A 72,089-nucleotide genomic window follows, 5' to 3' on the forward strand; every position below is an offset into this window, starting at 1 on the left:
GCAAGATTTATTGTATTAAAATTTAAATGCAAAAGATTGTAATATAAATACATGGTTAAATATTTTATCACTTGCTTGAGCAACTTAATATATAATTATATAGAAGTAATGCATTGAATACTGCATTGTTTAAATTGTGTTTAAACGTGAACGCGCGTTCACAGCAGTGCTGCATCTGACAGGATTATTCTCTCCAATTTTAGATCATCATAGAAATTTCCAATTTCTCGCATCATAGAAATAAAAACTTCTCACAAAAAAAGCCCATTTAAAATTTGTTTGTCATATAAATGTATTTACTAACATTAACGAACAATGAATGAGCAATATATTTGTTAGTATTTATAAATCTTTTTTTAGTTGTTAGTTAAAAAATAAAACTATTTAAGCTCTGGTCCATTAATATTAACAAATACTTTATAAATTTAACAAAGGTTATTTGCAAAATAGTGTTAGTATTCTGGCATTGAATCACTTTTATTATTATTATTATTATTATTATTTCTATGAACAATAGATATAACTACACCAAATATAACGAATTGTTCAATCGTGATACAATTCGTCAGACAATTATTCAATGTAAAGTATGTTGACAGCTATTGTTTGAACCTCTCAAAACTGATTCCTAAATCTTTATTTATAAAAATAAATGGTAAATGGACTGCATTTATATAGCGCTTTCACAGACCTATGGCCACCAAAGCGCTTTACATTGCCTCACATTCACCCATTCACTCACTCATTCATACACCGACGGCGGTGTCAGCCATGCAAGGCGCCATCCAGCTCGTCGGGAGCAGCAGGGGTTAGGTGTCTTGCTCATGGACACCTCGACACTTGGTCAAGTGGAACCGGGGATTGAACCACCAACCTTTCGGTTTGTAGACAACCTACATGAACCACTGAGCCACTGCCGACAATAACAATACAATTTACAATAACAAAATGTAAACATTTTACACCAAGTTAAAAAAGACAATTATCTTTATTTTTGAACAACACAATTATAAAGAATTACTGACACTAAGTCTATCATTTTTAAAAGATTTCATGGAAGCTTATATTCTATATATAAAGTTATTAATCTGAGCTCATATGATATGGATGGCCCCTTTATTCAGTAGATTAAGAAAGATACTCTCTGATTGTGTTTCTAAAACCCTTATACAATGTTTCACAAAAATGTATTTACTGAGGAGGTCAAAGCAATCACAACTAGAAGGTGAGTGACTGCTTGATTGAACAATTATCTTTAAATTTCTTCAAATTTGGTTTTCTGTGTTACAGTATTACAACAGAAACAAAGCAGGCTATTTGGAAGCTTTTATAAGATGCCTAATTTTTTTGCGGATATCAGGAAAGTTTAGACCATAAACAATAGGGTTTACAAAGGGTGGTATAACAATAAATTCAAGTGAAATGACAACACTCAGCGCTAAAGGAAGTTCTCCATTCACAAATCGACTCAAAGTGAGCTCACAAAAAAGTGCAACTGAGAAATTTAAAAGGATCACCATGTGTGGAATACAAGTTTTATATGCTTTGCTCCTGAACTCTCGTGTGCTGCTTTGACAAATTATAATAATTCTGACATAGGTATACAGTATAAAACTCAAAGGGATAAAAATTGTTGTGATAGTTACAATCAGGCCATAAATATTATTAATAGTATTGTTCACACATGAGAGTTTGACAATTTCATAGTTGTGGCAGTACACCTTTAGTAATTTGTTACCACAGATTGTCAACCTTGCAGTCAAAAGAGCACTAATACCAACAAAAGTAATTGGATAAAGCCATGCTATAATTATTAGAAAAGTTAGAAACCGTGTGGTAATTATGTTGTTGTAATGCAAAGGTTTACTGATTGCAACAAACCTATCAAATGCCATTAACATCAATATTGTAAGTTCAAAAGCTGCATATGAGTAAATGACACAACTCTGTATGAGACATGCTTCAAAGGAGATTCTATGTGCATCATAGAGCAGGTCTGTCAATAACCTTGGGAAAAAGCCAGCTGTACCATATACAGAGTTGATGGACAAGCATGACATCAAAATGTACATGGGCTTGTGCAACGTCTTCTCCATAATTATTACAAGAACAATAAGAACATTAAAGTATATGACAGCACAGTAAAAAATAACCCCCAAAGTAAAGAAAGCATATCTTATGCACCCAAGATTTTCAAACAACATGAAGTAAAAATATGTTCCATTTTCCATTTTCCTTACACAAGGAAAACTTTCATTGACCTGAGGAAGAGAACAAACAAAGTTCATATGTTTTTACACCATAAATAAATAAATAAACATTCAGCTCAGAATGTTTAGCCACAGTGTCCCTAACTGTAAAGTCTTAAGTGTGATCAGTAATATAATAATCATTCAATTAAAATAATGGTTAGCACAGTAATAATTCAACACAGTCTAAGGAAAACTGTTGTTTTTAACTTTACAAACATTATTAGAAATACCTTATGTTATATACTCTGAAATGACCATCACTGCATCTTCATTAAAATTGCAGGTAATGAACTCTATTTAGAATGAAATGAACGCTGATTTAGGCTAGTTGGACTGTGGAGTCACCAGTGCATGCTAGTGTTTTTATAGTATCTAACACGTCTCAGGAGGCCTGTTGTGGCCTTTCGAGTCCTCTCAAGTTTGATTTCACTGGAAACATAAATTAATAGCATGTATATAAAACATAAATAAATAAAGCATATAAATTTAGCATAATTCTGCCTCTAGTGCTTTCCAAACTTTCCACTGCAAATAATAATTATTAACTCTTTCCTCATCAGGCTTTTTTTTTTTTTAAATCAATATTACAAAACATTCTTGGGCCCCAAATTATTTTGGTTTGAATATCTGAACATGCAATATATCTAAAGAAAGAACATGCATCTGCTAAAAAAAAACAAAAAAAACATTGGTTACGTATGTAAACCTGGTTCTATGGCATAACTGAGTGGAATATCTTCATGTCCTCTTCCTAGCCGAGAACCTAATATAAAAGCTGTCACCTTGTGACCTTAATGATGTGTTTATTTATAAATACCTCCTTTACATGTCATCTCTTCCTCCGAGTCTTCTTGTTGACCCGAATGACCAGAGACTCTGGCAGTCTTAAGCCAGTCATAGAACCAAGGTTACATACGTAACCAACATTCTATTTCCTTGGCTATAGAACGCCCGAGGGCATAACTGAGTGGAAGACGAATATCAAATTTGTCACGAGGGTTTGATCAGCATGCATCTCCCAATAAAGGTAAGTATAATCAACACAACTCAAACGTGCAATGTAAAAAGAACAACATAGAAACAAATAAGATTGTTACATTTTTATTCAAAAATCTCAGTCTCAGTTGATGATTTCCTTTTATAGGTGCACTTTCACCCAGTACTGCTGTTGAGCAATTGTTTGGGGCAGAAACCACATTAAGTCTACAAAAGCGTGAAAATGCTGGACTGTGAGCTCCAGGTTGCTGCCGCGAAAATGTCTGCGAGTTGAACTCCAGTAATGCGTAATCACCCATGATGTTGCTACTGAGCGCGTAGAGTGTTATTTCACTGGATTAGGCAGGATTCTATGGGCAGAGATATAAGAGCTTGTGATAAACTCTGTGATCCAATGAGCAAGTCTGTTACCCTTATTACCGTCTGCAAAACAAACAAATAACTGGCAAGTAGTTCTCCAGGAAGCGTCCTATCCACATAAAGATGCAGAGATCTCACAGGACAAGGTTGCTGACACATCTCGAGGTCTACTGAGTGATCCGCCGATAATATCATCGACAAAACCTTGGGGAAAAAAGCTGTGTTTGGCCACAACGTCACTTTGGAATCTTCTGGACCCCACTTTAAACATTGCGGGGCCCCAGAGAGCAGATGTAATTCATTAACGCGTTTTGCAGAAGAAATGGCCATCAAAAAGGAGTTTTCAAAGAAAGCATTTAATATCTGCTGATGACAATGGTTCAAATGGAAAGACGCAAAGATTGTTAAGAACAATATTAAGATTGTGATTCTACAAGGAGGATTTAAGCGGTTAGCGCCCTAAAAAAAACAAATTATGCTTCCCAATAGAGCAACCGTCTATGAGACCTCTGTTAGCTTATAACGCGGCCACATAAACCCTTATTGTAGAGGACAATCGGCCCAACGACAGCCCAAACATTCCAGAATATCCCTTATAGAGCACATTTGGGGATTTATTTGACTGTTGTTACACCAACTTGAAAAAAAGTTTCCACCTGTTCTGATACAGCGCCCTAGTTGATGGAGCACGAGCATTTAGAACAGTGTCCCTGACCCCGTGTGAACAGACCAAAAGGCTAGTGTCGCTCCCAATGACCACAAGCACAATTTCTGAGGATGATCGTGCCAGAGTTTGCCATTCAATTGTGTCAGGAGATCTGGGGTCTCATTTATAAAGCTCTGCGTAGGAACCTTACTAAAAATGTACGTGCGCCCGAAAGCCAAAAATGGCCAAAAAACCTGCGCAGAATTCACTTTATAAATCCCAGTCAGCGGAAGATTGTGCGCACATGCGTCTCCACCCCGAAATAACCATATATGGAGCTTACAACGCCTAGTTTTACTATGCAGATCCTCATCTGCATATCATTTGCATATGATTATTCATCCACGTGATAACGTTTAACTGTACAAGACGCATTAGGCTACATTAATAAAAATCAAGTAGTTGCCTATCCTTGCCTTGCTTTTGAATACATAAATCAAATAGTGTAAAATACATTTCAGAGAAAGTTTTTCTTAATCTTTTCCACTGGCCGAATTGTATTTTTAATTGATTTATATTTTTAATGGAAACAGATAGGCCTTGGGCATTATTTGCACAAAACTATTTTCTCAGACAATCTGGTATCATCATGATTTAAGCAATTATCTCTGTGGTTAAAACATTAAAACACAGCACACCACTGGAAAAGTGTTAAAAAAAACATCGCATCCACAACAAATATTTCTATTGATTGAATATAAAAATGTTGTAACTTCTCAGTAATAATTTCATGTTTAAGTGTTTAACTCCATTCATTTGAATGGCATATTTAATCTAAATGTTTATATCAGAAGCAAAACATAGTTTAAATCATTATTTTATTTATTTAAACTGTTATTTGCGTCAGTTTCACTAAACGGCCCAACGTGCTCGCTGGCGCGGACATTTAAGAAGGGATGGATATTTGTCATATGTAACAGCTTGGTGAGTGAAATTATATTTGTATTATCTTTCTGTATATGTTTAATTTTCTTTAGATTTTCTGTCTAAAAGTGACCAAAAAGACATTTAACTCCAGCTCACCATCGGTGTCGCCAAACTGCTCCATCTCCAAAACGTTTGTACGCATGGGTCAGAGTTTGCGTGCAGGTTCGCAAATTTTCCTGTCAAGTTTGTTTTTATAAATCACAACTTATGCGTCGGAAGTGGCGTACGCCTCTTTCAGGGCCTGTTTTGTGCATACGCAACGGTTATAAATGAGGCCCCTGGTCTGATCGGTAACTGGGCTGGCGGATACGTTAAAAGATGAAGGAGATGAAACCATGGTCTGTTCGGCCAACATGGGGCTATTAATAACAGCTGGTTCGTTACCCGAATATGACTGAGAATGAACCAAATCATGGGAAATGGAGGGAACGCATATAGGAGACCACTCGGCCAACTGTGGGCCATCGCATCCTGCCCCAGTGAGCCCGTTTCTTTGCTCAGCGAGAACCATTTCGGACATTGCACTTGACTGACTGTTCGCGATTAGATCCACATCTGCTGCCCCAAACGTGTTCCAAATCAATTGAGTTACCTCTGGATGGAGTTGTCACTCTCCTGACAGAGGTACACTGCGAGACAACACATCTGCCACCTGATTCATGCGCCCCAGTATGTGTACTGCTCTTAGAGACAATAGATGGCCGTTTGTCCATAACCAAAGTTTGTGCGCAGCCCGAAATAGCTTCAATAACCTTGTGCCACCCTGGGGCCTGTACCATGAAGGTAGCTGAACAAACTCGGGGTTACAGGATTAGTTTTGAGTTGACAAAACCAAACCGATGTAATAAGGCTTTATTGGTACCATGACGCAGCTCATCAACTTGCTCTGTCAACTCAGGCTTTGATCCTTAACCCTCTATTGCATAGCGTTGCCATATGGCAACAATTACTTTATCTTAATTTTCTAAAAAGCTGTGATATAAAATCTATGTTTTTACAGTTAGTTGTGAAAAGGGGGCTTTTACTTTGAAGGAAATACAATTTATGAGGTCATATGACCAGGATATCCTGTTTGCCAGTCCTTTTTGCTCATGGACATTGACATGCAAACATCACTGTCTGGGGCTCCCGAAGATTGCCTTTTATTCAGAATTTTGGAAAATTTTCATCAAATAAAAAATTTAAATCACTATCTGGGCTAAGTAAACTTTAATTTTTTAACATTAAATTCAGTTTTGATTTTATAAGTTTTTTGTAATATGCTAAAATACATTTGTTGCCATATGGCAACTATATGCAAATATGGAAACGTCCTGGTGCATTCAACCTAATGGAGTCCCATTGACTTACATAGCATGAAACTACTCTGAGACTGTTTACAACTTTTGCTTATATTTTAAAGGTAAAAACATTATAATTTTTTATTGGATTCTTTAATCGCCCTCTATCGCACCAAGATCCGGTCCAAGAAATGGTACCACCGCATTGTATTCCACATGCTTGACATGACCCTGGTAGATGCGTGGCTGCTTTACAGAAGAGACTGCCAGTCCCAGATGCCAGAGAGTGCCCATCTCCCACTGTTGGAATTCAAAATCCAAGTGGCCTCATGCTTGTGCATAGAGAGCAAGGCGAGCAACGAATAAGGGGAGACCTTCACAAGCTGTTGTGGTGGGGAAAAATAAAAGAGGGCCCCAAAGCTTTGTCCCGCCAGATCCTGTCCACAGAGACCGCACAGACCACTGGCCCTTGCATGCATCTGAGAAGGGCAGATGCAAAATGCCAGGATGCAAGGGCATTGTGAGAAGCAAGTGCTCCAAGTGTGCAGTTTTCCTCTGCTTCACTGCAGAGAGGAACTGCTTTGTTGACTTTCACAAGGCATGAAGAGAATGAAATGAAATGAAACAGCAAAAAATGACTGAATGAAATGAAACGAATTAATAGTGTATTTCAGTGAGACAGGTTCCAGGTTCCTGGTTATTATTACCAGACATTTCAGATAACTGTTGAAATTATATAATGTTTTTACTGTATAAATGTTTGTTTAAACATTTCACTAAGTATGAGATGGATTTGTTGAGTCTTGTTTTAAATAAAATTAGTTTTTTGAATTTTTTATTTTATTTTATGGTACTTTCCACGATTGCATATTGTTGCCATAGGGCAACAATTTACCAACGACCCCCCTTTAAACTTTTTTTTTAATTATTATTTTTTATATATATATATATATATATGTTATTTAGCTCATTTTAAGTAATAAAAACATGCAAAACATTTTTTACCATGTCTAAGTAATATTTCATGCAATAGAGGGTTAAGCTATGATTATTCCACAAGCGTGTGCACAATAAAAGGTATGACGTTGGCACCGAACAACCAATCACGTTCGATATGGATAGAGCAAGAGCGATATATTTTTCCACGGAGGAGCAAGAGATAATCATTCAGAATTACGATGAATTTAAACATGTATTTCAAGCTCGAAGCAATACGTTCTCTGCTGCCAAAGCAAGAGAAGACTGTTGGAGAAAGATTGCTGATTGCGTTAATGCGTAAGTTAGATATGTTCTATATTCATGTAAAATTATGTATATATGTATGTGTATATGTGTGTGTATAATCTAGCCTATTTTAATAATATATAAAAAATGTGCATGTATATACTAAGAAAGATTAATATTCATTGATTTTAGATGCAACCCCAACTCCAAACGTTTTTGGCAGCAGATAAAGACAAAATATAAAAATATAATTCAAAGTGGTGAGTATTTACCACAACCTTTTATTATTTTTGGGGGCAGAATACACTGGCGAGTAGCAATAAGGGACGGCCAATTATGGATGGGATTACAGGTGCTGTACAATCTGACCCTGGTGTTGGCTCCTCGACTAAGCAAGTAACACTGGGTACGTGTGCAATACATTACTACTTTTTAAAGTTTTAAATATGGCTGACTGTATGTTCTGCAGTAGAGGGAAATACAGTGTCCCTGTTGAAGCCAGCACACATGTACACAAGCTTTATATTGGCCTACTTTTATTTATTAGGGTGGAGGAAATGATGAAGACACTCCGTCTGTGTGTTCTGAGACAGTTGCTGAGGTAAATGCACTGAGCTTTTTATTATGGCAAACATTTTAATGTGTGGCATAAAAAAGGGACTGGCCCTTACACATCTCTTTTATTGTAGGATTTTTCACAACCTGCCCCAGAAACTGAGGCCTCTACCTCCATGGGCTTCAGAAGAAATGTGAACAAGGTAAGGATTTAAAACCCTTGACATAAATTACAGTAAGTCCTGTGTTTGTATAGCCTGGCAAGCCAGACCTACATCAAGATGTTAGGTCTGGTAACTCACCGGTGTTTGGTGTTTTAAGCCCCCAACGGCGCCTTCCAGGCAGCGAGGGGATGGGTAGGTTTAAGGATGAGGGTAGGGTTAGCTGCCTCTAAGGAGCCATTGGGTACTTAAAACACCATCGAGCTAACTCACCATAGACACGGCTCAATCCGAGGGGCGGGATAAACGGCTGTCTTTCAAATTCACTCTGCAGCGCTTCAACCAACCAGAGCGTTTTCCCAACAGCGGAGCTAACGTTAGTTGGTAGATTTAACTTTTGGCTGGCAAAACTACGAACACATCTTCCTTTTTTAAGAATGACTTAAGTGCCGTTCTTTGCTCTTTTCTCAAAGAAAAACTTAACTCCAAGTCCTCCAGAGTTGCGGCCAAAGCCGATTTGAAAGACTGTTCTCCAGCAGCAGCAGCCATTCTTTTTCAAGTAGCAGGGAACCGTCACAACACAAGTTGCTAGACTACCCTGGCTGCAAAATAAATTTTGCTGCCACTAGGGTGCATCTAGATTTCTAGGCTAGTGTTTGTAGGAAGTCAAGGAACTTTTTGTGATTTGATTAGCCTCCAGAAAACTTGTAATGATCATGTTTGTGGTGGAATTATGTTTCAGGTGGAAACGGATTCAGTCAGGGCCCTTTACAAAAGGAGTCTCGAACTAGACTACACACTAAAGGAGCTGGACTGTGAGCTGAGGAGGCTCCAAATAAAAATAAAAAAATTACATTTGAGATTAAACAACTGGATAAAACTGATCTCAGTATGTGAACTTATTTAACCAACACTTTAGTATGAATATTTATTAATGCAACTTTCTCTTGCTTTCTTTCACAGTTTGAGACCTATCTGCAGTTTCAATGTGCTTTTATTAACCCCCAGAGGTCGACGGTATCGCCGGCGATACCAGCTCGCTTTTTTTTTTATCAGTGTAAAAGAAACTCATAAATACTCTGTTGACTTTGATTTTCCATAGGAGTTTCATACATCAATCGATTCTGTTAAATGTGTATTATTTTTGTGTATACTCACAATAAAAACAAAGTGTGGTGCTTTTTGCCAAATAAAGAAAAATAAACACGAAGCGAGTTCTGCCTTCTCTCTGTCCGTGTAGTCCATTCTGAAACGCGTCTGAAAATGAATCATAACTCAGCGAATACTTCTCACACAGGCATGTGAGTTATGTCTTTATGAAGCTTGAAATCTCTTCTTTTAAATGAAGTAATTTATATAAAAAACAAATGTTTTCAACTCATGTAATCCGTTTGAAAGCAAGGAGAGGTACCGTTTTTCCTTCTGCCTCATTATCTCTATAATCAGCTGCGGCCGCCCCGCCCCCGGCGCGATTCACATGTAAATAGTTTAGGTGATTTAGTATGCATCGCATACGCCCCCCGATCAATGCCATAAAAACACAGTTTCTATCAGACTTACTGATAGTTCATCGCGTTTTGAGTATGGCATTTGAGTATGTTTTGAGTATACGCGTTTTTCTCCGGTAATAAAGACGCCATTCAGATGATTCTGGACAGCGAGGAAGAATGCACGATACCGGGTTGTTTCCTCAGAGGAAGATTGTAACAGAAGACGAACGGCAGCACATTGAAGAGCGAATTCCGCCGAGGACACAATTTCGGAGTAAGTTTTACTTAAAAGTCTTTTGTCTTTTATTTTTCGTGTTCGCATTTATGAGGAAAAAAACAATATTACGTGACAGTTCTCCATTATGGACGCGAGCGCTCTAAGCACTAAAAGACTTTCAAACATTCACAGAGACCTCAAAACAGAAAGTACAAATCCTTTCTTTAAAACGAATTTCGTTTTGTATCAACTGTATCTTAATTTTAATAATTTTTTCATTAACAAATTTCCTGGATTTAAAGTAAATATAGGCTAGCAATCACAACATAAGGTGCTTGAACTGGAGATCATCATGAACCAGACCGTAGCCTACTCGCCTCACATGTCTAAAAAAATTTGAAATATATTTACAGAAAGCTGGTTCTAAACAAAACCATCCAAAACAAAAAAACTATGTAGCCTAATAAATGTGCATTTCTCCGGTGCGTTCACTAGCCTACTGCGAAGATCGCGAGTCAATAGCCTATCGTCAACTTCATCTTTGCCAGAAGTTAAATTTAAATCGCGTGTGTGAATGAATGATGTTTTAGCAAACTGTATTGCTATACTGAGATGAGTAAAAATCGACTGAAATATGTTGAAATAAAATGTAGGCTATTTGTATAAGCAACGTATTAAACGGCAAATTAACAATATGCACTAATATTTCATGAAAACAACGTTACAGTCAGGCGAAATATGAAAGACAACATTTTGTTTAGTAGATTTGGGTACAGTTTTTACTGTAGAATATACTGCCTCGTCAAATAAGCTTTTGTTTAGCAATTTCTATATATAAAATAGCCTACTATTTTTGTCAAAAATAAAGTCATCAACTAAGATGTTAGCTCTTCCAATGTTGGCTATATTCAAAGTAATGAATTCATAGATAAAATGTAGGCCTATAATCTTTTTTTTTTACAAAGAAAGAGTACACTTGAAATATTGTTGAAATTGTAATTATTGTTGTTGTAACCTTTTTAATAAAATAGCAAAAAATATTTACAAGATAGATGTAAGCAAAATCTTAAATAGTCAATATAAGTCTTCTTCTAAATATATATTTTGTCCTTGCATTGTGGCTCAGTCAGTTTCACACCTGAGTGAATGGCTCATCATTATGCAGAGTGGGTGGGACATTGTATTTCTCAGGTGTAAACCACTCCTCGTTCACGCCCCCCTCGCATATTGGCTTTCCAAGCAAAACCTGTTTTACATCAATTTAAATCAATGTATGGTTTTATGTGAACGATAAAGCAAGACTATTTTCACATAATTTTGAAGAAAAAACTATAGGCGACCACATCCATTAGTCAAAAGTCTTATTGCCACATATTTAGTATGTGTTTTGTGGCCTTATTTCTGCAACTTTCATTTTTATTTTTTCCAATAACCACGCATAAATATTATTCTCTTAAAAATTCCAACATATACATGCATGTTGATCAGATATTTTGGTAGCCCTGTTTGTGCTATATAGAGTGAATTTACACCTTTGCCATTAACATGTTTATAAATAACTGAAAAAAGCACAAATGTCAGAGCATGTCAGAACACCTCCAGGGCCCAGAAAACAGCTCAGACTCCAGAGGGTTAAGTGTAATATTGTATGGTGATTGCATTTACAGCTGCACCAGCTGGGTGGTCAAGTGTGATCAGGTCAGTTTCATCAGGGAGAAGCTGGTTCTCGCTCCTTTCTAATGGTGGCTATATTGTGCAGAATATAGTGGTGCACATATAGGTGTATATGACATTATTCTTTCAGACGAAGACTTCTGAATCGAAGCGATGCGTTCGTGTATGAAAAATATCCATATTTAAAGGACAAATCCAGTGAAAAATGAACCTAGGGGTAATTAACACATGGTTACCGAGTCGATCGTTCCCTGCGATGCGTTTTCATGAAAATCGAATGTATAGAGTTTTATCTTTAAAAACAGATTAGCTCATAACAGTAGTATATGGGGCACAGAGTAAGTAAAAATAAATCGCTAGTTAATACCACTAACAAGGCTCAAAATAGCCTCACACTAACACGGTAACATAATGAGGGTCCTTACATACAAACCGAAGCATTGAGAACTTTGTAAGTGTACAGACAGTTTAATAAGAAGATACTTTATAAAGACAGTACATTACGCGTTGACATGCAGGATCCATCTTGGAAAACAGTCTCGACTAATCGAGTCACGAACGCCATTGATAGGATAGCTGGTCGATAGGAATTACGTTTGTGAAATCTAACGTAGCACGGCGTTCGTGGCTCGATTAGTCGAGACTGTTTTCCAAGATGGCTCCTGCATGTCAACGCGTAATGTACTGTCTTTATAAAGTATCTTCTTATTAAACTGTCTGTACACTTACAAAGTTCTCAATGCTTCGGTTTGTATGTAAGGACCCTCATTATGTTACCATGTTAGTGTGAGGCTATTTTGAGCCTTGTTAGTGGTATTAACTAGCGATTTATTTTTACTTACTCTGTGCCCCATATACTACTGTTATGAGCTAATCTGTTTTTAAAGATAAAACTCTATACATTCGATTTTCATGAAAACGCATCGCAGGGAACGATCGACTCGGTAACCATGTGTTAATTAACCCCAGGTTCATTTTTCACTGGATTTGTCCTTTAAAACTTTATCGACTAAAATAACTAGCTTAGCTTCAGAAGGTCTTTATTAACCCCCAGGAGCCGTGTGGATTACTTTTATCATGGGTGGATGCACTTTTGTGGGCTTCAAAACAGAAACGGCCATTCACTGCATTATAAAGCTTGGAAGAGCCAGGACATTTTTTTTTAAATATAACTCAGATTGTATTCGTCTGAGAGAAGAATGTCATATACACCGAGGATGGCTTGAGGGTAAGTAAATCATGGGGTAATTTTCATTTTTGGGTGAACTATCCCTTTAAGTAATACATATCCAAATGAATTTTGAAATATTTGATATAGTTTGGATTTTATGAGTTGTATCTCTCAGGATACGTTGCCCTATTAGGGTATAAAAAAGGCCCACATCATCAATTTTTCTGTGATTTGTTTGATGTAAAAAAAAAAAATGTAATATGCTAAAAATGCTGCATGTATGACATGTCTAAGTGTCCTAAAATTGAGTTCCATCCCTAATCAATCATATAATGTGATTTATGATACAACTTATAATTTTCTAAGGGTGTATTCACACCTGTCTTGTTCGGTTCGATTGAATCAAACTCAGGTTCATTTCCCCCACTTGGTGCGGATCTTTTGTTCAGGTGTGACTACAGCAATCGCACTCGTACCGAGACCCAGCTAAAGAGGTGGTCTCAGTCCAAATCCAAAGGAACTCTGGTGCGGTTTGTTTAAGGTGTGAACATGACCCGACCCAATTGCAGAAAGCACTGCGCCTTTTTTGACAGTGTCGGATTTTTACTATGTAATTTGGGCTGATGAAATGCATTATACACATTATACATTGCAGTTGATCCGTGATCCATATGGACCAGCTGCCCCACGGTTCGGCACGCATGTGATTCGCGGATTAACTGCTCATTCCCCTTCCCAGGGAACGTCTCAGTTACGTATGTAACCCTCGTTCCCTGAGTAGGGGAAATACGTCAGTGACGTAGGGGAACGACGTCACTGACGTCGTTCCCCTATGTCAGTGACATCAGTGACTTACGTCAGTGACAACGAATGGGGTTTCGCTTAGAAAGACTCTCACCTTTGAGTATACAAAACGAGCCAATGGCAAGAAAATGCCATGGGTCTGCGGAATTTGCATGGCGCAAGTCCGCCCTCACCTCGTGGGTATATAAGGAAGTACGCTGGCAACATGCAGATATGTTTCTTCGCTGAGGAGCTGAGACTGAACTTCGGCGTTCCAGCGGTACAGCGGAAGTGGCAGGGAGACGTACCGTCTCCATTCCCTACTCAGGGAACTAGGGTTACATACGTAACCGAGATGTTCCCTTTCGTGGTCACTACGAGTTACGTCAGTGACGACGAATGGGGTTCCCAGTCTCATCACGCCACCTCGGCTGTCTTCCAGTGCCCTGCGTAAGTTTGAGCTCCCTGTCGTGGGGCTAGCACGGACGAAGGACTCCTACTTAACACAGGAATACCAAGGTACTCTGGGAAGCATATCTCAGTGGAAATATGCAATTATTGCCTGCCCTAAGGGCGGGGGACCAGTGTTAATTTTGACAGCCATTTTTGATTTAGTCTTAGTCTTCATCTTCAGACGAAAATGCTTATTGGTCTTAGTCACATTTTAGTCATTTTGTCTTTCATAGTTTTAGTCTAGTTTTAGTTTACGAAAAGTCATTGCATTTTTTGTCAACTTTTAGTCATTACCTATTTATATGTAGGCTAGTCTTTAGACAAAAAATGTCATTATAATTTTTCTCTCTAGGCCAATTCAATTAAGCTGAGAAATTTAAATTAAGTTAACTGTATTGTATTGACATTGCACTCTTTAACAGCAGCATTTGTGCAATTCTACATACCCATTTTCCTTAGTTCAGTGGTTTTTAGAGTGCCGTACCCCTCTCTCCCACAGTCACACTTTTTCCATTAAGGGACAATATTTGCCCCCTTTAATCGATTTTTCCAGTTAAATTTTTACCTTTATAAGTACCTTTATGAAATAAATAATGTTTTAAATTAAACAATGTTCAATAAATATGCAACGATGGTAAAAACGAAGGGATACTTTTATTGAGTCATTCATTCATTCAGTAACGAAGCAAGTTGCTATATTTATGAATGGGTCACTGCATCTCACGATTCGTTCATGAATCACCGCTGTGTGCTGCAGTTCTGCTATGGCTTTTGTTGTAAAATAGAGCAATAAGCCTACTGACAATACTGTTTTAAATGTAGTAGGCTACATCACTTAATACCCTTCTGTTTGTTGAACTGTTGTATAAAATCAATGTCACATTTGAAATCGTGTGGATATTCAGGAAACATTGCATTCTTGCTCGTATAATATGATCAACTTTAAAAACACTGTTGGATATCAGCCTGCATTTTGATCGCGGATTTCAGTCGTACAAACAGCGCGGCTCGTGGCAGAACACAGACGGACTAAATGACACTTTAAGTACAAAATCTCAAATGAAGATCGCTAAACTCCAGCTTACTTGTCTGTGTTGTCAGGTCATCCGCGGATTCCGCGCTACTTCAGCAGTGTAGATGGAGAGCGGATGGTTGCCAGATACTATTGAAAAGACCGGGTAGAAAACGTGTTCTTTTAACAGAAAAGCTCTGACTGGGGATTTAAATTATTAATATCTGGCAACCATATGCCTAAACGCTCGTAAATACAGTCAATGTGTTGTCGTCTCCTTTATTTGACTCAAACAAGTGGTTTTGGTCAAGTTTAAAAAAAATGTAAACACATTTCAGTCTCGTCTTTTTTCGTCAACGATAATGCATGTCTTGATATAGTCACAGTTATCGTTTAGTGACGTGGGTGTCGTCTCTCATCGTCTTGTCTTAGTCAGGGGAAAAAAGGTCGTCAACAAACATTTTTCGTCATAGTTTTCGTTAACGAAATTAACACTGCGGGGGACTTAGGAATACACATATGACCCAGAGGGGGATGCATATGGGGAATCACTGGGGTGTCCACCCGCAGGTGGAATATTTCAACCCCAGGTGGCTTGCCGAGGGAAAGACACATGCTCAGAGAGGCTTACAGTGGAAATACACACGTGGGGGTTGCCCAGAGGGGGAACCATGCACATGGAGGCACCTAGCCAAGCGCGAAAGCTGCCGGTGGCATAACTCTGGCGTTGGCGTCAACAGCGCTGGAGAAACTCAGGGCCTGCGGGGAGGCTCACCTGAGGAGAATAATCGCACGTATCCCGTCCGTGGAGAGGAATGGCGAGCAAGCGAAGACACCTGAGCAGAATCTAGTACCGGCTGGTTGAAGCGAGTACATGAGAAGAAACTGGCTCCACTCGGATATTGTGGAATCTTGCAAATGTGTTAGGTGTCGCCCAGCCTGCAGCTCCAGGCCGGGGTCTCAGGATCATGTGAGAGTAGGCCGGCCCGAATTCTAGGCACGCTTCGTCAACCGAAAATGCCTGCAGGTCCCCTACCCTCTTAATGGAGGCCAATGCAACCAGGAGCGCTGTCTTCATTGACAGGAACTTAAGCTCCACTGATTGCAGAGGCTCAAAGGGAGCACTCTGCAGGGCAGTTAGCACCACTGAGAGGTCCCAAGAGGGAACAAGAGGAGGGCGAGGAGGATTCAGTCTCCTCACTCCTCTCAGGAACCTGGTGATCAGGTTGTGCTTTCCCAGAGACAGCTTCAACTGCATCGTGATGTGCGGCAATAGCGGCAACATACACTTTCAGGGTGGAGGGAGACAGCCTTCGCTCCAACCCTTCTTGCAAGAAGGAAAGCACGACACTGATCGGGCATTTCATGGGGTCTTCACGATGGGAAGAACACCAGTTGATGAAGAGGTTCCACTTCAACGCATAGGCATGTCTCATGGACGATGCTCTAGCAGAAGTGATGGTAGCCACCACCACTGGTGGTAGGGTACTCAAACCTGCCTGGTCCCGTCCAGGAGCCACACATGGAGGCTCCAAAGATCGGGACGAGGGTGCCATAGGGTGCCCCGTCTCTGAGAAAGGAGGTCCTTCCTCAGAGGAATTGGCCAGGGAGGTGCTGTCGCGAGGAGTACTAGTTCAGAGAACCAGGTCCGGTTGTGCCAATAAGGGGCAACCAAAATGACCTGCTCCTCGTCCTCCCTGATCTTGCACAGGGTCCGTGCCCTCGGTCAGGGAATAAAACAGGTCGCAATGGGACGAGTCGTGGGAGGCAAACAGGTCTACCTGTGCGTCCCCGAAATGATCCCAAATCAGCTGAACCTTCTGGGCATGGAGTCTCCATTCTCCAGGGAGAGGCTGAACCCGTGAGAGCTCGTCGGCTGCACAGTTCAGGTCTCCTGGAATGTAAATGGCTCGAAGCGACCTCAGATGCTTCTGACTCCATATTAAGAGGTGGCGGGCGAGTTGCGACATACGGCAGAGCTATTGTACTGTTGCGGTATTGTCTGATTGGACTAGTACGTGCTGGTTCTTGAGCAACGCACGGAAGCGGTGCAGAGCCAGACGTACTGCCAGCAACTCGAGGCAATTGACATGCCAAAGGCGCTGGGGTCCTGTCCAGGAGCCCGTGGCAACATGTCCATTGCACATGGCGCCCCAGCCCGTGGTGGAGGCATCTGTCGATACAACAACATGCCTGGAAACTCGTTCTAATGGCACTCCGGCCCGTAGAAAGCTGAGGTTCGTCCACGGGGTGAAGGTCTGACGGCAGGCCAGAGTCACTGGTACTCGGAGCGTGCCGTGTTGCCATGCCCACCTCGGGACTCAATCGCGAAGCCAGTGCTGAAGCGGTCTCATATGAAGCAATCGGAGCGGCGTTGCTGCGACTGCGGATTCCATATGCCCCAGGAGCCTCTGAAATAGTTTCAGTGGAACCACACTCTTGGCCTCAAATTGACGGAGGCAAGTCAGCAGTGACTGCGCGCGCTCGCTCGAAAGCAACACGCACGTGGCGACCGAGACCATTTTTATACCGAGAAAAGAGATTCTCTGCACGGCAAAGTTTTCTCTTCTCCCAGTTGACCCGAAGGCCCAGACGAGCTAGGTGCCAGAGCACTAGATATCTGTGTTCGGCAAACCTGGTCTCGAGAGTGAGCTAGGATCAGCCAGTCGTCGAGATAGTTCAGGATGCGAACCCCGTGTTCCGTTGCCCGGTGTGGGGGGCCAGGGAAGGACCAGCGTTCCACTGCTTAGCCTGGTGTTTGGCCGGCTAAGGGGCGGAGACGGGCAGTGCCGCCCTCCTGCATCCTCCTCCTGCTCGGGGCCAGAGAGGGCTCGAGGGGAGGGGCCGCACGGAGGCGGCCTCGGCGGGAAGCAAACTAAGGAGACCGCATGGACGGATCACCGTTGGTGCAGAAGGCCTCAGTCTGCTTCTGGGGGGGTTGAAGACTGTAGGGTACAGTCCTCAACCACACCGCCGAGGAGCCCAGCCTGGGACATGGGGGAGCTGAGAAAATGAATTCTCAGACCCCCTCACACCAGCCTGGCTGAGCCCATTCCTGGACCACACTTGTGGAAATCACCTGGCCCAGGGATCACGCAGGTACCGATGTCGCCCGTAGAGCGAGGTCAGTAGTGTGCAAGGCGGATCGACCAGCACGGACGTGGGAGGCATAGCATCCCTGCGTGGGGGCGTGGTCGAGTTTTCGCATTCTGTCAGTGTTGGCCAGGGAAGGACCAGCGTTCCACGGTGGCCTGGTCTGACAGAACTCCCGGGTCAGCACTGCCTCGAAGGCGAAGGCGATACACAGCATTGCATGCCTGTGCCACGATAGTGACAGAGAACATACAGCCCATGATCGCCATGCGGTCGAGTGCAGTGAAGGCGGAGGACGCCTGCGGGCGCAATAAGTCACGGGGACTCTCGCGAGCCTACAGCGCTCGGGGGAGGGCGGCACCACTCCAACCGATGCTTTAAGCTGCCCGGGAAAGCAAGGCCATCAGCTCTGGATCTGACTCGACTAACGCTGACACTCCCGAGGGAGGCAACGCAGTCGAATCCTCATTTCCAGAGGAATCAAGCCCGCCTTGTGATGCTGTGGGTGACATGACACCATCTGCTGGAGCCCCGAATGAAAACACTGGGGCCCCGAGAGGAACCAGGCACACACGGAAGCCCCACGGTTTGCGATGTGGAGGGGGGCGTGGCCCGAGGAAAGCTCGTTGGTATTATGCCACACCATAACCCTCAGATCACCCTGGCCACCAGCCAAAGTATCCCCTCTCGAGGAAGAGATAGATTGGGGTGTGGCAGAGGGGACTCTCACACGGAGATCATTGAGTCTTGATCTATAAACATCGCGATGGTCATGTTCCCGCAATGAAAACATGACTCATCCACGAGCGCTGGCGAGCGTGATTAAGCCCAACACGCGAAACAGCGCTCGTGACCGTTAGGCAGATGAATCACGCGCCCACATCCAGTAAATACACGGGCGAGCCATCTTGAAAAAGACGTGCCGCGTGCAGCTCTTTCAGAGAGAGGAAAAAGCTCAGCAGAGTACTGAAGCCCCCATGGAGAAACACATACACTGTCGGCAGATCACTGCACAGATCAGCAGCAGGCAATGCGATCTCGCTGAAACGCGCCGTCATATTTCCGAATATTTCTGTGCGTACGCACGTCCTATGTTTCATCCGTATGCCACTTCTGACGCAAATCCTACGCAAAGTTTTATAAATGAGGCCCCAGGTCGTGCTTTCCCAAAGACTTACCTTCTACTACTGCATCGTGAGAGAAGGTGCAGAGAAGGAGAGTAGGTGGCCTACTACAGCCTGTGGTAGGCCACCTAGAACCTCCGCGTCCCGTCCAGGGACCAGACATGGAGTTTCCAGAGGTCTGGACACAGGTGCCATAGGGTCTCTGAGAGAGAAGGTCCTTTCTCAGAGGAATCGGCCAAGGAGGGGCTGTCGCGAGGAGCATGAGTTCTGCAAACCAAGTCTGGTTGGGCCAATACGGCGCAACGAGCAGGACCTGCTCCTCATCCTCCCTGACCTTGCACAGAGTCTGTGCGAGAAGGCTCACTGGGGGAAACACATATTTGCGAAGGCCCTGGCGCCAGCTGTGTGCCAGTGCATCCGTGCCGAGGGTTCCTTCGGTCAGGGAATAGAAGAACTGGCAATGGGTCGTGTCCAGAGAGGCAAACAGATCTATCTGAGCGGCTCCGAAGATTTCCCATATCAGCTGGACCGCCTGGGGATGGAGTCGCCATTCTCCCGGAAGGAGCGGCTGCTGTGAGAGCTCGTCGGCTGCACAGTTGAGCACACCAGGGATGTGAATGGCTCGAAGTGACCTCAGATGCTTCTGACTCCAAAGGAGGAGATGGCGGGCGAGTCGCGACATACGACGGGAGCATAGACCACCTTGGCGGTTGATGTACGCAACGGTCGCAGTGCTGTCCGTACGGACCAGTACATGCTTGTGTCGAAGTAGCCCTCTGAGGCGGCACAAGGCTAAGCGTACTGCTTGCAACTCCAGGCAGTTGATGTGCCAATGCAGTTGGGGCCCCGTCCACAGACCCGAAACTGCATGCCCGTTGTATGTGGCCCCCCAGCCGTTGGCAGAAGCATCTGTGAAAACCACAGCATGCCTGGACACCTGGACACCTGGACTAAGTGCACTTCTGCCCGTAGAAACGCAGGGTCTGACCATGGGCTGAAGGTTTGGCGACACTGCGGGGTGATGTTCACCCGGAATGTGCCGCTCTGCCACGCCCATCTCGGGACTTGATCGTGAAGCCAGCGCTGAAGCGGTCTCATATGGAGCAGACCGAGCGGCGTTACTGCGGCTGCCATATGCCCCAGGAGCCTCTGAAACTGTTTCAGTGGGACCGCTGACCTGCCTTGAAAGGACTTGAGGCAGTTGAGCACTGACTGACCGAACGAGTCCAACTCCATACCGAGATAAGAGATCCTCTGCGTGGGGCAGAGTTTGCTCTTGTCCCAGTTGACCTGAAGCCCCAGCTGACTGAGATGCCGAAGCACCATGTCCCTGTGTTTGCACAACAGATCCCGCGAGTGAGCTAATATGAGCCAGTCGTCGAGATAGTTGAGAATGCGAACGCCACGTTCTCTCATGGGAACAATGGCCGCCTCCGCGACTTTCGTGAAGACACGGGGCGACCGGGCCAGCCCGAAGGGTAGGACCTTGTACTGATATGCTCGACCCTCTACGCAAAACGAAGAAACGGTCTGTGTCGAGGAAGAATCGAGACATGAAAGTACGCGTCCTTCAGGTCGATCGCTGCAAACCAATCCCGGGGACGGATGTACTCGAAGATGTGTTTCTGTGTTAACATTTTGAACGTGAGCTTGTGCAGGGCCCGATTCAAAACTTGCAGGTCCAGGATTGATCGTAACCCACCGCCTTTCTTGGGTACAATGAAGTAAGGGCTGTAAAACCCTGACCTCATCTCAGCTGGAGGGACCGGCTCGATCGCGTCCTTCGCCAGCAGGACGTCAATCTCTTTCCTCAGGACAGGGGCATCGCAGCTCCGCACATGGGTGAAGCGGAACTTGGGAGGCCGGCGGGCAAATTGAATTGCATAGCCGAGCTGGATGGTACAGGTGAGCCACCGGGACAGCCTGGGAAGCGCTAGCCAGGCTTCGAAGAACTGTACCAGTGAGCCCACCCGGACCACCGGCGTACCCGGGGTGGGGTAGCATGGTGGAAGGCAGGGACTCGACTCCGTAGGCATTGAAGCGGCCGGAAGTGGAGTCTGGGTGTGCAGGGCAACACCAACCTGCTTCCACGAGGGGGCAGACGGCAGGGAAGAAAGAGGCGAAGGAAGGAGGGAAAATGAGGAGCAGAGCCCAGGAGCGTCGAGTCCAGGTTTCTGACCCTTCTTGCCAAGCGGGAGATGAGAGTGACGAGGCCGGGGTGGCGTCACTGCAATCTGAGCGCTGGGGCGAGGGGAATGAGAGCGGCGAGGCAACGTGGCGGCGCACACTGTCATTCTGGCCCTCTTGGACGGGGGAGACTGGGAGCGGCAAGGCAATTGAGCGTCATCCTGAACTACCAGTCTCGGCCGTGTGTGACCCAGGGGAAGTGGAAACTGCTCTTTTATTGAATGACTGGGTGGCCAGCGGTGGAACAGAAACAAAATGAAACCAAAGATTCTCCCCCCGACCCTCCTCCAGGGGAAGTAGTGGTGCAGACACGCACTCCTGAAGAGCAGCAGTCACGTCCTCTGGGTCGCCCGTTGCAGGGTCGCTTCCCTCTCCTCTTGCCGGGGGGTTTAGACGAACTCCGAGCGGGCTGGGCAGCTCTCTTGTGGCCGGCACCCTGCTGCCTAGGTGGAGGCTGCTGCTTAGGCTGAGCAGGGGCGGGGGCGGCGGCAGGAGGGCGCCCTCGGCGACGTGCAGCCGAAGGAGCAGCCGGCGAAGACTGGGCAGCAGCAGCCTGTCTCCGGGGCATGATGTGCTTAATGACCTCCAACTGCTTCTGGGCGGCGGAGAACTGTTGGGCGTAGCTCTCCACTGCGTTGCCGAAGAGGCCACCCTGGGAAATGGGGGAGTTCAGGAACTTCCTCTTGTCCGACTCATATCGGCCAGGGTGAGCCAAAGGTGTCGCTCCTGGACCACGAGTGTGGACATCGCCTGGCCCAGGGAACGTGCAGTGAATTTTGTCGCCCAGAGGGCGAGGTCCGTCGCCGTACGCAGCTCTTGCAGCTCCCCTGGGTCGGTACCACCCTCCTGCATGTCACTGAGGGCTTTGGCCTGGTGGACCTGGAGAAGCGCCATGGCATGCAGGGCAGAAGCAGCTTCTCCACACGCACTGTAAGCCTTTCCAGTCAGACAGGAAGAGAACCTACATGCGCGGGAGTGTGGGGTTACGCTGCGAGGGTTCGGGTCACGGTGGAGGATTCCACACGAGCCCGACACTCGCGTCCGCCCGGGCAAGCATAGCGGCCATTTCTGGGTCTGGCTCGGACAATGCTACCACACCCGAAGGGGGCAACACAGCCGAGTCGTCATCCCCAGAAGATGACCGCTCTTCCTCCGATGCAGCGATCGACATCTGATCCTCCGGCGGAGCTCCGAAGGAAACAACCGGAGCCACACGAGATGGCCCGGCTGTCCCTTGCCACTACCCGGGAGCGCGCAAAGATCACTGCCGCACCGTAACACCAACACAGAGAGGTCTTGAAACAGCAGACTCGTTGAGCTTGAGGAAAACACTATCCGAACACTCAGGAACACTCGAACACTGGCAATGTTCATTGGCTCGTTTTAGTTTCACTCGAAGGCAATTGGTCTCCCTAGCATGATCCCAATTCGTTGGTAACTCCTACCGACGTGACGTAGGAGTGACCGAATGAAAGGGAACCCAAGTTCAGATTAATTGATTAGTTTGAGTGTGGTTTTTGAGGCGGGGAAAATATTAATGGACTTTTCACTTATTGGACTCTGTTTGCATTCACTCATTTCCCAAAGTCATCTTGAATGTTGAAATTTTAATACAACTGATACATTTGAGAGAACATCACATAAGCTGACTTCATAAATTGATGTTGATTTTCCTAAAATGTTCTTAGTCACCATTATGGTGATTAGTGATCCCTTTGGTTGGGCACTTGGAACTTCATTTATACTATTGTAATTCACTTCCCAGCAGTGTTGTAATGTAACGGAGTACAAATACTTCGTTACTGTACTTAAGTAGAAATTTCACGTATCTGTACTTTACTTTGCTATTTAAATTTATTTCAACTTTCACTTTTACTCCACTACATTTTCTAGATAAAATGTATACTTTTACTCCGATATATTTCCACTAAGCATCTTCGTTACTAGTTGCTACAAAATAAAATCAGAAGAAATGTGTGCGACTGCAGTAAGGGAGGTTTGGCGAATCACTGCTCCTGGATTGCATTACGCACGCTCCGCACGGCGCGCGCTCTATTTCAGCGTAATGGTTGTTTGTTGCCATGCCAAAGGAGGAGGAAGCACAACTGAAATCGCCATGGAAGCACGAGCACCTACTGGAGGACCTCCCGTTATCGTAGACGACCACCCTGCAGAGCTGCCAACTCTCACGCATTCACCGTGAGACACACACAATTGACACTTTTCACACGCTCTCACGCCACGCATCCATTTTCTCACGCACAGAAAAATCGCGAAGCAAAGAGGACACGGAGACCGACAGACTAGACAGAGCAGTTAAAAATCTCAGCTCTCAGATTCTGTCAATTTTATTACGTAATTTAAACAATAAATACCGTTTTGTTGCTTGTAAATGTGACGTGACAGATCCCTAGCGCACGTGAACCGATCATCTCTACTAGCTAGCTGCTAATAGTAAATAAACACGAATGAAAAGAAACAGTACAACTTACCGAAATGTATATTCATCATACATAATATCGATCAATCAGTGTTTTTCAACCGTGGAAAGGGGTCAGTAAAACACCTGGAGAACAATTAGCTATGTCACATAACATTTACCTCAGGAAAGCCATTTGATGACCATAGTAAAGGCTATAGAAGGTTAGTTGGCTAGAAAAAGAGCTATAGAGAGTATTTAGCTAAATATGTGTACTATTTTACATATTTATTATATTTTTACTTATATAATTAAATAAAGTTGTTATTATAAAAACGCATTATATTTAATTTGAATTATTTTTAACCTTAAATAATACTACCAGCTGATAGGGCTCTCTGTATGTTTACAGCATTAGGTGAGATTTTTTTTCTTGAGAAAAATGAATGCCTATCTTGCGTTGTGATGCAAGATTATTTTTTTTACATCCCAACAACCCCCCCATCCACCCCACAATAAAGCCACAATAAAGTTCACAATCAAGTTCTAACCGCTTGCTGTAAAAACAAAAAAACTTTTACTTCAATTACTTAAGTACATTAAATATCAGAAAATTACTTTTGATACTTAAGTACAGTATATATCAGATACTTTAAGACTTTTACTTAAGTAATATTCTAAAAGGTAACTTTCACTTCTACCAAAGAAGACCTTTTTCTAGTATGATACTTGTACTTTTACTCAAGTATTGCTTTCTAGTACTTTATACAACACTGCTTCCCAGTGATGCAGCGATTGCAACAAGAAATCAGTTATTCGGTTCCAAAGGAAGAGAAGTAATATGTGTATGTATGTATATGAATGAATGAATGATGTATAATATATTTCATGTCAATTAATGATCTTTTATAATTTTGTTGCTAACACTTATGTCCTACACACCTTGTGAAACTTTTAATTGTGTTGATATAATCCCTCTATATTTGTGACAATCTTGCAATTGATCATACTTGAGTCACACAGACTTCAACATTCAGCCTGCAAAACACAACAATTATATTTTATTTAAAGTAAATTATCAAGTACTCTCTACAGTTGTTTTTTAGTTACTAGAACTCTTGTGTAAGTGAACTATACTAACTAAGCATTTGTCAGTACCACATGCTATTCCTATTTCACCAAGTGTGGGGGGACAAATCCTTGGGACACCAAGTGTGTATCAGACAGCAAGTCTGTCAGTAACCTTGGGAAAAAGCCAGCTGTTCCAAACACAGAGTTGATGGACAAACATGCAATCAGAATGTACATGGGCTGGTATAAAGTCCTTTCCAGACAAATTGCAATAATTATAAAGGCATTAAAGAATATAATAGCACAGTATAAAATAATTCCCAAACTGAAAAAAATTATATTTTATGTACCCAATATTTTCAAACAACATCAAGTAAAAATATGTTCCATTTTTCATTTTTCGTTAAGCAAAGGATGGATTCATTGACCTGAGGATGAAAGAAGACACAGTTCACATGATTTTTACCTCAAAAAAAGATTGTTTGGTAACACTTTATTTTAGTGTCCTTGTTACATATGCTACATGTAGTTAATATGGTAATAACTATAAATTATGCATAAGTAGCTACACGCAGCTAACCCTAAACCTATTCTTAATCCTAACTCTAACCCTACAGTAAGTACATTTAGTTAATTAATATTACTCTGCACCACTGCATTGTAACAAGGACACCTTAAAATTTAACCTTAAAGTTTAAAGTTTTTTAAAGTTTAACCAACTGTTTTCATGCTTATCAGCTTTGTATAATTTAGCCACAATGTTTAATACATCATGTGAATATGAATTATTTAGTCAGTTTAACGATATACATGTACATGAAATTGCATTACCAGAAATACCTTCTGTGATACAATCTGACATTACCATCACTTTATCTTCAGAGAATGTGTGAATGTGCAGAGAATCAGGTCTAGCCTATGTGTGCTCTGTTTAGAAGACCTAAGAATAACCACACATGCTTTTTTTTATATAGCATAAAACAAGTCTCTGAAGACCTCTCTGCTGTGGTTTGGTTGCTTGATTTGCATAAACAGCACACCAGAAGTTTTCCTTAACTAAAACATTAAAAACGTGGCACAGTGAGTAAAAATCTTGTAACTCAAAATGTACTGATGAAACAATAATGAGGTTGTGAGTCTTTGGAAAGGTATTCTAGTTGAAATTTAAATTTTACATATATGTAAAGTGTCAGTGGGAATATTGTACTATAGAACTAGATTTATACACCATGTTCTCAGTTGTGTTTGTCTTTTAAATTACAAAATGTATGTCTTAACACAGCCTTCGCCAGCAGGTAGTGATATTGATCTGTGTATAATTTAGTAGTATGTGGCATGTGAACCTCTCCTAATGTTATGATTAAAGTGTTGAATGGTTCATGCTTGAAGTCATGTGGACGTTCTCGTGAACAGTATTTATTTGGTGTTGTGTCTTGTTGTTTATGTAAAGTAAGAAGTGTGCAAATGTTACCTTTTCCAATGCTAAATCCTGTTTAGATATTAAGTTCTGGCATTAAAATTTAGATGGCACAGGCTGATAGCAAGCGGTCTATTGTACGAAAACCTTATACATGAAGATTATAAGGTTATGTCAATGATACATTAAATTATTTCATTATGATATTTGCTCAGGTGGTTGCTGGGTTTTTATCTCTTATCTGCCTGCAACATATGTCTATTGTTAATGAGTCTATGTTCATTAATATGTACAGATATATGCATATCTGCCTATGCTGCAGCTTGTTTTCTCACTCAGCACATGTATATATAGTTGTATTTGTCTATTTCTTACATTAACCTGTACAGGGTGAATAGTTGCTTTACAAATGTATAGCAATAGTCTCTTTCAGCTGTTGCATAACTCCAAACTCAAAATCTAAAAGTTTTTAATATATGTGACATATATAAAATTGGCCGTTTTCCTATATTATATGTACATATATGCACATATATGCACCTATATGTTCACCTATATATGAAGAGTTTGGTTCCAAAACGCGATAAATCCATTTTGATTAATTTGAGTAAAAATGTGTTTTCTTTACCAAGAAAGTGGCAAGATGAAAACCACTATTTTCTGTTTCAAACTTTCACATAGCATCTTTAGGTTATAATAACATAAAAAATTCAAATCCAGATTTAGATTTTCAAAGATTTATTATAAAAACTGATAATTTTTTTCCCCAAAATGCAATAAATTCATGACACTTTTTTTTCAAAATGCAATTAATCCATTGAATCAATATAAAAGTTATTTTTCATATTGAAACTGTTGAAAATACACAACAAAATAAGTTGATCCACATATGACAGCCTCTGAACTCGGTCAATATCTTATTACAGGCACTGGACTAAAAATACATTCAATCAGCCATCGCTAGGAAATACCTCCTGAACTTTTTTGACGGCGATCATCTGTAAAATGGCTTGGTCCTGCTCGGTTTTCGTTGACTTTGAGTAAAACAATTGAAAGTTTTTCAAAAGATCTCCTGGGGTTAACGTGTCAGCGTGACTGAAGTTTGATGCTGTCGTGTGAGAACAAGCAACAGCCGGCATTTTTCCTCCTCCCGAGTGAGGCCTCGTCTTCTTAATCTCCTCACGTAAATGATTAGATTTCGATGGCTTACGTTTCTTCCCTACCGCAGAAACCACCACAGGTTCATCAATGCTGTCAAAATTATAAAAAATTTTGTTTGATTGTTATCAAAAAGTACAAAGTAGATAGACAAACTAGGATGCCGGGTGTATTCAAAGCGCCGCCGTTACTGTTTACAATGCGTGGAATGGTGCGCTGTGATTGGTTGAGCGGATTTATCGCATTCTGCAGAGAAAGGAGACTGGTGTTTGTCGCGGTTTGGAAAGAAAGGGAGAAAACATGACAGAATAACTCGGCGGATATCGCATTTTACGTAAAATTTAAAATTGACTTTTCAATACCGACCCTATACAATACTGATTTTTGCGGGAACTCAATTTTAAAAAAAAATGGCGTTTATCGCGTTTTGGAACCAAACTCGTCATATGCACCTATATGTTCACCTATATATGCACCTATATGTTCACCTATATGCACCTATATGTTCACCTATATGTGCACCTATATGTTCACCTATATGTTCACCTATATGTTTACCTATAGGCCCTATATTAGTCAAATTATTAAAATCCATAGCTACTAGGCCTACACTGTAAAAAAAAAAAAAAAATCCTGTATACAAACGGTAAATCTCTGGCAGCAAAGTTTCCAGACGGATTCCGTTAAATTACAGCAAATAACCATTTCACAAAATTACACGCAAAAACCGTGAAAATACAGAATTGACTTTACAGTCAAAATGAATTAAATTACAGTACATTACTGTTGATAATGGCTTATTAAACCGTGGAAAAAAAACGGATAAATGATGTCAAATTACATTAAAAAAAAACATTTAACTTTCAAGTTAAACTGTAAATTTAGGGTTTTATAAAGTTATTTTATAATAATGCTGTCTATCTACAGTAATTATCTTTTTTATATATAGTTTTTCTGTGTATAATAACTATGAAGTTATGTATAGAAATGCATTAAGTACATAAATTCAAATACAAAGTTTGTATATTTACAGTTTTAATTTTTGCATTTCCAATTTCACAACTTTGACCAATATAATAGCAAATGTACAGTCAATTTCTGTTAAATTAACTAAACGTATTTACCTGCACATTTACAGTATTACTCATTAAACAAACACTGAACATCAAGATATGTGAATGATAGGAAATACAATCTTAGTATATCATTTAGAACATGTAAAAATATCTACATTAAAAGGCAATTGCTGTATACCTTTAAACTCTAATATAACTTATTTTACACATTTACAATTACATTTTATCCAAAGTGACTTAAAAATTAAGAGAACAATAGAAGCAACAAGTGCAGTGACAAGTCCCAGTTAGTGCACAGTACACAAGTTTAAAACAAAGATTTAGTATTATTGGGTCAAGTGTTTATGAAAAGATGTATCTTTAGCGGTTTCCTGAAAATGTGTCTAGTTGGGCAGGTCATCCCACCAGCAGGTAACAGTCCAGGTAAAGGTCAGTGAAAGTGATTTTGTGTCTCTTTGGGATGATGGCACCACAAGGCGCCGTTCACTTGCAGAACACAAGCTTCTGGAGACACATAGATCTGAAGCAGTGAGTTTAGGTCTTGCTGCAGCATCTGGATCAGTTTCAGAGATTTGACTGATGCTGGAAGAGCTGCCAAGAGAGCATTACAATAGTCCAGTCTGGATAGAACAAGAGCTAAGACAAGGAGTTGTGTGGCTCCGATAGGAAGGGCCGGATCTTTCTGGTGTTGTATAAGGCAAATCAGCAGGATCGCATGGTTTGGCTGAAAGTGAAACCATAAGCAGTTCTGTCTTGGCAAGGTTGAGTTGAAGGTCATTCATCCAGCAAGAATTTTCCATCAGGTAGGCTGAGATGCGAGCAGCAACCGTCAGATCCTCTGGCTGGAATGAAAGGTAGAGATATGTGTCATTAAGTGATAGGAAACCCCATGTTTCTAAATGACAGAGCCTAGTTACAATACACACACACAAAAAAAAATAGATGGGTGGGTGGAATCTAACACAATCGTGGTCTTACTGTAGCAAAACCAAACCTTGTGCAGCTCCAGTGGCCTCACAAGGATCAAATGAATATTCGCATGGGAAAATATAGTATAAAACAAATTTTCTGCCACTTTTAGTGCAATCATATGGAATCAGAAGACTCTGCCATTACAATATTTTAAATTACTTCTTCCCATACCTTGTTTGCCATGATCATTCTGCTTGACCTGAAATCACACACAAAAAAATAAATAAATATATATATATATATATATATATATATATATTTATATATATATATATATATATTTACAACTCAGTATTACATTTACACATGTCAGAATATGTTCCACTGGGACAATGCATAACCTCAACTGACTTTATAAGCCTAATATATATATGCATTCTATAGCTACGTGTTGGCAAGCATGCAGCCAGAATATGCAATTTATCATGTGGTGTTCATATTCTAGCCTCATGTGCTTTCCTGTATCATCAACAAGTACAGTATTTACTGAATTCGTTTTCTTAACGGTCTTGATAGCCACGTTAACCCTTATGAAAATTAACTATGGTTAAAAACCAAAAAAAAAAAACCTTGGTAACGTTAGGCCTATTTGTAGTATAACTGTGGTTATTAAAAATGGTAATAAAAATCCGCCAAAAACGTGGTTACTATTTTTTAAGAGAAGAGTTTTCAGCTTCCACACAGTGTTTAAAAATGTCCCGCATTTAAGAGATTGATTTACTGACAGATACTATCGCGTATTAACAAAGATTGTATACACAATTAAACGGACTTTATGTATAAAGTCTACGAAAGCTTGTTTTAGGTCTTTTGAGGTGTGGGTTCAACTGATCTTTCTTAAAACAGATGGAAAATGTAAAGACGCATGCTATATTTTCAGTGTTTTTTTTTGCCTCCAGCTCTCACCAGTTAACTGAACACCCTTTAAAATGCTAACGTTAGCTTGAAAAATGTAACGTAAACTTAACACAAATGTAATTTAAAATATCGTTCACATGCAGACACCTCAGCCGGTGATCGGTTGGCATGATGTCCGCTGTGACGAACCAGGCTCAATGAAAAGGGTGTTATTTCCGAAGAATCCAAACGGACTGACTGACAACAGGGCTCCTGCTCACAGCTGCTCTCGACGAATACGATTGCTTTCGACCCCTGTTAATCTCACAATCCACTTCACGAGAGTAGACTGAATTCAAATCTCCCGCTTCGCTTGCCTTCGATACAGATCCAAAGTCAACTGATCAGCTAACTGTTGTGGGCGGGACTAAACAGCGGAAACGTAATGGGGGCGAATTTGAATCTGCGTCATCGTGTGCGCGCGCACGCACACACACACACACACACACACACACACACACAAAGCCCTGAGTGTGCAGCAACGGAGATTTGGAAAAATATTAATAAAATATACATGAAATTATGGGAGAATAAGACAATGAAATAATGATCAAAATGAGCATCTATTTGCAAGACAAGATTAAAAGACTATAGCCTATGCAATAAAAAAAAATTCAATACAGGTCTACTGTAGCCTATACTGTATGTACAAATACTATTATTTAACCTTAAAAAAACTCACTTTAACCCCCACATGCTTAATAATCTGTAAGGACAACATATTGAATAGATGCAGATTTCTGCAGTTATACCTTCTTTTCTTTGTTTTCTAATTTCACAGAAAAAAATCTGTAAAATATTATTTTGTAAAAATACAGACAAGTTCCTTTTAAAAAACGTAAAATTGATGTAAAACCAAAATACAAGCAATTACCTGTAAATTTAATAGTGGACCTTTAAATTACAGCAAATATCTGCAAAATAACAGGCATTGTATAATGACAAAACAGTAAAATTCTGTAAAAAATACAGACCATTACCTGTAAAATTACACTTTTTTTACAGTGTAGGCAACATAAATAAAACCCCAAAATGTAGAAATTTACATTATTTATTTACTTAAGAACAATCAAATAGTACAAGAATAAAAATAAGACAAAAAACTGAACAGAAAAAAAAATATATTTATATATATTTGTGATCTTCTCAGCTCCGTGAGCTTCGAATTGATATGCCTATCTGAGCTAGGCATCATGTATGACAGTTGCCAAAGTGAGATATGAGCTACAAAATGACCATCCTGCCATGAGCTATATAGGAGACATATCTTGTATGTACATATAGGGCTTATATGTGGATATAAAGCAGCTATACAGGAGACCTATATGGCCTGTATATGCACATATATGCACCTCAATTTTGCCGCTATGTGGCATATATACGCATATATGCAGCATATATATTATCATATATGTGCATATATGCTGTATATATGCAGCATATATGTGCATATAAACTGCATATAGGTTTCATATATGCGCATATATCCTCATATAGGTTCTTTCCATGTGGGTTACCATGCCAATCACTCAGAGAGTTGTCATGATTTATATGCATGTTATATTGGCACAATGTACATAATTTCCTGCTTCTGTTGTGATCTTCACATTACTAATGTAATATTAATACAAGTTCCTTGTATTGATAGTAAAATAGTCATTTATGTTTATCTGTACTGTGATAAATACATGAAAAATGAAAACTTAAGTATTTATTTTTTTCTAATTAGTTCATTTATTCTTTGTGTCTATTTATCCTCATCATATGCAATTCTAGCAAAAAACAAGCATGAGCATGAGAGCAAGCACGAGAGATGCACATGAAAGAGATGTGGATCATAAGGAAGAGTTAAACAGCACTGACAAAACTGTTGTCAGCGTTGGTTACAGCAGGCATGATGACAGCAGGCAGGAGTTTCTTCCAGGAGGTCCCCACTTCACAACATGAGTCCCATTGTCTCACTGTGATTAAGATGACAGAAGGATGTGATAGGACTCTCAAAGACAACTAAAGGACTATGGTAATCAGGACTGCCAGAGGAGACAATATAAACGACTCATTTAATAAATTTGATCACAGGCTAATCTAATCAGTTGCATTGTTCACCTCAGCCCTCCATTCCTCAGACCAAGGTGTGAATGACCATGGGCCAGGACCACCAAACCGGTTCTGGCTAGAGCACAGTAAGAACAAAGATAGGCCCAAAGAGAAATACAATCTCTATACAAAAATTGGTTTAAAACCACAACAATGGACAGGGAACTGTAAGGAACATGTCCTATACATCTCCTTATTCATCCAGGGAATTGTGCACACATAGTGTTGGAAACTTTTCCTCCGTCAAAGCAGAGACCAGGAGACGTTGGGATATCTTTCAAGCAGAAGTTACTCTTTATTGAGGACTTTGCTGTCTGTCGCTGTAGTCATCCAAGTCTGACCTAATGTCAGTGTACATTGTAGTTTATACCTTTCAAGGGGGAGGGGTTTACATAGAGGTGACATGTAAATTAATTACAGTCAGCCAATTTCCTGATCTCATCAGCATACCAGTGTCATTCAAATGCATAGATGCTAATCAGTCAGCATGACAGTATCACCCATACCTTCACATTATCATAGCTTAACTTGGGACAATAACACTGTTCAGGAGGTGCATAAAGACAGATAGTTTATGTCAGACACCTGGGTTGCTTGACTTAATCTTCTTTGAATCTCATCTATGCCTCAAAATGTAAAACACAGTGTACAGAACTTTATCGGTTTATATACTATTGTATTGGAACCTAAATTAAACATTTAATAAATTTGTAATACAACAATAGTGAAAACTCTATCTGGAATAACAGCCAATGTAATCTCACCCACTGACACAGAAATGGACATCTGGGTGATACCTCAACCAATTTACATCAAGTTTGGATTCTACGAGTTCAGAACACTGCCATAATGGCTTTGAGAAAGGTTTGGAAAAGAAATAAAGCATTTCCAAGGTTCTAAAGACACTGTTTTATTTAACTATGTATTTTGGGACAATGCAACAAGCTCCATAGGATGGAAAGGTGGAACGTGATGAGTGGACACTTGCTACAACCCAATCACACCACTACAATTAGTAATCCCCTCCAAAATGAATTAAAGGCTTTCACAAGCGAACACACCCTCGTTCGGAGTTTCTGAGTTTCTGTGACCAGGAGTTGGTCACATCAGATATATCACCTCAACCTCCTTAAAAAATTTTAGTGAGACGGAGTCAGTGATGTTAGTGACGGCAGTGAGTGGGGAGGAAGATCTAGGGACAGAAGTGAGCACAAAAATCCAATCTGCACGCTCTGGCCCCAGGAGGAGATCACCTCTCGACCTCGGAGCTCACTGATGTAACCAGGTTGCAAGCAGAATTTGCAGATGTGTTCTCGCCCCTGCCTGGTTGAACAAATCTCATTCATCACCATATTGAGACTAAGCCGGGCGTGGTGGTCTGCAGCCGGCCATATCGTTTACCTGAACACAAAAAAGGTGGTTCAGACTGTATTAGAGGCGATGCTAGACATGCCTAAAATGGACGGCTCAGTGCGATTCTGTGTGGATTACCGCAAGGTGAATGCTGTGTCAAAATTTGACGCATATCCATTGCCACGGGTTGACGAATTGCTTGATCAGCTTGGTGCAGTTCGATTTTATTTGACACTGGATTTAACTAAATGGTATTGCAGATCCCCTTATCATCTATTTTCAACTCCTCAAGGAGGAGCCGCGTATGACTTTAGAGGATTGTTATGCTTTGTGTGCTCGTATCAGGGAGGAGAGTGCTGCGCTCCCGGTTAATTCCGGGGAGAGAACAGCACCCAGTGGCTCGCGTACAAAGAGAAGGAGGAAGAAGACTTCCCGTCTCCCTAATGTCCCGGAGGCCGTCCCCGTGCAGCCCGCTGTCGTCCCGGAGGTCGTCTCAGTGCAGCCCGCTGTGGTTCCGGAGGTAGTCCCCATGCAGCCCGCTGTGGCTCCGGAGGTAGTCCCCGTACAGCCCGCTGTCGTCCCGGAGGCCGTCCCCAAGCAGCTTGCCCTGCCAGCACCTCTCCAGCGCCTCGCCCTGCCGGCGCCACCCCAGCGTCTCGCCCTGCCAGCACCTCTCCAGCGCCTCGCCCTGCCGGCGCCACCCCAGCGTCTCGCCCTGCCGGCGCCGCTCCGATGTCTCGCCCTGCCGGCACCGCTCCAGCGGCTTGCCTTGCCGGCACCGCCCCAGCGCCTCGCTCTGCCAGCGCCATCCCAGAGCTTCACCCTACCGGTTCCACCGATGCAATCTACCGATCCAGAGACTGTTCAGGTCCCGTCTGCCGATCCAGAGACCGTTCAGGTCCCGTCTGCCGATCCAGAGACCGTTCAGGTCACGTCTGCTGATCCAGAGACCGTTCAGGTCACGTCTGCCGATCCAGAGACCGTTCAGGTCACGTCTGCCGATCCAGAGACTGTTCACGTCACGTCTGCCGAGCCTGTGTCTCCGGACAAGATGGCCGGCGACGAGCCTGTGTCTCCAGACAAGATGGCCGCTGCCGAGCCGGTGTCTCCAGACAAGATGGTCGCCGCCGAGCCTGTGTCTCCGGACAAGATGGCCGCCGCCGAGCCGGTGTCTCCAGACAAGATGGCCGCCGCCGAGCCTGTGTCTCCGGCCAAGATGGCCGCCGCCGAGCCTGTGTCTTTGGACAAGATGGCCGCCGCTGAGCCTGTGTCTCCGGACAAGATGGCCGCCGAGCCTGTGTCTTTGGACAAGATGGCCGCCGCCGAGCCTGTGTCTCCGGACAAGATGGCCGCCGAGCCGGTGCTTGTTCCTGTTTCTGAGCCGGTGCCTGTTCCTGTTTCTGAGCCGGTGTCTGTTCCTGTCCCTGAGCTGGTGTCTGTTCCTGTCCCTGAGCCGGTGTCTGTTCCTGTCCCTGAGCCGGTGTCTGTTCCTGTTCCTGCCCGAGGGGTCGTCTCCGCCCTGGCTGCCCGAGGGGTCGTCTCCGCCCTGGCCGCCCGAGGGGTCGTCTCCGCCCTGGCCGCCCGAGGGGTCGTCTCCGCCATGGCCGCCCAATGGACTGTCTGCTTCGCCCTGGCCACCCGAAGGGTGGTCTTTGCCCTGGCCACCCGATGGACTGTCTGCTTCGCCTTGGCCGCCTGATGGGTCGTCTCCGCCGTGGCCCCCCAAAGGATCGTCTCCGCCATGGCCGCCCAATGGACTGTCTGCTTCGCCCTGGCCACCCGATGGACTGTCTGCTTCGCCTTGGCCGCCTGATGGGTCGTCTCCGCCGTGGCCGCCCGAAGGATCATCTTCGCCGTGGCCGCCCGAAGGATCATCTCCACCGTGGCCACCCAAGGGGTCTTCTCCGCCGTGGCCGCCTGAAGGATCATCTCCGCCATGGCCGCTCGAAGGGTCATCTCCGCCCTGGCCGGCCGATGAACTGTCCGCTCCACCCTGGCCGCCTGAGGGAGAGTCTCCGCCCTGGCCGCCAGATGGACTGTCTGCTCTGCCCTGGTCGCCTGTAGGGTCGTCTCCACCCTGGCCGCCCGATGGACTATCTGCTCCACCCTGGCTGCCTGATAAGCTGTCTGCTCTGCCCTGGCTGCCTGAGGGAAAGTCTCCGCCCTGGCCACCCGATGGGTCTACTTCGCCCTGGCCGCCGGCTAAGCCAGCATTCCTTCTTTACAAACCAACCCTCAACAAACTACTTGTCTGGCCTTAAAATTTATAATACAGAAATTTTATCGCTTGCGCGTAGCAACGTGAACCGGAATTATCCCAACAACGTTTTATCTGTACAGAGGTAAAGGAAAGGGAAGGAGGCCTTCACAGGGGACACAGTTGACACTTCAGGACTGCATTGTCGTTGTGTCCAGGCGCAGGTCCTTCATCAGATCTGGATACGGCCTGGATCCGGCGGACTGCGGTAAACCTTGGGATAAACAAAGAGACTAGCGCCATTCTTCTTATGATGTAACAAGATTTATGGGAAGTGTTCCCGGTTCCGGCTGACCTAATCTATGCAGCCTAACATTGAATTATAGAAGTCTATAATTTGTTATGTGTATGCTAGGTCAAAGAGATGTGTTTTTAGATTTGAACTGACAGAGTGTGTCTGCTTCCCGGACAATGTTAGGAAGACTGTTCCAAAGTTTTGGTGCTAAATAGGAAAAGGATCTACCGCCAGCAGTCGATTTTGATATTCTAAGTATTATCAACTGGCCGGGAATTTTGAGATTGCAATAGACGTGAAAGACTATAATGCATTAAGAGCTCGCTCAAGTACTGTGGAGCTAAACCATTTAGTGCTTTGCAAGTAATCAGCAATATTTTAAAATGGAAAAGTTGTCCATACAAAAATATTAGCTAATAATTTCCTTATGCCAGTTGCCTTTGACAATATCCATGTACAAGAATACCGACAATATAAAAGCTTCTCATGGATTTTGTTTACTGGATTACATATGATATCTACATACCCAACAATCATTTCTGCAGAAAAATTACTTATTGTAGGTCAACAAAGTTTATTACATACAGCTATGTGCACATTGATATATTTTACTTACTGGTTATTTTACTACTAATAATAAACTGAAAAAAAAGGTTAATGTGTTGAAACTGACTGATTAATAAGGATTTGGAATAGTTCATGAAATGTAACATGTTCAATGCCAGAGTGTGTAAACAAGAAACATGTTCAGTTCTTATTTGACAAAGTCTGGTTTGTCTGGTAATAATAAAAAATCTTGATAAACAAGATTGTTGTTGTTGTTTTTCTGGCAATCACAACAAAATTGATTATAAAACCAAGAAAGGTGGTGGGTTACGGCCAATCTTGGACCTACGACTCTTGAATTGGGCCCTTTATAAGCTTCCGTTCAAGTGGCTAACGCAGAGACACATTTTCGAATGCTCCGTCCCCGAGACTGGTCTGCAGCGTTCGACCTGAAGGCTATGCCTGTGTTTTTGCGTTTGAGAGTTCGAAGTCAGTACAAAGTCCTACCCTTCGAGTGCTCCACAGCCAGTTGGGTCTTCAGGTCAACTGGGAAAAGAGTAAACTCGCCCACAGGCTGAGGATCTCTTTTTCCGGAATGGAGATGGACTCGGTCCAACACGTCTCTCAAGAGGAACGTGTCCAGTCGGTGCTATACAGAAGTGAGAAAGGGTCCCACTGAAACTTTTCAGAGGCTCCCGGGCATATGGCAGACACAGCCACAATAGAACGGCTTCCTCCATATGAAGACTGCTTCAGCACTTCACGGCCGAGTCCCGAGGATGCCGTGGCAGAGCGGCACGCTCCGTGTGACCTGAGGGAGATCACCTGCCGAAAAACCCTCAGCCCATTATCAGACCTTTTGTTTCTCCGGGCCAGCCGCCCTTACAACAAGTACGTACAACGGGCATGCAGTAACTAGCAGTACACCTTGCTTTGAGACGCCACAAAATGCTGCAACCGTTGCGCTACGCTTTCCTCGCATGTCGCAATTCGCCCACCACCTCCTCCTATGGAGTCAGAAGCTTCTGAGGTCGCTTCATTCCACTTAATTTTCTGGCCTGCTTAATCATGCTGCCGATGAGGCCTCACGACAGCGTGTGGCCAAGGGAGAGTGAAGACTCCATCTCCAGGCAGTCCAGTTGTTCTGGGACCACTTCGGGGCTGCACAGTTACATCTGTTTGCCTATCCGGACTTGTCCCATTGCCAGTTTACTCCCTGACCAAGCGGAGAACCCTCGGCACGGAGACACAGGCACTCAGCTGGCCCCGGGGGCCGCCGCAAAGATGCGTTTCCCCAGTGAGCCTTCTTGCACAGCACTGTGCTAAGTCAGGGAGGAGAAGGAGCAGGTCTTTCTAGTTGCCCCTTAATGGTCCAATCGGACCTAGTTCCCTTGAACTTATGCTCCTCTCGACAGCCCTCCCTGACCCATTCCTCTGAGACATTTTCAGGGACAGGGCACCGTTGGCACCTGCGTCCAGACGATCTACCACAAACAGGTCGTAGATACCATCACTTCTGCGAGAGCACCCTCTACAAGGCTTGCTTACGCCCTGAAGTGGAACATATTCATTGAATGGTGTTCTTCTCTTCCAGGAAGACCCCCCGAAGGTGTTTTATCACTCCGTGCTTTCTTTCCTGCAAGATGGGTTGGAGCAAGGGCTGTCTCTCTCCACCCTCAAAGTGTATGTTGCTCTATTTGCGCACATCACAATGCAGTGGATGGAAATCCGTGGGAAAGCACGACTTGATCGTCAGGTTCCTGAGGGGAGCGAGGAGACTGAATCCGCCTCACGCCCCCTCTATACCCTCTTGGGACTTATCTCTGGTGCTACCGCACTGCAGAGACCTCCCTTTGAGCCCTGCAGGCAGCTAAGTTAAAAGTCCTGTCTTTAAAAACAGTTCTCCTTCTTGGTTGGCCTCTATCAAGAGGGTAGGGGACTTGCACGCATTTTCGGTCGACGAATCGTGCCTGGAATTCGAGCCGGCTAACTCTCACATTATCCTGAGACCCTGGCCTGAATATGTGCCTACCTCTCCCCTTAAAAGGGACCAGGTGGTGAACCTGCAAGCGCTGCCCCAGAGGAGACAGACCCAGCCCTGGCTTTTCTCTGTCCCGTCCGCTCCTGCGGTTAACATGGACAGAATGCAAAGCCTCAGGACCTCAGTCCAGCTCTTTGTCTGTTATGGAGACCAGCAGAAGGGAAAGGCTGTCTCCAAGCAGAGGTTGGCCCACTGACGAAAACAAAAAGATAGTTGATGCCATTGTCTTGGCATATCAATCCCAAGACGCACCATGGCCCCTGGGTTGGGAACCCACTCCTCTAAAATGAGAGTGTAGCTTCTCACTGGGCGTTGGCACAGGGTGCCTCACTGACAGACGTTTGTAGAGCTGCGGGTTGGGTGACACCAAACACGTTCACTAGAAAAATAGCCTATGTGTCGAGCCGGTTACTGCATTCTGTTCCTTCTCAAGAGCATGACGAACATCTCATGGACAACTATCATCTCCCGGAGATGGCCTTGTGTGAGTACATTAACGCATTGTACATTGCATTTTGGCTTTTGCATGTTGCCCAGTCTTCAGAGCTGATTAGGAGAATCATACTTACTACTGCATATGTCTTTAATTATAGTAACTTTGATGTGAAGGTGGTTGTTTTGATAGACTTTTCGTCTGAAATGGCCAAAGGCTGCAAAGGTTTGTTTTATCCGGTTGTGGATTTTGTGATTGACATCGCTGTCCTCTGATAGGATGCTGCCTAGTTTTTTTATGGTTAAAGCTGGTGTAGTTATAAATGTTAACTGACAGGCAGAGTCTGCTGTAGGTCTTCACTGCAGCAGCAAGGATGGTTTGCTTGTCTTCTGGGGAGAGAGAAGACCAGCAAACCACAATGGTGGTTGCCTGGTGCCTTCGGATATTAAAAAGATTTCTGTCTAGCCTGAAACCAAGATTGATCCAACTACTACTTTCAAGCTTACCATGAAGAAGCTCCATGACACATAGGAGGAAGATGTGTATTAACACACACTCTTGTCATGCACTAAATGTATTATACTACTTTTAAAAACTAATGCTTTTCAATCAGTCAAAACTGTATTATATTACGTATATTGTATATTTTTGGCAGACTAAAGACATACTTAAAATGATTGTGAATGTAATCATCAACATTGTTTCAACACCTGATTCTTTTTAAAATTAAATTAAATAAATAAATGAAAAGTAAACAATCAGCAGCTGACCAATGATGCAATATAAACCTGGTGTTTTCTTTTTTCAATACACAGGTATGATATCTCTTGTGATAAGTGGTCAGAGTCTAAGGCCTCGTTTTACACTGTCAGTGCAATGTGACCCAATTCCGATTTTTTGCTCATATGTGACATAGATCGGATGTGTTCTATGACAGTGTAAACAGGAAAAAAAATGCATGCATTCGGATATTTTGAAATCGGTTTCAGGCCTCGTTCATATGTGGAAATAAATCAGATATAAATCAGATATGTGCCAATGCGACTGTCATGTAAACAGGCAGATCGGATTTTCTGAGGCATTAGGCTATGTATCTGCAGATTAATGACGAGAGAAACCCTGACGCGCATCTGCAAAGGGACGAAATGGCCCGGCAAAAAGTTGTGTCGCCGTAGGAGAGGAATGTGGACACACGTTGACACAACATGTCAAAGGTTGGCTTGCTCATCCTAAAATTTCGGACCCACTGCTCCTCGTTAAAGCCTGCCACAATCTCATGAAAGTGCGGATTTTATTTTTCGTGCCATTTATGGCAAAAAATTTTTTTTGCGTGCATATGATACGCAGTTTTCGTGTGCATATGAAATGAACTTTAGGCGTGTAATACGCATGCACTCCACACCCCTAATCCTACCCAAGGGGTTTATAGTGCGTATTATGCACGCAAAAACTATTTTTGGCGTATAACTGGCATGAGAAATAAAATTAGTGGTATAGATTTCATGAGATCGTGTTGTATGTTCCCACCAGTCCAGGGATCTCTCTCGCACACAATAACTGAAGCATGCGCAGGCTGCAATGATGGTCCTTTTCGTCCTCCTCTGCCTCAAAATCATGGTGATGTTCGCAAAGCTAGTATCAAGCATATTTCGCATTCGTCCATCTGTGCAAGAACCCCCTTTAAGCATCCGCAACATTTCAGATAGTATGTCAAGTGTAAACACATGAATCGGATATGGTTCACAACTGAAAGAACGTGTAAATGTACGGTCAAAAAAATCGGATATAGGCAACAAATCAGAATTGGGTATCAAGACCTGCAGTGTAAACGAGGCCTAATTAACACAAAAATAAGATGGTGATGTCAACTGTACCTCATGGTTCAGTCTAATCTTAAGCCTCCCCTTGAGTGCTACTTAGTGTGTTTAGCGCCAATTGTTAAGTTTGACCCTTGTTATAGCAACAAAAACATATAGGACCCTTGAGATGGGTCTAGCTAAACAAAGTCCAGTAATGAGTGATGAATTAGAGCTTTCTAAGAGTTCTCTAACTACTGTCATAAGGGGGCAAAGTTACATAAAGTTTATCACCATGACTCTTAAATATCAGTCAGCCCTTATAATAATTATAATAAATAGGAAAATAAAGCAAAAGCAAAACATAAGTTTATTGGCCTTAGACACTGTGATAGGCTCCAATTCCCATACTCTACATAGGACGAACAGTTTGGAAAAATAATGGAAAATAACCATATGCACATTTAAACAGCCTGATCGTATTCTGAACTTTGATCTTTTAAAAGTCACCTTTTTCTACAACCTTGATAGTTGATAACACCAATGACAATAAATCAAGGGACAATCTATTTTTTATTGTTATTTACATGTTTTATACACTTGCTAGACCTTGCAAATTCTTAAAGTAAGAAAACAAAATGAGTACAAAAGCAAATGCATAAATAACTACAAATGACATAGAAGTGATATACAAAGCATTTTTCGGGAACTTGAAATTGACTTGATTATTTAACTGTTTTGTACAATATGTGCAAAACAATATAGAGTTGTGCAAAACAACAAACCATTTCGTATTATTTAATAAACACTGTAAAATAATGTCTTTTTGATACTTTCTTGAATATTGAAAATCTTCATCACTGAAAATTCTAGGGACACATTTTTCATATTTTAGATGTCATATCTACACCATAAAAAAAAACATAAAATATTTGAAAAATGGAATATGTTTATATGTCATTTGCAAAAAGTATGTTTCCAGTACGCAACCTTTTAGTTGCCATCAACAATGAAAGGTCTCAAATGGCAACATCCACCAGAGTGGGTCATGCTAACCATCCAAACTCTAACCCCTTGGTAACATGCTTTTTTCATCTTATACATAATCAAGTCAATCTCTCTCACCATTATGTTCAGTTTAATTCAGTTCAAGGACTTTTAGTTTGTATTTCTTCAGTTCATGCCTTCCTTTTTTTTTTGATTTCCCGCCACTCTTAGTTACCATTGTCACATCATTATTAGTTCATTTGCTGTTTATGAGGGGATTTGCAAAAGTATAAAGCTCGTGCTGATTCTGAACATACATTTTGAGTGAATTCTCCGCATGGTGACTCTAAAACGTGTGAAACAACACAATGTAAGTTGTTTCGTTTCGTTTTTGAATAATAAAATATTGTGTCCTCCAGTGCCCGGACTCGACTGTACTCGGTCAATTTTCTAAAATGTCAGAGTCCGTGTCAAGTCCGAGTACAAAATCACCCACGTGCGTGACAAGTCTGAGTTCATTCAAAATCGGACTCGAGGCTGTTATCAGACAATATGTGAGAAATTTCTGTTGAGCATTGTTCAACGAATATATATGGTTAGAATGTCTGGTTCCAAATTTACATTAAGGACATCTGAAAGCATTTTAAAAACCTCGCACCAGAATCCCTGTATTTTATGGCAGAAAATAAAACTATGGGCTAAATCAGCATCCTCTGATTTGTACTTATCACAAAGAGGCGAGACATTGGGGAAAATCCTATGCAATTTCTTTTTTGAGAAATGTAATTATGTAAGACCTTAAATTGAACAAGGCATAATCTTGTATTGACCGATTGTTTATCAATATCCTGTAAACCATTCTGCCAAATCTCCTCAGAGATTCCAATTCCCATCTCTCGCTCCCATTCCTCTCTGGGAGAAGTAGCTGCTTGTAACTTTCCAGAAATTAAGATATGGCTTCCAGAACCTAAGAGAGTGCAATAACGGCAATGCACAAAAGCATCTCCTGAAGGATGGAGGAGTTGTTTATGGATCACATCCTGTAAATATATTTAATTTTTTGTGGCTCCGAAGTGTTTAGCTACAAGGCTCTCGCTTTTGTTCACAGCACATTTCATATTCCGGAAGGTGGGGCTTCATCGAAACAGGAACTAAACAGTTGTTTGAGACAGACTGGGAAGAGAAGTGCTGCAATAATGTAAAATATCTGAAAAATAATGAGTTTTTTTTAACAGTCAAGCATGACCTAGTACAACCCCCAAAAAAGCAAGACTTAAACTTAACATAAAAGGGCATAATAATGTAGGAGCCCTTTAATCGCTTAATTATCTCATTAACTTTAACACTGCTTCAGTGTTCATTTAACACTCATATATTAACACTTCAACACTCTTGAGTGTGGAGCCAAATAAACTCCCAGGAGAGTTTATTTAACACTGAAGTTTTTGCTGTGAGTTCTAATTTAGCCTGACAGGCTCTGAATCAGGGGTGTCTAATCCTGCTCCTGGAGGGCCAGTGTCCTGCAGAGTGTAGTTCCAGCTGCTCCAACCCACTTGCCTGGAAGCTTCAAGTGATCCTAAAGTCCTTGATTAACTGGTTCAGGTGTGTTTAATTAGGATTTGAGCTAAACTCTGCAGGATAATGGCCCTCGAGGAGCAGGATTGGATACCCTTGATCTAAATTCAAACACGCATAAAATGTTATCTTAGAATTATATTCAGCATCAATAGTCATGTCAGCAGCACCCTCTGCCCCTCTTAGCATGATCATTACTTGCCGAAACCACATTCTTGTAATATATCCAACTTCCTTTATGCCTTAATTGAGTGGTGATTGACCATTATTGAAGATACCTGATGTTAACAAGCAAAATCACCAAAGGAGAAAATCACAAATTTAAGTCATCATTATGGTGATGATTGTTTGTTTTGGTTAGGCTCATGACCCTCAAATTATTAGCATTAGATTTAGTTTGACTACTGTAACTGACTTATACACAAATACATAACGAATCAGTGTATGAATCTCAGCAATGGTGACAAACAGCATATTCAGATAAACAGACCAACTCTGAATATTAGAAAACAAGCGACTAAAAAGTCACATAAAAACAGCAGAAATAAAAGAAAATATTAAGAATAAAGGAAATTACTACAACAATTCAGATCATAATTTATTCACACCGCAATGCATGATAGGAACCATGAATGAGTTTTGATTTGTGGCACCCAGAATGCACTGCAACATTCTTTATAATTGTCACCATTGTTGAGATTCACAGGCTGATTCTTGATGTCTGTGTGTCTAAAAAAAAAAAAAGAAAAAGTTTTTGTATCAGAAAACCTTTTAATTACATTGAGAATGTTAAAAAGATATGTTGTATAAGGACAGTGCCTCAGGTCAAATTATGATTATGTAAAAACACAACTAACACCATCAGATCACCTTTTCTCTTTGTTCATCTGGCTGTTAAAACTTAGTTACAGCAGCCCAACAAAATCTAAAACTTAAGGGACAAAAGCCAAACTAAAGCAAACACTGATCACCATAATGGTGACTTAAATTTTCAGGTATCATAACATCAGGTATCTTCAGTAACGGTCAATCATCACTCAATTAATCACTTAATTATCTCATTAACTTTAACACTGCTTCAGTGTTCATTTAACATTCATATTTTAAGACCTTAACACTCTTGAGTGTGGAGCCAAATAAACTCCCAGGAGAGTTTATTTATTTAACACTGGAGTTGTTTCATCATGATCAAATGACACTAAACTTTGTCTCACACATTTACATTTATGCATTTGGCAGACGCTTTTATCCAAAAAGACAAATTGCATTCAAGGTTTACACTGAATAAGTGCTTGCTTCCCCTGGGAATCAAACCCATGACCTTGGTGTTGTTAGCGCCATGCTGTACTGTTTAAGCCAGTGCTTCTCAAAACCAATTCCACTGTTCAGGGAAAAGCTAGGAGTCCTTTCATTTCAGTGTTTACTTACTTCCTCACAGATCCCATATAAATGGTTGTGAAGGCTGTAAAAAGGTGCATGCATATTTTATAAAGAAAAAACTGATTTTTTTGGTAAGAATGTTTTTTTTTATTTTTTTTTACTAAAACTATATTTTGTTTAGTACTTCTATTTTTTATTTTTTTGATAGAATATTGGATTAAGTTGTGGCTTCTCAGGCAAAATGTGATGCATTTTGAACCTGCTAATTTCAAACCAGTATGCATACTGTTTGCTAAACACTGCCTGACAGGAGTGGGGTGGTTTGTTAAACACATCTTTTAAAAGTGTTACAACCATCCCCTTACATACAACTAAGAACAGTTTATTTGTAATAATTTTACAGAATGCCTAGACAGTGAAAAAGACAGATTTTCAAGAGGAACTGACGAGGTTTCAAAGAAGGGGCAGGTCTGTCATATCAGCAATGTTGAAAGCCAGTGATGAGGATTCTGAGATCTCAAATAATGAAAAATGTTATGTTATCTGCATGGAGCCATTTGGCAACTCAAAGCCAAAGGAAGTGCGGGTAAAATGTGCCCTATGCAGTCTCTGGGCCCACCAAGCCTGCACTCCAGAGTTAAAAACACAGATTTTTCACCATAGTTACTCTGATTGAGAATATTCACATTTATTCATATATATTTCACAGGTAATACTTTACACAGGTACACTGCAGTCAAATGTTCACTAAGCATAAAGCATAAATACCACTAAGAAAGTTTGTTCTGGTAGACTAATTTACTCAAACTCCTGAGTTAAACAGTTGGTTGATTTGAGTTGTGGTCAATCACATAAAAAGAGGCATTGTTTTGTATTGTTCTTTTGTATTGTTTTAATAAACCTGTTTTTTAAGCATATTGCATGGTGTGGCCACTTACCGCAGTATGGGCTGTGATATTCTTGCATTATTCTTGCAGGTTTGAATTGGTGGCTTTTGTAGTAAACAAATCTGGGTACTTTGTATAAAAGTTTGAGCACTCCAGCTCAAAAATTCAGTAAGTTTCAGATGCTGAGTTACAGATGCATATATATATATATATATATATATATATATATGAACAATATGAGTACCCACATAGCAAGCAGTCTTGGCCCGAATGTGTCCTCAGTCTGGCACTGCTGGCCTCCTGTCGGCAATGACATGTCTCCTGTCAGCCAGATCTGGGCCATGTGTGGCAATGATGGCACAGCATGATCACGGCAAAACACATGAGGGCCGAATGTTGGTGGGAGGAGTGTGGCCCAGACCAGTCCATTGAGTATCTGGTCCAAATCAGGCTTGTGACCATGGGCCATATAAATGCACTTTCCCACATAGGAAATTTTATCTGGCCCAGCTCTGTTCCACAAAACCTCTTTTCGCTCGGCCCACATACCACAAAGAATGATGGATCTGGATTTAAGACTAGGACCACAAATGGGCTATAACTGGCCCGAGTCTCAGCCAATTTATGACCCATAACTTGCCCTGCACTGGGCCTGAATAGATTTTAGTATTGGTACAGATTCTCCTGAAGATTTGGATTACAGCACTAGAATTTAATGCTTTTATGATAACTTTATTGTGTTTGTGGTGTACTTTACACCACATGATAATGGTAAAATTATCACAGAAATGTCAGTTCTTTTCATTCTGTTATAACTTGTCAATTCAAATATTAATTTTAAACAATACTTCACTTTCAAATTTTGAACTGATTATAATCTCTGTGATAATTTCACCATTATCATTTTATTATATGTACCAATACTAAAACCTATTCAGGCCAAATGCAGGGCCAGTTACAGGTCATTAATTGGCTGGGACTCAGGCCAGTAATAGACTATTTGTGGTCCTAGTCTTTAATCCAGATCCGGGCCACTACAGGGGCCGTCATTATTTGTGGTATGTGGGCCGAGGGAAATGGGGTGTTGTGTGGACCGGAACTGGGCCAGAAAAATTTTGCTATGTGGGATTTAAAAGTGAACTGCTGAATATGAATATTAAAGACCTGTAGGGGGCAGTCTAATGCAGTTCAACTTTGCTTAAAAAGCAGCAAAGAAGAACCTGTCGTTTGTGCATGTGGAGTACACCTGTGAAGCATTTGATTGTACTTCTTATTGCTGAGCTTCTCTGTAAAATGTGTAATGCACAGACAAACGTTGAGGTTATAATGTTCAGGGAAAAGTGTTAAAAATATTTTTTTACCTCTCTAAGTTCGTCGGCATTAGGACAAACTTTTCCCGGGTTGTAAAAAACAGCGACAACAACTCTTCCTCTTCTCTGAAGTAGCCCAACATGGCCTCACTCCCTTTGTTGCATGTTCCCGGGGGCAGGGTGTATGTAAATTTTAGGGTTTATGATGTCACCAACCTGGGAAGACCAAATATTTCCAAATGTTCCTGTAAAGCAAGGTTTATAATTGTTAATTCATTGTTTTGCATCATAGTTGCATGTTCTTGTTACTGTGTAATTTAATTATGGATGTTGTTTAATATGCATTAGGTGGTTGGAAGTACATATGTTAGAAAATAAAACTTACCTGTAGAATGGTACATTCCAGGGTGTGGCCTAGACTATAAATGGCTGCCAGAAAGCATGGTGCAGGAGGGTCAGGTTGGTTGTGTGAAGTGGAAGCAAATCCATAGAAACTTGTTCCAGAAAGTTTGTTAACCAAACGATACAACTGCTGTTGTGGCTACCTTCCCACAAAAACTTGTAAATATTTATGTTATTTTTGTAGTTTTTCTTTTTCTTTGTTTTTTTTTGTTTTTGCCGTTGGATTTGCACTGTCTTCACAATAAATTCACCTTAATTGGGATTTCCTGTCGCATTGGTCTTATTATGCCTCTGATCGCGAGGGCGATCGCTAACAGTCACACATTGTTCTGCCTGCACCTTCGGCTCCATCTGGCTCATTCTTTCCCCCCCGGCTCCGCCTTCTTCCTCAGTCCCACCGGCTATATGTACTAGCGGATGCAGATATTGGCCCTCCACTACTCAATAGACCAGGCTGGCCACTGCTCCATGGTCCAGGTCCATAACTCCATGATCCAGGCCCAACACTGCTCCATAGGCCAGGTTCACCACAACTCCACGACCCAGGCCAGCATTTGATCCACAATCCAGGCCTGCTTCTGCTCCAATCCAGGCCTGCCTCTGCTCCACAGCCCAAATCCGCCATTGCTCCATGGCCCAGGATCGCCACTGATCCACAGTCCAGGCACGCCACAATTCAGCTCCAGTTCCCCTTTATAGGCCTGGCCCTCCATCCCTCCTCCTGGAATGCCTCCATTTTTCCATCCTCTAGGACTTTTTGTTGTTTTGGATTTCGGGGTGGATGTTCACTTACAATAAGTCAGGTGTCAGGTGTTGCCTTTTTTTAAGGGGTGTTCATGTTTTTTTGTTTTTTTTTTCGTTTTTTTTTTTAATGTATTTTATTTTGAAGTTTAGTCATGGTCCTGTTTCCTAGTTTGTCATGTGATTCCCTTGCCCTCATGGGATCCTGTCAAGTGCCTCCTTGTTTCATGTGTTATGTTCTCATTGTTTGGTCTAGTCATGTGTCCTGTGTTCTCATTTGTTCATGTTTGATGTGCACAGGTGTTCCTTGCTAGTGATTAGTCATTGTGTATAAATAGCCCTCATGTTACCATTGTCTTTTGTCTAGCATTGTTCGTGTAACCCATTGTTTGTGAGTTTGTTTGTTCAAGTTTAGTTCACCCTTCAAGTCAAGACGTCATGTCATGTTTAGCTCTGCCAAGTCTTTTGTTTATTTTGTATTTTGTCTATGTTTGTGTTAATAAACTACACATGGGTTCTTAAAGGTCACACCTAGTGGACTTCTGTGACATCTGTATATTAGGCTTGTTTGAGATGAGCAAAATCTGCGCAGAACCGATCACCGGTGATCAGCGCAAGATGCATGCCGGTTAGAAATGTGTCCGAGTGCGGTCCGCCTTGCTCTGATGTCATGCTGACGTATGTCAAAAATATCTCGCGAGTGCAAGGCGGAGGTGTTGGATTCTGCAGTCGAGCGCAACTGCATGCATGCTCTCCACCGACTGCGCTGATCAAAAGCATGATGGGAAACGACTTGCTGATGACATAGCTTAATGCTCATTGGTTTAAACAACTGTGATGTATTGTTCTCTTTTAAAATGTTTGATTTTAAAACTCTAATATCATGTTTTATGTGTATATGTTATGTGTGAATATTCCCAAACTATCTGACAGTGCGATCTCTTTGGGTTATGCAATTTAATTTTTATAAAAAAAATAAAAAAAAAATAAAAAAACATACAGTATGTCTGTATTAAAGAAAAAAATATTGATATTTGGAATGGAATTAAATAAGTGCTTAGGGTGTCTTGTTCATTTTATTTATTTTCATATAAAAGCAACAGAACTTGAATTACATCCAGTTTATTAGCAACACTGTGCACGAGCGTGAATCCCGCGATATCCATCTTTGATCTCGCAGGTGTCAGATCCACTGCGAGAAGAGAGAACTGTCCGGCTTGCCTGCACTTTTTTCACTCCTCTTCTCACTGCAGCCGCCTACTCTCGCATACATTTCAGGCGAGGCAAGGCACATCTCAAACAAGCCTAATGTCTTGTCTCGTTAATATGTTGGTTGTTTTTGCCTGCAGTTCTTCTTTGTGTTCCTGTCGGGCGCTTAATAAAAGAATATTGATTTATATGTCCTCGTACATTACTTGTTCAATAACCACCTGTGACAATATACTGTTTGAACTTTATGTTTGCCTATTGTTCTCTTCTTTATTTGTTTGTGGTTTTATAGTCAAGTCACCTTTATTTATTTAGCACTTTTTACAATAGAGATCGTTTCAAGCAGCTAAACAGTGAGAACAGGAAAATAATACAAAAAAAGTATTACTAGAAGTAAATAAAGTTATGAATTTAGTTAATTTATCTATACAGCAGCTCTGGAGAAAACAGTGATGCCATCGTCCAGCTCAGTTCAGTTCTCATACAATGGTGTCAATGCAGGCAGATCAATAATATTGTTAAATATTTGGTGTCTCCAACTAAGCAAGCCAGAGGTGACAGACAGAATAAAGATAATCAATAACCAGCAAAATCTAAGACTGCTTTCCGGAGTTTCTCTGGCTTAGTCTTTGCAAGCTGGTTAGAACAGAATAGTGTTTTTATTCTATAGTATGGAAACACTTTTTTTTGTTTTATTGACAATGGATATAACATTGTAACACGATTTATACTTGATATAAAGTATGTAGACAGCTATTGAACCTCTCAAAACTGATTTCTAAATCCTTAATAATAAAAAAGCCAGGTTCAGTCTAATAATACTTCACATGCAGAACAAAATATTTAAATTATACACCAGTTAAAAAAATAGACAAATATATATATTTTTAAATAGATAATACAATTATAAAAAACTACTGACACTAATAGCATTTTAAAAAGTTTTTATAGTATCTTATATTCTAAATATGAAGTTATTAATCTGAGATAATACAATAAGGATTGACACCCTTATTCTTTCAGTTAAGAAAATTACGCTCTGATTGTGTTTCTAACACCCTTATACAATTTTTCACAAACATTTATTAACTGAGGAGGTCATTTAAAGGAAATCTTTATAGAATTCAGAGAGGTGAGAATTATCACATTTAGTGCATTAAAAACTAAAAGGTGAGTGGCTGCTTGATTGAACAATTATCATTAAATTTTTTAAACTTGGTTTGGTACAACAGAAACAAAGCAGCCTATTTTGAGGCTTTTATTACACGTCTAATTTTTTTGCGGATATCAGGAAAGTTTAGTCCATAAACAATAGGGTTTACAAAGGGTGGTATAACAATAAATTCAAGTGAAAGGACAACACTCAGCACTATAGGAAGTTCTCCATTCACAAATCGACTCAAAGTGAGCTCACAAAAAATAGCAACTGAGAAATTTAAAAGGATCACCATGTGTGGAATACAAGTTTTATATGCTTTGCTCCTGAACTCTCGTGTGCTTCTTTGACAAATTATAATAATTCTGACATAGGTATACAAAATAAAACCCAAAGGGATCAAAATTGTTGTGATCGTTACAATCAGGCCATAAATATTATTAATAGTAATGTTCACACATGAGAGTTTGACAATTTCATAGTTGTGGCAGTACACCTTTAGCAATTTGTTACCACAGATTGTCAACTTTGCAGTCAAAAGAACACCAATACCAATAAAAGTAATTGGATAAAACCATGCTATAACTATTAGAAAAGTTAGAAACCGTGTGGTAATTATGTTGTTGTAATGCAGAGGTTTACTGATTGCAACAAACCTATCAAATGCCATTAGCATCAATATTGTAAGTTCAAAAGATGCATATGAGTAAATGACAAAACTCTGTATGAGACATGCTTCAAAGGAGATTATATGTGCATCATAAAGCAGGTCTGTCAATAACCTTGGGAAAAAGCCAGCTGTACCATATACAGAGTTGATGGACAAGCATGACATCAGAATGAACATGGGCTTGTGCAATGTCTTTTCCAGAAATATTACAAGAATAATAAGAACATTAAAGAATATGACGGCACAGTAAAAAATAAACCCCAAAGTGAAGAAAGCATATCTTATGCACCCAAGATTTTCAAACAACATGAAGTAAAAATATGTTCCATTTTCCATTTTCCAGGAAAACTTTCATTGACCTGAGGAAGAGAACAAACAAAGTTCATATGCTTTTACACCATAAACAAACAAACAAACAAACAAACATTCAGCTTAGAATGTTTAGCCAAAGTGTCTTATACCATGTAATGTGACCTTAACTGTAAATAATGTTATAAAAATAATATAACTTAATACAATAGTTTTTCAATTAAATGAATGCACAGTAATAATTCAACACAGTCTAAGAATAACAGTTTTTTTTTCTTACATTACAAACGTTATTAGAAATACCTTCAGATACTCTGAAATGACCACCACTGCATCTTCATTAAAATTGCAGGTAATGAACTCTATTTGTGTTCTGATTTAGTTGGACTGTGGAGTCACCAGTGCATGCTAGTGTTTTTATAGTATCTAACACATCTCAGGAGGCCTGTTGTGGCCTCTCAAGTCCTCTGAAGTTTGATTTCACTGGAAACATAAATTAATAGCATATATCTAAAACATAAATAAATAGAGCATGTACATTTAGCATAATTCTGCCTCTAGTGCTTTCCAAACTTTCCACTGCAAATAATAATTATTAACTCTTTCCTCACCAGCATTTTATATCATTTTCATAAAGCTTTCATGGCCCCCAGAATATTTTGTTGTATGAATATCCGAACATGCAATATATCAAGTCAAGTCAAGTCAAGTCACCTTCATTTATATAGCGCTCTTAACAATAAAGTTTCAAAGCAGCTTTACAGTGATAATAGGAAATTAAAGTAACAGAGATTGTTTTGACTTTACAGCAGCTCTAGAATAAATTTATTGTCCAGCTAAAGTTAGTTTTGATCGATTCACTTCCGTTGCAAAGATCATTAGTTATTAACTGCTTACACGACACCGTTCTAACAGAAAACCCTTAACACGCTCCATCCACTCATTCGCACAACAACAGTGCCTGGTGGCTCGAGAACAGTGTGGGCAGTGTGGGCAGGTGCAAATCCTGCTAGAAAATGAAGTCAGCATCTCCATAAAGCTTGTCTGCTGAAGGAAGAATGAAGTGCTCTGAAAATGTCCTGGTAGACGGCTGAGTGGACAGCACAGTGGACCAACACCAGCCGATGACATGGTTGCCCAAACCAACACAGACTGTGGAAACTTCACACTGGACTTCAAGCATCTTGGATTGTGTGCCTCTCCATTCTTCCTCCAGACTCTGGGACCTTGGTTTCCAAATGAGATGCAAAATTTGCTCTCATCAGAAAAGAGGACTTTGGTCCACTGTGCTTTATTAAATCCAGAGTCAACGCAGCCGTCTACCAGGACATTTTCAGAGCACTTCATGCTTCCTTCATTTTCCAGCAGGATTTGCACCTGCCCACACTACCAAAAGAACCAAAACCTAGTTCAATGACCAGCGTTTGGGCCGCAGTTCAGAGATTCCTGTCTGTTGGATTTATTAAAGCACGTGAATTCATCAGTTTCTCCCGAAAATACGTGAAAGTAAGTGGCCGGTGAAATGGGAGAAGAATAGAGTACACTTTATAGTTACTTACACTGTGTATCTGATGTGAATAAAACACGCAGGCAAATATATGTGAATGGATTGTTATTGCCGCTTCCATAGACACCATTGTGTGTTTTACAAACTATAAATTTATTGTTTTGCAATAAATTATATGTATTTAAATGTCTGAAACCTAAAATAAACATTATGTGGTTAAAAACACTGAATAGTTGTGATATATGATGACAAGCAGTGAGCGCGTCCGTCTTTGGCTAACGCACAGTTTGAATCTGGCAGTCACTGTACATTCACTCCTTAGTGGTCAGCTGCTGCAGATTATTCTAACATAGGAGTCATTATGCTGTTGTATTGGAAAGGTTTACAGCACTGTTAAAAAAAAAATGTGAAATTTACGGTAAAAAACCGGCAGCTGTGGTTGCCAGTATTTTACCGTAAAAAATAAGATAGCAACCTTTTATGTTTTACGGGATTTAAATTTACGGGCAAAAAAAACACAATGCAAAAAAAACCCTGTGAAATTTACGGTAAAAAACGTCAGCTTGGTTGGCAGTATTTTACCGTAAAAAATATGGTAGCAACCTTACTTTGAGAAAAAAAAAAAAAAAGGATTTAAATGTGTGGTAAAAAAAACATCAGCTGTGGTTCCCAGTACTTTACCATAAAAAATACAGTAGGAACCTTTTAGTTTTCACGGGACAACCGTTATATTACATAAACCGATAAATGTTATCATTAAATTTCACTAAAGTATTAAAGTCTGCTTTATATCTTTGTAATATACTGATAACCATCATAATAACACAAGTGGTAAAAAAGAAAAGCACACGATGATTTAAGTATACCATTAGTTTTCCACAAACTGAGGCACATATTAATATTTAGAAGGTGCACAGTGTCATACACACAAACACAAAACACCATCATGGTAACACACACACGTGACTCCAAATAATGCCATAAACATTCATTAAACAATATATGATGTAATATAAACCCCAAATGTATAAAACTGATAATAAAAACCAAGAAGAAACATAATTATTTAAATGAAATAGCATCAAATGTGAAGTGTCACACAGGGAATTCTGGGAATGTCCATTTAGAGAAACAACAAGAACAGAAAAAAGAGACGAGCAGAAACACAAGAACTACAACTGACTTCAGCCACAGCCTTAGATGAAATCAACTGAAGATAAAAAACATTAAATCTGTGAAGATCTCAGCAGAGGAGGATTAAACAACTCCACAAACAGCATTACCAGCTTCACTTATTACTAACCAGACAGACTTTATTTCTGTCAGACGTCTACAGTTCTGTTTGAGAATTAACAGAGGTTTAGATGTTGATGATTTATTGTTTCATTTGAAGTCACCATGATGGAGATCAGTGACTGCTTTAGTTGGGCTCTTGACCCGTGACTTTCTGACATTAGTTTTTCTCTACCTGCTGTAACTCTGTGTTTATAAGACATGTTGATTATGGCTAGGAAAGCAGAGAGAAAATGAATCATGTGATGTTGGTTGTGTATCAGTGATGGCAATCACCATGTTTGATTCACTGAGCTCTTATAGAGTCTTATCTTTGATTATATGTGTTATTAATTTTACATTATTGATTGTAGTAGCCCTATGATTCTACAGCATGTGATCCATCATTGCTGTGATAATCAGAAGAATTTTTAAAACATTGTGCACAATAAAGGTTTGAACTGCTGTATCTTTCAGACACACACAGACATCAAGAGTCAGCGTATGAATCTCAACAATGGTGATGATAAAAGTGCAGTGCACTTGATGGAGCCTCCAATCAAAACTCATTAGTATCTCCCAGCATGCATTGCAGCAGGAATACATTATGCTGAATTGCCTTAGTATTTTCTTTTATTATTATATCTGCTTTTATTTTTGATATTGTTTTTGTTGCAGCTTTTTAGTAGCTTGTTTTGTGATGTTCAGAGTTTATCTGATTATTGTGTTCATTGTCACCGTTGTTGAGATTCATATGCTGAATCTTGATGTCTGTGTTGGTTTAAATCGAGCAGTAGCACAAAACCTTTTTTCTACACCATGTATTTTTAAAGGTCTTCAGATTATCTGTTGCTCGCTGCTGGCTTACAGAGATATTATACTCAATAATATGAAATATTTATTTTTAATATTATAATTAATATTATCACTTTGCTCATAAAGTGAGAGATAAGACTCTTTATGAGATCAGTGAATCAGGCCACAATATGACGATTATGTCATCTTTAACCTGCCATCATCACCTGGTCACATTTTCTCTCTGATTTTCATGCCATAACGTTTGTGTAACTGTTACCACACAGTTAAGGCAGTCAGAGTAAATCTAAAGTTAAAAAGTCAAGGGTCAAGAGCCCAACTAAAGCAAACACTCATCTCCATAATGGTAACTTCAAACTTTATTATTTTCAATAAAACATCAACGTCTGAACCTCTGGTAATTCTCAATAATTAGATTACAGGAAACCACAGCTGGCAGGTTTTTATTTTTTATTTTTTATATAAAAGTTCAGTTCAATGTTCAATGCCATAAAACCTAAAATATTACTACCGTATTTTTTACGGTAAAGCACTTGTAAGCTGCTAGTTTTTTACCGTAAACTTTAGTTCAGTGCCGTAAAAGCAAAAACAATTCTACCGTATTTTTTACGGTAAAGTACTGGCAACCACAGCTGCCATTTTTTTTCCGTAATATTTAGATCACTGCCGTAAAACCTAAAATATTACTACCATATTTTTTACGGTAAAACGCCTGCAACCAGCTGCCAGTTTTTTACCGTAAACTTTAGTTCAATGCCGTAAAACATAAATATTTATACCGTATTTTTTACGGTAAAGTACTGGCAACCAGCTGCCAGTTTTTCACCGTAATTTTTAGTTCGATGATGTAAAACTTTGTAAAATTAGTAAACATTTGCTACCGTATTTTTTACGGTAAGGTACGGTAAATGCAACGGTAAGTTTTTTTTTTACAGTGTACTTCCAAAATCCGTACATTTAACAGTATATTAATGTAAAATTACATGAAATGTCCCGTGAGAGCTATTACAGTTTTTCACTGTATATAGTAAGGGTACATACCGTTAAGGAATTAACATTTTTTTTTCGTTGCTTTTTTACAGTTTTTTACTGTTAAAATTACGAACATTTTTTACAGTGTACATATCTGTCAAATGCCATTAACATTAATATTGTATTTTCATTTGATGCATATGAATAAATGACAAAAGCCTGTAAGAGACATGCTTCACAGGACACCAAGTGTGTATCAGACAGCAAGTCTGTCAGTAATCTTGGGAAAAAAAAGGCAGCTGTTCCAAACACAGAGTTGATGGACAAACATGCAATCAGAATGAACATGAGCAGGTGTAAAGTCCTTTCCAGAAAAAAATGCAATAATTATAAAGGCATTAAAGAATAATAGCAAAGTATAAAATAATTCCCAAACTGAAGAAAGTATATTTTAATGATTTAATTATGATACTTGCTCAGGTGGCTGCTGGGTTTTTAATCTCTTATCAGCTTGCAACGTGTGTCTATTGTTAATGAGTCTATGTTCATTCGTGTACAGATATATGCATATCTACCTATGCAGCAGCTTGTTTCCTCACTCAGCAGCACATGTATATATAGTTGTTTGTCTATTTCTTCCATTAACCTGTGCAGGGTGAATAGTTACTTTACAGATGTATGGCAATAGTCTCTTTCAGCTGTTGCACCAAATTCAAAATCTAGAGCGGCTGGGAAAATCTGCGCAACAGTGCAGGTTTATTTGGCATTGGCTATACAGCCTTAAACTATCTGGAATTATCTTCGTCCATATGGACGAAGGATGTCATAGTTCAAAGGCTGCACACTTGGAAGGTCGCATTTGAAGGCCGATTGCGTCACGGCAGTGCGATGAAGGCTGTCCCAATTCAATTCTGCATCCTTCGAAGGCCGTATTCGAGGTTCCGGCTAAGATGGTGGGCTGAACACGTGTTTGTACCGAGCTGCCTAGTTAATCTCCATTTTTGTTTTAAAAAGTACACAAATCTCATTTATACCTACCTAAAATATAATTTAAACACTTCTCGTGTGTTTTGTGTCCTCAAAATGCGGAAATCTTCTCAGCAAACTACTCACCCAAAGATTATCATCCCTCCGGCTCATGGCTCGACTCCAGCTCCGGTCTCAGTCAATTCAGAGATGGAGGTACAGACCGATTCTGCAGTTAAACGTCGTGACTCATCCCAGTTAACCCCTACTAAAGCAAACACCTTGAAAAAAATAAGGTCCTGTGACGATGACATCACTAATGCAACTCTGCTACAAGCCATCACTTCATTGACTGCTCGTTTTGATGCACAAGATGAAAAATTCGAAGAAATGGCGACTCAAATGCTGATGAACAGTGTCATGAACACAGAGATTTCCAAGGCTGTAGAGTTTAATGCCACTGAAATTAAAGAATGCAAAGAAAAGTGCCTAGAGACGAGCAAATCACTGCTGAATTTAACAACAACACACAAAGACTTGGCGAGCAGAACATCTGAACTCGAATGGTATAAAAGAAGATGGAACCTCCGGATCAACGGCATGAAGGAAAAACCTGAGGAGGATCCCCGTAGGGAAGTGATTGGTCTTATTACTGAAATCGCACCGCATCTCGTTCACAAATTAGAAGACGTTGACACAGTGCACCGAATCGGCAAGAAGGAACCGGGGAAGTCAAGGCAGATGATTGTGCAGTTTACCATGAGGAAGTACAGGGATGAAATGTGGAAATCAACTAAGAACTCGTCAGTCTGTCTGGACCGCGGAGTCAGATTCACGGAGGATCTTACGAAGGAGGACTGGCTGGCCCGTGCGGAGCTGTGGCCTTTGATCGATCAGTAAAGCTGGAAAGAAAGCGTATTACTGTGGACCTTTCGGTTACATTGAAGGACGACGCATTGACTCAACATAATCGTGTACTCGAACTGATTATGGGTAGGATGGTGTGAGATATGGTTGTTTGGAGAGACTCTAGGTTGTGAGGTATGTTCTAGGTTCGTGGCTATACAACCAGGTGAAATTTTTGTTCTCTCTCATACAAGTGTTTGCACACATTTTTCTTTTTACTACATCTTGCTTTTTTCTTTTTTTTTTCTCTTTTATGTTTTTGTTTTAAATGTTTCCAGTTAAGTTACCATTGTCGTTCATGTCATTAAATGTTCATTCAAAACAAGGTCAAAAGGAAGGCAATGTTCTTATATTGTAAAGGTAGTGGCTCTCACTGTATTTTTCTACAAGAAACGCATTCTGTTGTAACTGATGCTGCTTTTTGGTCCAGTCAGTGGGGAGATACAATTTTATTTAGCCATGGATCCTCCCACTCGGCAGGAGCTGCAATTTTATTTAATAATTATCCAGGGAAAATAGTATCTTCTAGATCTGACCTCAGTGGACATTGGCTTGCGGTAGTTTTAGACATTGAACATATTTTTTTCATTTGAATTAATGTATATGGCTACAATAATTCTAAACTGAATCAAAATCTACTACATGAGGTATCTTCTGTAATCTCTGATTTAAAGAGCTTATACCCAAAAGATAATATTGTCATAGCTGGGGACTTTAATGTGGTACCAGATGAGACGCACGATAGACATCCACCCAAAAGCAATACTTCTCGGCCAAACCCTTTAATTTCCCACTTTTGCACTAATCTTAAATTGATAGATGTGTGGAGATATCTCCATCCTAATCTTATACAGTTCTCTTGGTTAAGACCTAATTCTTCCAGCATGTCAAGAATTGATTATTGGCTTATTTCAGATAACTTGTCTTTATTTGTTAAAGACTGCGCTATTTCAGCAGCGCCTTTGACAGACCACTGTGCCATTTCTCTATTAGTTAAACCGAACCGCAACACTTCAAGAAATAAGGGATATTGGAAATTCAATTCTGATTTACTTAATAATAAAGAGATTCTGTGATAAAGTAAAATATTTAATTTTAGAAATTAAAAATGGTAACTTCAGTTCTCATAAAGCCAGATGGGAGTTGACTATGAATCAGGGTTTGATGACCTTAATCTCTAAACCAGATCTAAACTCTAGACCTGATAGTCTAGTAGCCAGCCCATAAAGCCCCATTGTGAACCCGGAAATGTTGACTACACCAAAGTTTTATTGCAGAAATGTGAAGTTTGGGTCCCCAGCATACAGAAACTGCTGGATGCTAATTTACATATGTTGCAAATTAGCATTATTAGCTTAATCGTCCATTTTGACCACATAATTTGCACTGTATGGCCAATATCTACAATATGCGAGTGGTTTTAGAGGATGCAGAGGATGCTGATTTCATTTCTGGCACTTTCAGAATTCAAAATGGTAGTTCTTTAACAAATTTGGATAAAATCAGACATTTTTTATTTATTTCGGACAAAATTTTGGGTTATTTTCATGGCAAACACAATAATCTCACATTTCAGAATCACAAGAGCTCTTGCTCTTTGATGTGAATGTTGCTAACCTATATTGCTAACCTTGGCAACATGATGCCAAGATGGCAGCTTGTCCCCACTCATCTACATTTCTGTCTGTCTGTGTGATTGTCATCAATGTCATTGTCTCTTGATGGTGCTGTCTCTGAAATATTGGACTTGCTTCGAGTAAGCTAGGTTACTGTCTTTGATCTGTAAATAGACAGTTAATCTGGCAGGCGAACGCGGCAAGTGGTTTACAGGCACTGTGCTGGGACTAATCTACACTGGCCGTTTTCTGTTCATTGCGAACAGTCTATAAAGGAACCAGTCCATCACACATCGAACTTGGATTTAACTGAAGTGAAACTTACTCTCTTGACGTTTTGGATGACCCGGACCGCCCTGTCAGTGCGGAACTTGGATCCTGTTCAACGGAGCCAAATCGCCGACACGCTGTTTGAATCTTACGAGTCCAAACTTCTCATGAGAAAGCATTGCTTCATTGGGCTTGTTTTCCTGTTTACATGTGACGTGACGCAACGTCATCTGTCTCAGGAGGTCAGAAAAACTGGACTGGATTACCAAGGCATCGGCTAGGAACGGAACGTGCAATGGCGCTGCCCTTTTTTCTAATGTGTTTACTAACCTTGAGCGGAATGTATGGAAGCCCGCACAGGACCAACTACTCCCGTGCAGGTCTTTTAAATACAGTCACAATACGCTGGGGGACGTGCGCATCTGTTTGTGCGTCGGACATTAAATCAATGCCCCTGCCTCTGTTCTTCTCATCTGATACTGCGGACTTGACCCGTCTGATCAGTGTTATGGCTTTACAAGACATTTTTACTATTTCTGAAAGCTGCCTTCGTAGCTTTGTACTAAAAATAAGTTCTAAGAATGAATCATCTATTCAATCATTTAAATCACTTAAGCTGAGGTGTTTAATTGTTCTGTTGCTGTTGATTTCAGGAAATGTGCAACCCAATCCAGGCTCAGACTCTGCTATAAGTTTCAATACCCCTGCTGATTTTAAATCTAGGGCTGGCCTTGGTTTTATTCACTTGAATGTTCGTAGTTTGATCGCAAAGATAGATATGATTCGTATTTGGGCACACTCAACTGATGCTGATGTAATTGTTTTATCAGAAACTTGCCTAAGCAAATCTGTTCTGAATGAGGATATCAGTATTGATGGTTACAATGTATATACTGTAGGACTGATCGTCCCAGAAGGGGTGGGGGTGTCGCGGTATATATCAAAAATAAGTTTTGTGTAAATATGCTTCTCTCTAAATCAGTGAGTAAGCAATTCAAATTTTTAGCTCTTGATCTCGAGGTCTCTAGGACTCTCCACATTACGGTAGTTGGTTGCTATAGGACACCCTCAGCTGTCAGGGATGCTCTGCCTTCTTTAATGCAGCTTTTATCAGGACTGAATCAGAACAAAATTGTAGTCATTGGAGATCTAAATTGGAACTGGTTACATCGAGTATCTGATGAATTTAAAGCTTACTGTGACTCGCTAAATCTCTTTCAGCTCGTTGATAGTCCCACTAGACCTAATCTGAAATGTCCAGATAAATCATCTTTAATTGATCTTATCCTAACCAACGTTCCTTATAAATACTCAGCAGCTTCTGTTTTTGCAAACGACATTAGTGACCACTGTATTGTTGCCACGGTCAGAAACACAAAAATTCCCAAAACCAAGCCACGCATCATTATTAAGCGTGACACAAAACATTTTTCGGAACAAGGGTTTTTATATGACCTGTTTTATTTTGACTGGGATAAAATGTATCGGTAACCCTTCCTTTTACAGTCCCCTAATTACTAGGTATTTACCTGGTAAATATATGGTAAGTTATAGTTGGTTATTGGTAATTACCACAGGTAACAAGAATGTAAATGCAGAGAAACTACAAACTAATTACTAGGTATTTACCGGGTAAATATATGGTAAGTTATAGTTGGTTATTGGTAATTACCACAGGTAACAAATATGTAAATGCAGAGAAACTACAAACTAATTACTAAGTATTTACCTGGTAAGCATATGGTAAATTATAGTATTTTAGTGTGTAATTACTTAAGGTGATTAGTATGCAATTACAGAGAAACTACCAGAAAAAAAAAAAAAAAACTGTTAAATATCAACTCAACAAAGTACTGTGTACTTGTTACCTGTTTAGGTTGGTAATAACTCAGATTTAATTGTGTACTTCCTCAGAATGTAGGCAGCCAATTTTTAGAAACACCTCCAGTATTACCCATCAATTCAAGTTAGGTTTGTAGTTATCCTAGGGTTATGTTGGTAACAGTCCATGTTTATTTATTACTATCTTGAAATTAAGACGGTAGTTTCCAATAAATTACCTTGTCTTACATAGTTGTTGTTCATTGCTACACCCATTTATAGAGGGTTTATCAAATAATGTACCTTACACTTACCTGGTAACTACCCCGCAGGAACAGTTTTCCCTAATGTCATGGCACATCTTAAATACTGGGTATGTTCTTGCAGATGTTTTTACAATTTACTCAGTAAGTAAAGTGTAACTGTACTGTAAAATGAAGCCTTGTTTATTTCCATGGTATTACCGGAATTGTACCATATAACCTGATCATTCCCTTTTCCATATAGTCACAATTTTTTACCTCGTATGTCCTGCAACGTTACCAAGGAAAACATGACAATTTACTCGGTAAGTAAAGTGCAACTGTACTGTAAAAGGAAGCCTTGTTTATTTCTATTGTATTACCAGACTGTTACCACATCCTTTGCTACTGCTTAAACATTTTGGAAATCACAAACTTTTACCATGTGTGTTCTGCAACTTAACTAATTCCAGCCTGGTCTCATTAATACGTAGTATTAATACGTAATTTTCAAAGATAGAAAACTACATAGGCTTCAATTATGAAGAAAAACAACATATGTGTAATCACAATAATTTATTTATTGCGAAAATGTCAAAACCGGTACCAAAAGTCGTTCACATGACGATGTGTTGCAGTCACAGTCCTCTCTTTCAGTATATAATAGTTTTGAATGAGGTACAGAGCAGAATTTAATATATTAATCCATGAAAATGTTAATCCGGCTTCGCTCTGTGTGAAGGCGCGCGCGCTTCTCCATTTCAAATGTAGTTTACCGACTTTATAGGCATGTCGCAATCTGTGACGAACATGGACGAACAGGCGAGAGCCAATGAGCGTTTGATATCACTGCCGTAAAACATGTCGTAGCGCTTCTTGAGGGCGCAATTTTTGAATTTGAATTCATCACGAGCGCGGGATTTGACAGTTACGGACTGCGCTGCTGTGATAGCCTGTGAAATGGAGATGAAGATCACTCACTGGATAAAGGGCAGAATTTGGATCTCTTTCTTGCAAACGTATGGATTCTAAAGATTTGGATTAACGTTATATCAAGTATAATAAAATTGATGTCTTTTGTGAATTTATGTTGGGTTTTGGTGTATTATTGTTCTATTGGAGAAAACGCATTTTGTGTCTCACTGTAAATAAACTAAATATTAAAATGGTTAAACGATTAAATAAGGTATTTTTAAGGTTTTAAAGTGTATTCTTGTTTAACTGCATGTAGGCTAATCGTTTTTGTGCTGTTAATACGTAAACATTTTACATTTTAGTGCTGTAAATACGTCGTTTCTGTGTGTATTACGTTTCTGTGTGTATAAAACGTAAGTAAATGTACGTATGGTAGAATTACACTTTGCGTAAAAATACACACGTATTCTCATGAGATCACATTGAACATTCTCGGTAAGTAAAGTGCAACTGTACTATAAAAGGAAACCTTTTTATTTCCATGGAATTACTGGAATCTTACCTAATAATCTGTAATAGCTACAGTTACATAGCTATTACAGATTATAGGGTAAGATCCATGGAATTACTGGGATCTTACCTAATAATCTGTAATAGCTACAGTTACGTAGCTATTACAGATTATAGGGTAAGATCCCAGTAATTCCATGGAAATAAAAAGGCTTCCTTTTACAGTACAGTTGCACTTTACTTACCGAGTAAATTGTCATGTTTTCCTTGGTAACGTTGCAGGACATACGAGGTAAAAAATTGTGACTATATGGAAAAGGGAATGATCAGGTTATATGGTACAATTCCGGTAATACCATGGAAATAAACAAGGCTTCATTTTACAGTACAGTTACACTTTACTTACTGAGTAAATTGTCATGTTTTCCTTGGTAACGTTGCAGGACATACGAGGTAAAAAAGTGTGACTATATGGAAAAGGGAATGATCAGGTTATATGGTACAATTCCGGTAATACCATGGAAATAAACAAGGCTTCATTTTACAGTACAGTTGCACTTTACTTAGTGAGTAAATTGTAAAAACATCTGCAAGAACATACCCAGTATTTAAGATGTGCCATGACATTAGGGAAAACTGTTCCTGCTGGGTAGTTACCAGGTAAGTGTAAGGTACATTATTTGATAAACCCTCTATAAATGGGTGTAGCAATGAACAACAACTATGTAAGACAAGGTAATTTATTGGAAACTACCGTCTTAATTTCAAGATAGTAATAAATAAACATGGACTGTTACCAACATAACCCTAGGATAACTACAAATCTAACTTGAATTGATGGGTAATACTGGAGGTGTTTCTAAAAATTGGCTGCCTACATTCTGAGGAAGTACACAATTAAATCTGAGTTATTACCAACCTAAACAGGTAACAAGTACACAGTACTTTGTTGAGTTGATATTTAACAGTGGTGTTTTTTTCCCCTGGTAGTTTCTCTGTAATTGCATACTAATCACCTTAAGTTATACACTAAAATACTATAATTTACCATATGCTTACCAGGTAAATACTTAGTAATTAGTGTGTAGTTTCTCTGCATTTACATACTTGTTACCTGTGGTAATTACCAATAACCAACTATAACTTACCATATATTTACCCGGTAAATACCTAGTAATTAGTTTGTAGTTTCTCTGCATTTACATACTTGTTACCTGTGGTAATTACCAATAACCAACTATAACTTACCATATATTTACCAGGTAAATACCTAGTAATTAGGGGACTGTAAAAGGAAGGGTTACCAATGTATCTTATTGCAGATGTCGAAAATGCTTGGAAATATTTTTATGATGGTTTTAAAGAAATTGTTGACAAGCATGCTCCCCTCAGAAAGTACAGAGTAAAAGGCCGAAACAATGCATGTGTAACAACTGAGACCAAATCAGACACATTTATTTGGCATATGTACCATAAAAATCTTCACACTCCACTCTGGAATCCCATCTTCCCCCAAACAGAGGGCAAGAAGGTCTTCTAGTTGTCATGACCACGATCAGATAAGGTTTTATGGGTGTTAAAGGAATGTGACCACATGCAAGAGAGAGGCCATGGAAAGACAGAAACAATCTGCAAAACAGACTGCATTAATTTATTGATGAACTGACTAACATGAAATGAACATGCATTCAAGAACATTTTGTGAATGATTTACTGTCGTGTGTTGTGTCTTTTAATAATGTTATCTGTTGATACTATGGTCTTTTGATACTATGTATCTTATTATACCACCAATGGTCAATGTAACCTTACCTGTATCATGTCTCCTATCTAATTAATCCTCATTTAAAGGGATACTTCACCTCTGGGAAGATGAATGTGTATTTAAAATAGGTCATTTATGTAGAAGAAATGTGAAGACATTTTTTAATTTGGAGCTTTCTAGACTGAGAAAAGCCAGAAAATGTATTTTTGGCTTATGTGGATGAAAGACAACAACTCCCAGAATGCACTTGCTTCGCTGCCCTAGGAGGCCACGCCTACCGGTAAGACAGCGCAGTTGAAAACAAGGTTAGGCTACCAGTGAGTCTCCGTGACGAGTCTGCCTGGGATTTCGGGATCGCCCAAAATGTCCGGGATTCGGCTTTTGCGTTCTACAGTCGCCATTCATTATGTTTACTGTGGTGAGCAGGACGAGGCTGACGGCCGCGGGAGAACGGCGCGAGGCCGGTGGCGTCATTACTGAGACGCGCCGGTCTCGCAACGGAGGTGCGGGAATTTTCTTAGCAATGTTAAAAGTAAACGCACATCAACCGATCACTTGTTTAGCGTTCATGTAAACACTACATTCAGATTCACCGATCGGAATGAATTCAGTTAGATTGAAACATGAGGTGTGCATGTAAACAATGAATGGCGACCGCAGAAAGCAAAAGCCGAATCCCGGACATTTTGAACGATCCTCGCCCGCCGGACATGTCCGGGAAAAGGAGGATGGTTACCCATACTTACTCAGCTTTCTCCTACTATTCAGCTTTCTCCACAGAACAAGAGCCTGCTAGCTTAGCTTCCAAAGAAAGACGGCTGACACTGTGTACATTCTGACTGAGTGAGATCCCACCCTCTATGGGCGGGCTGAAAACATGCGGAACAACGCCATCTACTGGCTGTAGTCTTTAGCCTCTGGCCAGAAAATCCTCCGATGACGCAAAATGACGATTTTTGCGTCATCGGAGGATTTTTTCCAGACAAAAAATACATAAATCTCTCCTCTCAGGGGGATATGAGGGTGGAAAGCATGGTAATTCGAAAATACTACAGGTTTTCTACTAATACAAAGCTTAATGCTAAATCCTGAAGTAACCCTTTAATGACTCACACTTTGATGTACATCACCTTCTCTTAGAATGCAGTGTGGATTTGTTATATCTATCTGAGTATTAATGATGAACAGAAAAGAGTACTTAAGACAATGGCTCATAAATCTTCGTCACAGAGGAAACTCCCGCCAGAAATTCCACCCTTCTCATTGGGTGAGCCAGCCTGCATAGGGTTGTCCCTTGTCAAGCTTTAAAAAGGCCTTTTCACTAGATCAGCCCACTTTTTGTGTTTGTGCTGCTGGCCTCCACTGGACCCCTCCCCCACCACTGGGGCCCTGGATCCAACAGCCCTGGGCAATGCCTGCCATGCTTTCATGCTCCCAAAAAGGGAGACTGCAAAACTGCAAACCTACCATCACTGAACGGCAACCATCAACTCTTGGCCTTCTCGGCACTTCAGGATGCCACGGGACGTCCAGCGTGCCCTCAGCAGGCCAGGCGACTCACAACAGCCATGTGATCGAAGCCACCATGCGAGCTCCGACCCACAACAGCGTCGGAACCACACGATGGCAACTTGCACCAGTGACTTTTGACACTCAGGGACCCATCAACGCACTCCAATTTCAACCACTTAAAGAATTGTATCCACTGCAACCGACTTGCAAGTATCAATTTAATGAGGTGCTCTGAAATAAGCTGATGGTTCTTTTCATACTGAAATAGATCTTTTCCATAGTTCTATTACCTGCTTCCGGTTCCATAACACTCACCACTTTACCTATGCATGTATGTATGGATGAATGTATGTATGTTTGTTTGTTTGTTTAGTTTAGTTATGTTTGTGATTTAGTTAATAAAACTTGTGCACAATTATGAATTTGGTTTCTGATCCTCTGTTTGCATACAAAGTCCCTTTTACGATCTTGATCTTGTTACATGCTCTGATTGCTGTAAATGATAAGGAATAATTATTTTTCAGTGACCATGAAAGATACACTTTCCTTAGAATAAATGAATAATCAAAGAGTTCGTTGGAACTGATTAATTGATTGTAATATTAATTTGGCTTACCTCAAAGCTAATCTATTTAACTGACCCAAATTTTAATAATTAATCATAATTGGTAATTATGGATTATTATTAATATTTCCCCTTTGAGCTAATATTGTTACACATACTGCCATTCCCACTGTAGATTTAGCCAACTCTCTTCATGAGTGTGATAAGGCCTGGGCAAAAGCCAGGAAAACAAGCCTGGATTCTGATTGGCTGCTCTTCAGGAGACTGTGCAATTTGTGCACTGTGGCTATCAGAAAGACCAAAGCAGACCACTTTCTTATAGAAACTTCAAATAATTGAAATAACCCCTTAAAATTCTGGAAGACGATTAAATCCTTGGCTGGAAATAAAACTGGCATCGAGCTGCCACCATGTATTCTTAGGGTGTACTCACACTAGGCACGGTTGCCATGAACCGGGCCCGAGTACGATTGTCCCCCCTCCCCACTCCCCACTCCCCACTCCCCCTCTGGCCTGCACTCACATAGGGTTTCAGCATTCGTGCCGGAGCACGCTTACGTCATTATGGTGCGACGGTTTCGGGATAAACAGGAAGAGCGGCGCTCTCACTGAACACAATGGAGTCCATCGCTCTGTTTACTTTGTGGATCATTTTGAGTCGTTTGGTCCACGGTGGTCCACAGCCCTCTCACAGCCTGTTGTTAAACAGATCTATCGCCTTTGTGGCACGAAAATTTTCACGTAATCGTGCTGCTCGTATGAGGAGGTTTGCAAGGTACCAGCTGAAGTGCAGCAAGGACTTTGCAGCTTTGATTATGGACTACAGTTCCCGTACATCGACAAGGTAAGAATTAATATACTGAAATGTCATTGAATACAATTGAAAAGTGTATTGTGAAATTTGAAATACAATATGTGTATAATGTTTTTTTTGTAATTATGACAGTAGCGTTCTAAAGCTAATAATCATGTAACTTAATATCATTTGCTGGTTAATATTAGCTACATTCTTGTATTAAGACACCTGTATTCAACGGGACACATAACTGTTATGTATGCACTGGAGTAGTAGTTTGTTGTTTATTTAATTACACTTCAAAGTGCTGTAAGGTAATTGTGTATGCATAAACTATATACAGTTAACAATATTTCTCCATTCTGCTGCAGGACCATATGGATTCGGCAGAGATCTGGTGTGTGGTGGCAGCATGTTCTCAGCAGCTGGACAGACTGTGAGTGGAAGGCTAATTTCAGAATGAGAAGGACATCATTCTTGCAGTTGTGCAACAGCCTGCAGCCGCACCTTCAAAGACAGACCACTTCATTCAGAAAACCAGTGCCCGTGGACCAACGTGTTGCAATATGCATATGGAGACTGGCCACAAATGTAGAGTTCAGAACCATCTCCCATTTATTTGGGATTGGTCAGTCAACTGCTGTTAGCATAACCAACCATGTAGCCTCTGCAATTGTGAAAAATGTGCTTTCCCTTTTCATCAGAACACCCTCTGAACAGGAATTTGAAAGCATAATTCAGAGATTCAGAGACAGGTGGGGCTTCCCACAATGTGGAGGAGCTATTGATGGCACTCACATTGGGATTTTGGCTCCACCTGTTAGCTCTGCAGACTACTACAACCGGAAAGGTTTCTACTCTGTTATTCTGCAAGGTGTGGTTGACAACCGACTTATGTTCTGGGACATTAATGTGGGATGGCCGGGCAAGGTTCATGATGCAAGAGTTTTTGCCAATTCATCTTTGTTTGAGAGGGGTCAGAGTAATACACTGTTCCCTCGGATAACAGAGAGGTTTGAAGGAGTAGATGTGCCAGTGGTGATTTTGGGGGATGCTGCATATCCATTACTGCCATGGTTGATGAAACCATATCCAGAAAATCAACAAACAACCCCTGCACAGGCCACCTTCAACAACCGCCTCAGCAAGGCACGGATGACTGTGGAAAGGGCATTTGGCCTCCTGAAAGGAAGGTGGAGATGCTTAATGAAGAGGTGTGATTGCCGCATAGACAACATAAACACTATTATCAGCGCATGTTGAGTTCTGCACAATTTTTGTCAAGTAAATGGTGAGGAAAGTGAAGAGATTGCCACAGAAGAGGAAAATGTGAACAGTGAATGGAATCCTCGTAATACAGCCACTAGTTCAAATGCCACCAGAGATGCATTGTGTTCATATTTCTCAAATTTGTAGAGAGATAGTGTATATTTCAGGAGGATGGTTTTCATTACATACTTCTGTGTCATGCCGCTACTACATTCAGTGCATGTATATTTATTGTACTTATTGGTTTACTATGTCTTATTTTTGTGCTGTTGTCAATAAAGTCATATTGTTCATTTCAAGAACAGTGCAGGAGTTATTTGCGAATAACACACAAAACATAAGATGATGCCGAAAAAAGTTTTAATCATAAACTCAGGAGCACTTCTCACAGGAAAAAAAAAAACAGTACTTCACAGAACACGACCATGTGCAGTGGTGAAACAAAATAAGAAAATAAATCAAATACAAAGTGCTATGTATCAAGGCACTGCTGGGAAAGAAGTTTTCTCAAAAATGACAATTTGCTTGCAGTATACCTTACTTCAATTTGCAGACATACCTGAGTGTCATTATTCAATACAGCATAGAAGAAGGTATATAAACATGAAATTCAAAAAGTTTGTGTGAAGTCCAGTGAGTGTATATGGAAAGGTTTGAGAGAACTATAGGCTACCTAGTGTGTGTGGTGTATAATTTATGGAAGTGTGTGGTATATATTGTAGAGGTTCGAGGTAGAATTATAAAGTGTAGAGGTTTGAGGTAGTGCATAGTGTTAGGGTAAAGTGCATAGTAAATATATGCTACAGGAAATTAAACAACTTTTGGTCATATTTACCTATTACAAACATGTTATTAATTAAAAAAACAAGATAAAACTTAAATAACCCTTATAATGAAAGGCAACGTCCAAATACAATAACAACATAAAAACATGGACGTGAACAACTGTGCCTTTACAGGTTGCGATAAACGTGTAGAGTTATCAAGCTCAGAGTAGGATGATGATGTCTCAGCATGGTAGGGATACTGCAGATGAGGAGGAAGAGTAGGAGGAGGAGTAGCAGCAGGAGGAGGTGTAGGAGGAGGAGCATGAGGAGAGGGATGGTGAGGAGAGGGCTGGTGATGAGAGTGTGAGGGAATCATGGCATCAAACAGTCTGTTCATGGTTTACAGGAACATCATGTTTGTTTCTTGGCGTTCCTCCCTCTGCTGTTGCAGTCGACGCTCCTCCATCTGTACTTGAGCCTTCATCCAGTTATCAAGCATTTCTTTTTCTTGCTGGTAACGCAAGTGCTCCCCTTGCATGAATTCTTCATGCTGTTTTTTCTGCATATCTAGAAAGGCAGTCATCATTTCACTCACTTCTATCTTTCTTTCTCTTTTTGCCTTGTTCTGAAGGTATTGTCTCAGTGTTATCTGATGTGTCCTGTGTCTCATCACCAGTGTTTGAAGCGATTGTTGAGTCTGAATTGACCGATGTAACTACAGAAATAAAAGCAAAATAAACACAAAAGGTAATCATTTTAATAATAACATTAAACAAACATCCCTTATGTAAACAATTTTTTTTCTTTTTGTAGTAAAACCCAGTTTTAACAGCATACCCATGGTCAGTTTGTGGAAACCAAGATTTTACTACAGTAACCATGGTTTCTTGGTTGGATTCGTAGTAAAACCTTGCGTAATTTACTTTAGGGACATGCACATACTGATTTAACAGAATCGCTATCAAATGGAACTGGTATGTATGTTAACGTTACTCACAGCTCTGTGATCTCTCCAGTCCTGTGTTCTCCGTATCAGATGACGTAGAATCCAGCGATCTTCGTGGATGGGACTCCAGCACATTCGGTTGGCTAGAAGGTTTGCTGCCAATTATACTGTCGACAGCGTCATACCATTGAAATTTTTCCTTTTCTTCTGCAGAGCTGCCCGATTTACGGAGTGCATCCCGTACCCTTAAATACTGTTCTTTATTCGATTCCCTCAACATTTCACATCAGAATCATCCTAAAGGTAATACTCATGGTCATACTGGAGTCAGTAATTATTTTAGTTTTAAGCCATTTTCAGTCTCAGAAGTGCATAAAGCCCTCACACTTTTAGACATTAGAAAATCGGCTGGTCCTGATAACTTGGCACCTTATTTTCTACAATTAGCATCTGATTTTATTGCACCGCCTTTGACTTTTCTTTTTAATCTTTCTCTGGACACGAACAAAATTCCACTTATATGGAAATCCGCATTTGTTCTTCCTCTGTTAAAAGGGGGAGACCCGACAGATTTAAATAATTACAGACCCATCTCGA

General features: G+C 40.7%; 2 protein-coding genes across 2 annotated transcripts; both read right to left on the minus strand.

The window, feature by feature from the left end:
- Window positions 1-1,313: 1,313 nt before the first annotated feature.
- LOC311091244 (olfactory receptor 51I2-like) lies at window positions 1,314-2,231 on the minus strand (the record flags this gene model as incomplete). The annotated part of the gene is made up of 1 exon (XM_084127064.1): window positions 1,314-2,231. The coding sequence occupies one exon, from the start codon at window positions 2,229-2,231 to the stop codon at window positions 1,314-1,316; it is 918 nt and encodes a 305-aa protein (XP_083983190.1).
- Window positions 2,232-51,168: 48,937 nt separating this feature from the next.
- Window positions 51,169-52,086, minus strand: LOC311091245 (olfactory receptor 51I2-like; the record flags this gene model as incomplete). The annotated part of the gene is made up of 1 exon (XM_084127065.1): window positions 51,169-52,086. One exon carries the CDS (start codon window positions 52,084-52,086, stop codon window positions 51,169-51,171), a length of 918 nt encoding a protein of 305 aa, XP_083983191.1.
- Window positions 52,087-72,089: the final 20,003 nt, after the last annotated feature.

The sequence above is a fragment of the Abramis brama genome (genome assembly GCF_963993115.1).
Source record: "Abramis brama genome assembly, chromosome: 10".
NCBI lineage: Eukaryota > Metazoa > Chordata > Actinopteri > Cypriniformes > Leuciscidae > Abramis > Abramis brama.